We start from the raw sequence: 72,089 nt of genomic DNA on the forward strand, positions 1-72,089 counted from the left end.
ATTATGCTATCCCCACAGCACTCCTCTTCAACAGGAGCAATGCTTGTGACTAAGCAGCTCATGATAAGCAAGACTGAAAAAAAATAGACATTAATGTACTCAGATGCCTAGAAAGGGTCCAAAGCTAATCCTAAAGATGTGTACACCATAGGAAAGGGATTCAAATTTTAAATCTGCGTTCTTATGAAAAAATCTCTAAGGTACATACATTCAGTGCTCACTGATGTTGTTTCTGTGCTTCATGCCATGTACTGTCATGTCATGTCAAATTCCTGTGTAACTCTTCTCTAAAATCATAAACCACAGTAAAACTCATTTGAGCAAGAGCTCAAGTTTTAACAATGTTGTTAACATGTTATAACAGAACTGTCCTGCTAGTCTTAACTTTGTATCACAGTTCTGTAGCATCAGAACTGTTTTGAAATTCTTGTAGGGGTTGGGTTCAACAACCTTCGTTCTCACTAAGAACACGGCAAACCGTGTTTCTACTGAAATCAACCAAAAAACTCACAGGAGCGTGGGTCCATCCCAGGGAATGGATTTATTTCAAAAACATGGAAGAATTTCTGCAGCTCATGCCTTAATTCAATGCAGGAATTGTGTCTTCATTGTTTTTTTACCACGCCTAACACATATCATGATCACATGGTGTGACTGAAATGAAACTAATTATCTTCTCTTGCCACCTTTTTGTTTGTTTGGCATTCTAATCCTTACTCACGTCAGTTTAAAAAGCAGATAAACCTATTAAGTTAACAATAAAACTAAAGACACATTATTACACTTGCGAAGAAAAGCTGGTAATTGATTTACACAAGTTCTCATAACTACACCTGGAAACAACAGAATACCAGAAAAAAAGGTGATTTTCATTCTTTGTAGATAGGATATAAAAAGAAGCAAAAATGCATGTAGAAATTCTACTATTTGCATGCTTTCCTTTGGATTTTGCATTCCAGTTTTTCAGATTCTGGAAATTCTGATTGATTTATGTGACTTTAAAAAAGCCCTTCTGAAACTGAGAAAGCTGCTGTACTCACAGTCTTTGAATTTTGAGGCAAACATCTTGTTAATTTTTTCCTACCCTCTTTGAATACCTCTAATTCTGAGAAAGAAGATTAGGAGGAAGGGCGAAGGACAGAAAGGGATGAAAAAGAAGAAAGGTGAAAAGAGAAAGAATTTTTAAAACAAAGCAGGGTAGGGAAAAATATGAAAGAGAGAAAAATATAAACAAAATGAGAAGGAGAAGGCAACATAAGATAAGAGAAAGAATAAAAAGAAAAGATAAAAGGAGACTAAAAAATAAAAGGAAATGTTAACAAAGGGAAATTTTAAAGATTTAAAAAGAAGAAATAAAAAAAAATTAAAGTAAGACTGAAACAAAGGGGGGGAAAAAGAAAGGTAGAGAGGGAAAAAAGAAAGAAAGAAAGAAACAAGAGAAGCCAAGATTTCTTGCAGACCCTGAACCACTTAAAAGGTTCAGGTTCTTAGAAGGAAGGCTCTTTGAGGGCAGAGAATAAGAAGAGTCCCAAAGTGGGGCCATAGCCTGTAAAGCAGAAGTGAACTTGTGCCCAAGGTCTATTTTCTCCTCTGCAGCATAAAGTGCCTGCAGAACATTTGGACAGGTCTGTGAGGCAGGATCTGAGTGAGGCTGGATGCATAACTGTGCTGGTAGTTGCTCCTGAGGGGCCCATTCCCACAGTTCTTACTCCTGTGAATTGTCCCTCGGATGCTAATGGGATGACTCCTGTAAATCAGGGATGCCACATCAGCCCAGAGCCCAGGGTTGTAGTGATCATGAAGGGTTTGATCTTGCAAGCCTCATTCATGTCAGCAACCCTTTTTCATGACAATTTTCCCATCGGCTTGAAGAACTATCCGTGTAGCCAGAGACAGGAGAATCAGGACATGAGTTTAGGGTCAGCATAAAAGTAGGAATAAAAGAGTTTTTCATTTAACCTCCAGCAAGGAATGGATACTCCCCTAGAAGGCCAGATAAGTGCAGTCATTCTCTTTTAACTGCAGGGAGGGCAAAAGAGAGGCAAGTATTGATCAGACTTTTTCTGTCCTGTCTCCTCCTGCTCCATCTATTCACCATAATTAGAGTGGTAAAGAAGGTAGCAGCAGTACATTTTCACCACACCTCAAGCTTTTGTTCACCACCCCCTTGCCTCAGTTTTTTCTTCAAATAAAACTGGCAAATTATGCCTGCTTCATTAAATAAACCAGTGCTTTGCAGAGCATGGTGAACACTAATCAGATCATGAATAAGATCCAATCCATATTTTAACTTAAAATCTGAAATGCTGTTTAAATACTACAAGAAAATTGTTACAAAAATGTTTAGTGTGAGGGACTAGAGTAATTTTTTGTGCTACCCTATTAAAACCTGCACCTTCTGGTTAGCAAGAATTTTCACTATATTAAATGTTGACACCTATGTAATTTCACTGTGATTCACACACTTCCTCTTCCACATGAGATCTCAAGCTGCTGTCTGGTTTCTTTGGGGAACTGCTTCAAAAACAGCAAGAATGGATCCTTTGGGAATTCTTCCTGCTGGGTATAGCTCAGTGAAGGCTTCTCTGGCATAAGCTGCCTTTTGGTAGAGCTTCTAGCACCAAAACAGCAGTGTCCATCCTATCTTTTATCCATGCCACTGTTTAGAGGACATTCTCAGTATTGGAATTTGCCATTTTTTTCAGAATTCCAGATGCTCACTAGTGAGACAAAAACAGTAGAAAATTATTGAAGTGACCACTCACAATGGGTGGTGACCAACAGGCAGTGAGAGAAAAAGGTACAAACTCCCCAAAGCACAGGAATGGTTACATCTGCTGGTTATATGTATATGATATATACATCATTTATCATTGTGCAGAGACCCCACAAAGCTCATTTACTGATCATGATCAAGTTATCATCTAAAGTTGCTTAAAAACTTCCAGATCAAAAGTCAGGTGCAGAGCAATCATAACAAATAGTACAACACAGGAAAATGATCTGTAATCTGTAATTCCTACCAGCTTGATGTCCCACTTGAGGAACAACTCAGAAAGGGATTGGGGGGCATATAGGAAAATCTTTTCAGTAGGTCTAAACATGGAAACATGGACCTTTTTCTTTTGCCTTGATTCCTTTTTCACTGCATAAGAACACTGCAACAGCCCTGTTGCTCCTGAAAATCAGTCTGCAGCATAGACTTTGCATTACTTTGCAGCTGGCAGTAATGCATGTGTGGTGAGGTGAGGTGTTTAAAGCCCCATGCTGAACTGGAGGGGAAAGCTTCACTCAGTTTTGTGATGCTATTTGAGCTGTACAGTTGTTTTGGTTGGGAAAGCAAGATATTATTACCATTAAAGGACATAAGAAAGATGATACATGCTCATAAAACAGATTTTGCAGCCACCACAGTAACTTTCTTTTAAACTAATGGAATGAGAGAGTTATTTGTTAAACATTATTACATACAGCTCACAGAACAAAATCTGATCCTTTAAAATAACACTGAAGTGGCAGAAGGAGAAAATATTCACTATGAAAGCAGAATGCTTTTCAAATCTCACTTCACAGATTGAAATTACAGAGTGTAGAGAGCAAAAGGATTTTTAAGACACTGAGGTTTTGATCATTTATGTAAGAGTCCAGTGGGTTTTACTTGTTATTGTACTGCTTCTCTACTCCAGAGACACATGGAAATTATAAAGCTGGAGACCAGACTGGAAGATTTCTTGCCACAGTGACATTCCAACTGCACACAGAAGGCTTGAGGGAGCTACTGAGAAGACAGAGATGATAAAAAGTATCTAGAAGAAATTGCTAACTTATCTCTGCAGACAAGATATTTCTATAAGTAAACAAGCAAAAGCTTTACAGTTATTGGAAATACCTGCAAACAGACAGGCCTAGTATGTCTGTGGATAAATTAGTAGAGTTATAAAGTTGATTTCTGAAGCTCTCCCAGATCCTACATTGTACTGCTTGTGTAGATGTACCTATTTATGTAAGACAGTGAAAGAGCTCAGCCCTGGGGATTGCAGCAAGCTCATTTTCTCATGAGGTTTCTATGCCACTGTAGGATGGTTTGAACCCTTGGTTTCTTTTAATCTTAACTGAATTTATATCACAGTTGAATGTTAATAGGCTAAATGATCCTTGTGTGTTATTCATCATCTAAAATTGGAGTTTGTTAACACTTTATTTGGACATACATATATCACTAATGGGATGTGAACCATGCTTAGCTAACAGAGCAGCTTCTGCCTGGCATTTTGGTGATGATTGTGAGAAGAAGGCAGGGAAGGAGAGGGATATTATTGCCCAGATGGTTATTTTTGAGGAGTAACCATCTGAAAGATTTAAATGTTCCATGTAAGTAAAATATTGATCAGTAGTAATCACTTGTCCTTACAACAGGCAGGTCTCACTACCTTGTGGATGTCACATAGGATTCAGCAGAAGTTCTACATCAGAGGATGTGGGTAGAAGAAACAGCCCCCCCAAATTTGGGGTGTCTATTTTCATCCCGCAGGAATGGAAGACAGGAGATTTCTGCCTCCAACCTTTCAGCCGAGTCCAGCTCCAGGACTGAAAGGAGCTGTGTAAAGAATGCAAAGTGAGTAGATTTTGCTAAGTTAGAAAAGAGTGCCCAGAGACTGCTTGTCTGGGAGTTACATTTGTGTGTGAGTTGTTCCTACAGAAGGGTTAAGAGGCAGGCTGTTAGGCAGTGTGAGGCAAATGTCACTGTTTTAAAAAATCAATTATCTGCAACTGTAGGGCCTAGTCTAACAGTACCTTTGCAGTATGCAGAGCTTCCCCAGGTAGCACAGCTATCTTTATTAGTAATCCCCCCTCCTCCAGCTCTCTGTACAGAGCCAAGTTTAGAGTCAGCAAAATTACTTGGAACCAGCTCATTTTATCCCCAACAGCCCAACCAACCACAATTAAACTGTATTACCATACTTTAGGCTTTAAAGGGTTCCTTTAGTGCAGTGTATAAATGGCTTTAAGGAGAGACAGAGAGGCAGAGGGGAAGACAAACATTCCACGTGTAACAGGTTAAAGTCCTTCTCCATGTCTGTCCATTGGCTACAGTTGGCCAGGGATGAATACAGACAATTCAATATTTAGCAATCAGCAGCTTTGCTTAGTCAGCAAGAAAAGAAACAATTTAAGGTCCAGAGCCTTCCCTGTGCTCCTTCTGTTTCCCTGAACCTCCACTCAGTTGCAGCAGCTCTCTCCTAACAGAAATGACACTCTGCAGGGTTGGCTCTTGGATATTTTCTGCTGTGGTGCAAGATTGCTCCTCGTGGTTTTATGGGGCAGCAGCAGACTTTAATAGTCACTTGAGACAATTATTCAGATACTGTATTGTGCAGTCAGATTGCTTCTGAACAGCTGCAGAAATACTTAGCAGAAATACACTCCCTAAAGCCCTGGGATGGGAAATAAAAACAAACAAGCCACTGTAGCAAGACAAGAGTCTGTGTCTTACTGCATCTTTTAGCTGGTAGAAAAATGGAGTTGTGTAATTGATTTAAAAGTTAATTGGGACAGGGACCATATTTCATTTAGTGGTCCCTATAATGTCCAGTAATAATAGGCTACAAATACATCCTCAGTCACTACTCAGACATAAATCCTCTTTGGGCAGTGTTGTGACCCAGTGTATGGTTCTTTGCCAGGCAATTCTCATTAAAAAGATAAAAAGGTGATAAGATAGGGGTAGAATTATTCTCTTCAGTAGTGATGATCTTCTTTGGTGCAATCCTATTTACAAAGAACATCACAAAATCATACATTCCTTTGATAAATATGGGCAATTTCTTTTCTTAAAGCTTCAGCCTTGCTATTCTGAAGAATACCATGTCTTAACAAAAATACCATTCATATTTTTTCCCCCCAAATCACTATAAACACTCTGCTGCAACTAATTAATTTCCTTGCCATAGAAATTCTAACTAGTCCTGGTGAAAATCTTTTGACTGTTACAGCATGTTGTGGCTTGATGCTCTCTGTTGTTTTAACTATTAAAATACAAAGGTATTTTCAGCTGCACTGTCAATTTTACTTGAATAAAGAGTGCTCATAAACACATAAAATTTTATGAATCTCTTAACAGGTATCTGGTCATCAAAACCTGCCTCCAGCTCGGGACTCAGGAGGATCTGAAGTACAGCAGGGGAAGAGAAGTACACTTGCTTAGTTTGGACTCTGAGAGGCTCCCTGTTTCTTTTTAATTCAGCTGGGCAGTTGGTGGGGGCTCAGAGGGCTCTGCTAACCCACTCCTCTGCTGCTTCATAACTGCTTTTCTCTTAAGACACACTTTGAATATATCCTCACCATTTTGTCCCAGGATGGCCATGCAGGCAAAGTTAAGCTGGGACAATGTTTTGCACAAAACACAGCGCATGATATGTTGGGAATTTAGTGGCTGAAAGACTGCTTGTTCACTTTTTACTCGTGTGTGCTTCAGTGAAGTTGCTCTTGATTTATAGCTGGATCAGCAAAATCAGAATCAGACCCTTGCTGCTCATTTTTGTGGGAGCAGGGCTGGGCCCCCTGTGCTCTTGTGCTCATTATATATCTCAGCACCAAGTCTCTCAGCTTTGATTCATAGAGCTCTCTTTAATTTGGTACATGCAGCCTTCCAGACTAGATCACATAGCAGCAGGATAACAATCCTCAGGAGAGCATTTCAGTTTGAGAAATTCATGAAGAGGGTGACTTTGCTGGTTACCTTCAATGACACTTGTGGAATAGGAAAGAGAAGAGTGAATGAAATGGAATTGCCAGCCTGTTTCAAAATGTATGCTCTGTTATCCAGCAGATGACAAATAGCATCCTCAATAACGTAATTCTGGGAGCTGTGCAAGTTTTTGTTGGGTTGTTGTTTTTTCTTCACTATAATCTGTCTTTTCACACGTAGGCCAGGGTTTTCTTACCTGTGTGCACTGCACACAGGAGCTCTGAAATACTCCCTTGTGCCTTTCTGCAGGGAAGGCATCCAAAGGCCTTGCCTGGGGTGAAGGCAAGCAGGAGGAGCAGAGAATTTTTACCATGCAGCTGGGAAAGACCATGAATTTATCTCTTCTCTATTCCCATCTCCAGCACTCTGACAAGAAGTGTTGAATTCAGAGCTGGAGAGAAGTCATACACAGATCTGTAACAGCAGATGTTACAGATCTGAGGCAGGTCACTTCCTCTTGGTGCAAAACACACTGCTCTTCTGAGCCTTGAAAAGCCATGTCTGTGCCTCCTTACATGGCAGGGATGGCAGAGCAGCAGCCTTGCATTGTTCCAGCAGGAATGAGCCACTTTCCTGCAGGAGAGGTCATTTTACTACATATTTGGGTGTGCTGAAACTGAGGGGAAAATGTGTCCTTGACAGTAGCTCTAGTGAATCATCAATATATGCATATGTATAGAATGAGTGTTGGAGCTGTGCAGCAAGAGAGAATGAGAAAGGGTTCCTAAAACAAAAGTGAGCATCTTCCCACTTTAAGAACAGTAGGATTTTTCTCCTTTCTGTGGAAGATTGGCTTCTCTCCCTGGTAGTTGCACTAAAACTATTTGGAATTGAGCTCTTGGTGCTTTTCACCCTATCCTAACTTCCACACAGGTCCCTATTGCAAAAGGCAAACTTGGCCTCCAATGGTAGCATTAACTGCCTTTGTACAAGAATAATTACTTTCTTGTGAAGCAGAATAAAGGATTTTCATGGTGTTTCAAGTTGAAGAGAGTTGGAGAAATGTGCTTGACAAGAAAAGATCAAAGCAAAGATCCCTGACATGCCACCTCCTCCCAGTCCATGCCATACTGCCCTGGCAATAGTCTCCCAGAGTGTGCAGATCACAACCTGGACTCTACCTCAGTCATGACCTGAATGATCTACAAGAAGAGGTGAGAGAAGCCTTGAAGAGGAAGCTTCAGGTGAAGGATGGAAGCCAAGTTCTGTCTTTTCCCTTGTGCTGGAGCTGACTGTTCCTCCTGGACAAGACTACAGGATTTGCCCCTTAACTTTGTAATGTACTTAGTTAACTTTTAACAGAGTTAAGTGTTTATTCTTGGTTAGTGTAGATTTTTTCCATCTTTTTGTCATTTTTTTCCGACTGTTAACATTGCACTGCATGATACACTCAGACATGGCATTGCCTTCCCAGCCCAGAGCAGCCAAAACAAAGAGCTGCTCATAAATGAGCCCCTTTAGCTGCCCTGCATAACCTTCCAAGCCAAGGGCAAATTCTAGCCACACATTCTTAGATTTTATATAAGGTCACCAATACATTTCATTCATGTTTTCTTTAATTTTTGGTGAAGTTACTTCAGTCATTTAGTTCTGAAATTTCAGGTACACCATCTCAGTTTTAGCCTCTGAAAAGCCTCTCTGAAATTGTGCCTCCTCTACTTTGGAAACCAGTTCAGGGACTCTTATCACTCATTCTTGCCACTCAGTATTCCCTCTACTCTTCCCTTGACAAGGCAAATAAATTGATATTAATGCTACATCAGGAAGGTCAAGGGCACATCAGAGTGGCCAGATTTGCCTGAATGCAATTTTTCTGCTACTGGCTTTCCACAGAAGGTGCTGTTAAAATCTGTGGGCATTCCATTAATTCCATGAGGAGGAGTGCAAGTTTCCTTCCTTCTCTAAATTTTATTGAATAAACAAGCCACCTACAAGGTTTCATGACCTTTTACAATATGTTCAGAAACACCTAAAATATAACTATTGCTTGATGAGCTCTGCTGACTTGAATTCAAGTTTTTTGACTGCTATTCTTGCAGAAATAAATGTAGTTGATTTGTTTCTTCCACTGCAATAGACCCAATCCAAGTCCTATGAAACCCAACAGATGTTTTTTCTTAATTTTTGGGACATGGCTCACATCCAGCTTCAGTGACACACAAAGGATTTCACTAATTTTCACAGCTTTGAAAAATAACCACAGTTACAAGTAGTGGCACCTCTTTTAAACCTGAATTTTTTTGGTGATGAAGAAGATTAAGAGTAGATGTTGAATCAGTACAGCCTATGTGCAGCTCACCTCTCTCAAGTGCAGAGAGCAACAGCAATGGCATCTATTTTCTGAGAATTTTACTCTGCAACAGCTGGAGATAACTTATCAGAATAAACACTGATGGGCCAAAGTTTCCAGCTAGCTAGTCCATGCCAGCCAGTAAATTTGGCACCTCTGATAAAGCAGCGAACTAGATTTTTCACTTCTGTGCTTCTGAGCAATAGTTTTAACAAAGAATAGTGGGTGGCACCCTGTACAAATTCCATAGAGAATCAAAGTTCATTGTGTAGCACTGCAAGGAAGGAAAATAGTATTTTATTGTGTTGTATTGTATTGTATTGTACTGTACTGTATTGTAATGTCTTTCTACAGAATGAATGGTTGAACCAGAATTTCTGCATTTCTCCAGAATCGTGGTTAAAATGTGCTAGCCAAAAGTTTTTTTTAATGTTTTGTCAGTTTGATTTATGCATTGGGAATGTTGGAGGTTTAAGACTGGTTGTAAAGAAACAAGTTTGATTTCTCTATTTTTTTGGTGGTATCAATGCTCAAAGCATCGCATGCTGTATTAAAATAATACGAGTGCTGTTGTTTGATTTTTTTTTATTTGGAACAGTAGCTACAGGTTCCAGTCTAGCTACATGCTTCAAAAGCATAAAATAAAAGTCAGACCTGTCACAACACCTAGAAATGGATATATATGCTTAACTGTGCAATTGCATTAATGTCAGTAATGTGTACATTGCACAAAAATTTAGACACGAACATAACTCACTGCCACACTCAGGCTTATTGGAGCAGTAATAATTTTTTAATTTTATTTTTTCTACTTGTTTAACAAACAATAAGAGAGGGTGACAGGAAGATTTAGAAGTTATACCTGGTAAAGTCTGATTATATATTGCACAACCTAGTGATGATTCCTGCTAGATTTGTGGAAATACATGAATGAAACTGCAGAGGGATTTGAATAGAAGGAGCTGAGGTGTTTATGGAAGCTCCCTGTGTTGGCCCTGTGGGGGCTGAGTGAGGTGAACTTTTCCTTAACTTCTTCCTTGTAACCTGCAGGTGTTGTCCCATGCAACTCAGCATTGCTGATGTTTGTGATCATGTTGCAAGTCCTTTGATACTCTGTGTTTTTCCTGAAATCCGAGTCTTGCAGGCAGGTGAATCTCTGAGAATTTCTCTTGGTAATCCTTTGTGCTAGTAGGGGAGGAAGGAGTTAAAAACTGTGGCTGAGCACAGCCCTAAAGGTCAAACAATAACACAGGCAACACTGAGAAAAATAATCCTCATTCAGAAAGGGAAAATTATAAATATTTTCATTTAATTGATTTAAATGAAATTAATTTAATTTTTTTTCATTACAAATATTTTCACTAAAAGACTTTGCTTTTTCTAGACCTGATTTTTTTTAAAAACATTGGTTTACTTCCTGAATCAGTTCCTTTGGTTTTAACTTGGGTCAAAGGTTTGGCAACTGTTTCCCCATATTTTTATTTTAATGAGACTCTCCCTGATTTTTATATTGTCTATTAAAACAGTATTTAAAAACTGCAAAGTCTGCAAGGCCTACTTTTCTGGTCACTACAGAGTGCCCTCACATCACATTGCTCTTAATGGAAATTAATTGTATCATGCCTATAGACCTTGGAGCAGTTTAGCAGATATTAGATTCTTAGACATCTGTGGTGTTTTATTATTGATTAAAGAACAAGAGGAAATCTCATGGTTTAAGACCTTGTGGTGGGATTTATGAATTAGTCCTTTTCCTATGTGACCCTTGGCAGGTCATTGAATCTGTCTTTCAGTTTTCCATCCGTGAAGCAGGGAATAATGATGATTTTCTGCTGCTGCTCTTTGTCCATCATGCCTGCTTAAATAGCGCACTCTTTGGAACAGGCCTTGCTGCTGGGTAGTGCAGAGAAATTTCATTCTGAGATCTGCAGCTGTAATACAAATAATTAATACCAGCATTAAACAGTCAAAGGTATTACATCCAAGATGCATTTGGCCTGAGGCCTGCATAGTTCTTAAAATGATGGATTTTTAATTGATTATTTGGAATGAGACCTTTCCTCAGACTAGCTAAACTGCTTAAGACCCACGCACACCAGCTATATTTAGAGGTGAGGAGGTGGCAGAGTAATTCTTAAAGTGCTCTGTTTCTAATAACCCAGGTGAGTGACAGTCTGGGAGTGCTGCCTCTCTTAAAGCAAACATGACTCACAGCCCCCAGGCTGCAAGCATGTGCAGGTTAGAAATTGTGTTGAACTGTCCCCATTCAAGGAGCCAGGAAATGCAGCCAAATTCATCAACATGTAATTTAATAATTTCAGGTTAGTACAACAGAGTAGTCACACTAACGGCTTAGCATCTCTCACAGCAAAATGCAAAAGGACTGTGTAAAATTGGGGCAAGGTTAAGGTGAGTCTGGAGTAAATAAGGCAATATCTTCATCCCACAGCTCATGTTGATGCTTTCAGAAAACATTCTGCAGAAATTACATTTTTATAAGAATATCTCCAGAGTCCAAATCAAAGGTAGAATGGGAATGGCCATTAATTCTTGTTGAAATGGACACACATACACACACCACTGGCTGTTTCCAAGGCATTCCTTGTCCCAAGCAATTCCCAGCACCCATGAATGGTCCCTCTGTCCCTCAGGGAGTGTACATGGTGAAATGAAACCATGCCATGAGAAACTGCCAGGAATGAGCATCACCTCATGCCTTTTCACATTTCTGATCAAAGCTAAAATAAGCAGCAAAACACAGCAAAACTGGTTTCCCAGTGGGAGAAGAATATTCTAGTTTCTTGAAAGATGCTTTATGTCACTTGGACTCCTGGAGACAATGGACCCAGTAAATTCTTATTTTGTGTCCTAAGCTTGTCACTGACCTTGGCACCCAGCCACATTGCAGTGTTTCTTTTTCTGTGAGATTACCCAAGGCAAGCTCTTCTCTGGGAAACTGAATCTTGCCAGGAACTCCCTCTGATGCAACCAATCTCTTTCATCACAAGCTGCAAAGTTAAAAGCACACTCTCTCAGTTTTAAATGCAATAACAGTCTTCAGCCAGGCTCTGGAATAGCTGCAGCTTTGTTCCAGCAGATTCTCATTTAAGAAGTTAATGGCTACATTAAAAATTAAGCTAGTTTTAACTACTTTTCTTCTAAAGGGAGTTTCAGTAGAAATCAGATATGGTCCTTCTTCCCTCAGTCATTGCCTCTCTTTTAATAGTTGAATAGTAACAATTTAGTGTTTCATTGCCAAATAGTTGCATTTAGTAAGTGTGAAGATATGTGGAAGGCACAATGCAGGGGTTTTGGTTGAGTTTCCTCACCTCTTTTCTTCCTTTAGAGCAAGCACAATATTGACTTTGTAGCTGCCTCCCAGTTCTGCTCCTAGGCACTGAACCCAGTGACAGGTGAGAGCAAGGCACAATATTTGCTAAACAGCCAGTGCACACCCAGCTCTGCCAATTTCCCATGTCAAAAAGCCAGGGAACCATTACTAAGACTAGGAATCTCTGCATTCTCCTTCTTGTGGACCTGAGGGAACCTGACAGGTCTGAAAAATGAAGACCAGCACCATGCTGCAAGAATCTGGTAATGAAGGATGCTCAGTGCCCTCCCACCTGCTTGCAAACACACCCTCAACTCTGACCCTCTTTGCTGGGTGCTGTCTCGTGTATTCCTTCACCTTTTTAAGATTTGTGTGTGTAAATAAAGGAATAATACTTATATATATACATCTTTCATCATTGTAAAGAGGCTGCCAAGTTCTGAAGCTACCAGGGTGTACTAGATGAAAGGTTCATCTGGTTCCTGTAAAAGCTGGATGTTGTAAAAGCTAAGATCAACTTAATAAAAGGACAGGGAAGGCTGAGAACCAGTAAGAACTGCAACGGGTAGTGTTTTGTGTAACATCTCTTAACTGGAAGTATTTTCATGCAAATTATTGCCAAAGATTCTGATTTTTGTACTACTTTCAGAAGTTCCTTTATGTCCACAACACTACTGTTAACTATTTATTTGGGGGAACCTAGTCAAGTACTCTTTGTCAGCTTAAGCTGCTCAGTTCATAGTTGCCAAATATCTGAAGCATAAAATTTAATATATTTTCCTAACATTTGTTCCTCAAAATCAATAATCCTATAATTTTCATTGTCTGCACAAATATCCAGTTTTTTGTTGTACATTGTCAAGTTCTTGGCTTCCAATAGCAATTAATGGCAAAGTCCAATTATAAGCTGAGTAAAAAGTATTGTTTTCTCAGGGTTGGATTTCCTAATAGTGTTGAGCTGAATCTTTTTTCTGATTCTGTGTTATGAGACAGTGAGAAAATAAGCTCCCTGTATCTTTGTTACTGATACTCACTTTCAGGATTAGCCTTTTTATAAAGGGCAGGCTCATTATCCTCATTTAACCAAGAGACAACAGTTTCAGGGATAGATGGAGTGATTAGCAGCTGAATCATACTTATGTTTCAGGCTAATATTCTCAGGTTTTTCCTTCCTTAATATTTGCTTCTATCACAACCAACTTCAAAGAAAGGTTTTCCATCTGCTTCCTGTGCCCCCCTGGCAATAGTTAACACTTTGTCTTCCAAGTACTCTGCCTCTGAAGCCCAAAAGAAATAGTGGAAGGTCCCTATTGATTGCAAAATGCCTGTAATCAGGTGATTACAGGGGAAGTGAGGTGTTAAAGGGAAAGTTTTCTCAATTATTTTTCTCTTCTGACTCGGCCTGGGAAGATGTGGCACCATTTCCAGACTGTTTCAGTCTCTCTGAGAGAGGATTAGGATTTAGTTTTGTTGCTTTATATAGAAAAATTTTAACACATAAGCTGACCTTTTCTCCTAAACCCAGGATTCTTTTGCTGTGTGTTTTTTCCCTTTAATGTTCTACTTAATGGGTTGTTGCCTTGAGTTGTAGGTTCTGTTTACTACAAGATCTAACTTGCTTCATTTGTCTGCCTCCACGATGCAGGACTTTAATGTGGAAATCATATCCCCTATCAGCCATTAGTCTAATCAGTCCAGCTCTTGAGGAAGCTGATAAATCAACAGTAATCTCAACCCCAGGTTCCCTTCAAGGACCCTGTGTCAAAGGACTTTGGTGTTCATGTCCTTCTGTGTAATGAGCTCTGCCCTGGAAGGACAGAGAAAATATGGCTTGATAGCTGATGAATGTTTGAGATTCCTTCTCCTGTGATCCTCCTGCATTTCAGTAAAATACTTACAAGCTAATTTAGTCAGTGTGTTGGTGGTGGTTAGATGTGGATGCTTGACCACTAAAAACTGAACTGGCAAGCTACATGCTCCTTTCTGCTTAAAGTCACTTAAGAGAAGGGGAAGTGATTATCTAGAGTGAGCTGTCAACCTTTATGCCAGCTTTCCTCCTGATATGATTTATAAAACAGCTAAGATAACCTCTGGGGGGGAGCTTTGCAATGGAAATAGCAAGTGATTTTTATTCTAATGAACATAACACTGTCACAAGTTTAAAGTTCAAATCTGAGGTACGAAGGTTGGGGGGAAAAAAAGAGGCCGTAAAATATGAATGTGACAGCATATGTGTTCCTTCCCTGCACAGTGCATGAAACAGGAGAAATAGGCAAACTTTATTTTTCTAATGAGGTTTAAAATATTTTTTCAGTCTTTATCAGGCAGAAAGTCCTCAATACCAGTTGTTTTTTGGTGGCTGAGGTTTTTTTCCTTCACAAGCTTCCCGATTAAGATGAGGCATTTTTCTCGTAGCACGTTGTGCTGTGCCCTTTGGTCCTTCAGCATTGCAAAATGTCCTGTCACAATTGGCACTCAGTAAATAACCCTTGGTTGGCAGCTGTGGCCAACAGGCAGAAGGCTGAATGGACTACAGGAATTTAAACTGCTGGAGGATGCTTGTCCTGACCAGCATTTAAAACCACCAAATGACAATTTATTGCAGAACTTATTTCTTCCCATTCTATTAAAAAAAAATATATATAAGCATCAATTCCTGGGCATTTGACAGTTTTCATTGCTATCTAGCTTACTTTAGAGCTGCTTTAAAAATAAAATCAAACCCTTTTCTAGAAACAGTTACATGCAACACAAAAACAACAACTAATTAGAAAGTTTATATATCAATGGCAGGTTACCCTACCCCTGAATTTAGCCAGCAAATTTCTTATGATGAGAGCTGTATGGATGGAATTTAGGCAGTGAACCATAATGTCTGCAGGCTTGCTGAGGCTGATAGCTTTTCACTTTCTAGTCAGTACCTTTCTGTCTCAAGGCTAGAGTTGCACTACATCCTTGCTATCAGCCAAAGCAGAATCAGCTGACTAAAAATGGAAAGAGAACTAAAACTTTAACAAAGCTCTAAAAACGCCTAAATTCTTTTTATTAGTCTTACTTCCTGAAGACATATCTCACCTTGAAACCTGGTATTAACAGGAAGCTCCTTTGTTGTGCCAGCTTTGGGGCACATGCCTGGTTGGAAATTAGGTGGTTTTGACTCCTGGGATTCACAATTTCCATGCTGGTCTTTGCCTTGGTGGCCCAGCCACCCCCATCCAGGTGGAGAAAGGGACAACAGGCATGTGGCAAACTCCTGCTCAGTAGAAACCTGGAACTTTTCAGTGGGACATCAGTGGAATGATTATGACCTGGAAGAAGCAATATTGAATGTATCAGGAATTGAAAAAAAAAAATTCCTTCTGCTGGTTTGGTAAAGTTGGTGTGAGTTGTGCAGAAGTGTTCACAGCCAGCAGGAATAGGTGCCACTGCCATGCACTTGCTTGCTCTGGAGTCCTGCCCTGCTGAACTTCCATAATTAGCAGAACTATTAATTTGATCCCCTTATTTCTCTTTCTAAATGCAAGCTGTACACTTATAAAAAGGTACTGAGTAGCTTGAAGACACAAGGAGTTAAAAAAGAGGAAGCATAGCTGTGCTTTCCAATATGTCACATGATTTCAGCTCACTTTTCTTAGTGAAAAACAGAACAGAGGCTAAACTGCTTTCAAAAAACAAAAAATCCCATTCTTGGGCAGTATTTTCTTAAACTTTGTCTGTTTAAGTAACTAACTGCTTGGACAGATGGTAGATAAAAGAAAATGAATCTCCAGGAAACCCCCAAATCCCCTTTGAATTTTGAAAAAGAAGAAAAAACCAGGGAAAATTAAGATACCTTTTCATACTCCAGCTGTCCCCAGATGATAGACACTATCACACCCTTGGGAAGTTTGCATTTACTTTGGGAACCTGACTGCTTGAGGCACCTACCTGACACTTGGGGAGAAGTAGCCAGGTGACAAATATTCTGTGTCTCAGTGGCAAAAAATTGTCCCCCCACTGAGTGGGGACAATGCAGCTCAATTTTCTTCCCCGCATTAATGTCTCCTGAGATACGGTCAGCACAGAGTTGGGTTAGGGAATACAAAAGCTCAATATCACAGCTTGTTTAAAAAAAAACAGGAAATCATTAGGAGTTTTTCCTTTCTATTTCAGCAAAGTTCAAATTTCCACAGTGGGAATAAAATCAGTAATTTCTGATACATCCAAAGCTTAGTATTACAAAAACTTTGAAGGTAATAAAAATAAGCAGCCTCTCTATTTTCCATTAGCAGGTGTCTGAGGCTTTGCTGAGACTCCTACTGGCACAGAGAGATGCTAAATGCAGTATTTTGCCACCATCATGGGGTGATTTATCTGTGGAGTATAATTTTTTATGCAGCTGTTATACCTCAAGTGGTAAATAAGGCTTTGTCTGCGCTCCAAAATTGTGCCACTTTAAATATACCGCTGTAATTAAAGTGCTACAAGCCATTGGCTGTTGTTAGAGCCCTGTTAAACATCATTCTGTCATGTACTTGTCCCTGTACAGCAAGGGGAGCAGGGTGATTTTGTACTGTATTGCACACTGAAGCTTTTTATTGATGTTACAGTTACATCCAAAAGAAAAAAAAAAGAAAAAGCTACTAAAATGTTATGCTGGGAGAGATTTTGAGTGTAGATAAAGTCTAAATCAGAGGGATTGTGAGCAGTTTCAGGTACAAACTACATTTTTTCTGTGGTCAGGGATAATGGTAGCACATTATAGTCTGCATTAAATACCATTAACAATGAAAAGAGTGTGGCAAAAACATTTCACCAAGATAGAAAAACACCAAGTTTGTGGCAGTAGCATCAGCAGCCTTACCAATGAACACAGAAGGATTTCTTAGCATCCAACTCATGTGCAGAATTAAAGCCATTTTATGTTCTCAATCAGCAGTCACATTGTCACCATGTTACAAAGTAGAACTGAAGTCTGGGCCATGGTAAAAAATTGCCAAATAACTTAAAATACTTGGAGTACAGTATTTGTTTTCTGATTTCAAATAAGCAGTGAAAAACAATTCTTGCCAAGGGTTTCCAATAAAGGATTGCAGCTGGGTAAAGTTTATTTTAATGCCTGATTTCAAAAAATCAGATTCACTCAAATTAACTGCCTCTTTGCAATGCACAGCAATTTAGAGACTATCTGAAATATTATATCTAGAAAATCTAGAATAAATATTCAATCTAGAATATCTAGAAAATTTCTGTGGGTTCTGTGGGTTATTCTCTCAGCAAGACAAATATCAACATAATGTTCAGTATCATGACAGAAAAGCTTTAAAAGGTATGCCCCACACGTAAAGCCCATTGTCTGATTGTCACAGTGTTGGATATTTTGAAAATTCTTTTGAATTTTGAAGAATATTTTGAATATTCTTTTTTTTTTTTTCCTCTCCCATGTAAAATTTGGAGTGGCTTTGATTCAACCTTATGTAAGTAAGGTCATTATTTAGGATCTTAGTTTTTCCTCCGATTCTTTTTAGGATTCTTCATTTCTATATTTGGCCCTGCTGTTAATTTGCAAGGGAGCCATAGTTTCTCTGTACCACAACTGACCCATCTCTAGCATGGCAAACATTCCTTGCCTATCTGACAGAAACGTGCCAGACTTAATTAGCAGCAGACAATGTTTTCAGAAGTGACTGGTTAGAGACATCCTGTGAAAATTGACGCTCTTCAAGACTATCAAGTTGAGCCTCTGGATACACATTCACACTGAAAATTCACAAATGACTCGGAAAACAGTTGGTGCACTGATAAGATGCATTTTAAACACATTACTGCATATCACAGCAAATATATTAATGGATACTTTCGGGCACATATTTTGAAACCTAATTTTTTCCCTTATTCAGTGCCAAAGACTTGAACTCCTGCCTAGTCTTGGTTGGTGTATTCCATTTTGTCCAGCAGAGAAGGGCAAACTCTGCCCATCACACCTGCAAATTCCAGAGGTGAAGCACACTATGGACCATGAGAAAAAACAATTTTAAAACTTCGAATTTAAGCTTGGATCTGCTCAGGATTTTAGAGCTCCATCAGGATTTTACAACTCCATGAAAGTGTGCTTGTGTGACTGCCAAAATCCTCCACTGTGAAAAATGTGTATTGTGATTTCTTCACCAAACTGGGGGCAGCAGCCACTCACACAGCACACACAGGTGCTGTGCAGCTGTTCATGATGGATCTCCTGCTTGCTGGCCTGATTTCCACTGGTGTTAACTCAACACAACACTGTAAACCTCTCTGGATGATTAGAAAACATTCCTCTGAAGGATGTGAACAAACATGAGCTACGAGCACTGTGCTGGAGATTATCTTATAAATGTAACATCTCTGCAGTGGGACAAAATAACTCTGCTGGTTTTTTCTCCTGACAGCTGCCTGGATTTTAACAGTTAGTTGCAATCACATTAAACGTCTCCCTGCCATTTTTTTTTTTTTAGCAGGAAGTATGATTCTTTTCTCTTGGAAGGAGCCAGACCAATTTGTGTGCTCTGTCATCCATAAGTAAGTGTGAGAACTGATCTGAATTCAATGTTTATTTTCAGGTAGTGCAATGTGATAATCTGAGAGACATAAACTCACTGAAAGTCTTCCATGGAATGGGAACTTGAAATTGTGAGAAGACACTGGAACCAAAGGTGTCTTCCTCATCCCTTGGAACACTTGCCAGACTTTTTTTTTTTGTTAAAACTTGAGGTCTTCTCTCTGAAATTGATACCCACTGTTACACATGGAGAAAGGCAAATATTTTGGTGATGTGGCTGTACCACTGTGAAACCCTGCAGCCCATGTAGTCTCCTTGTGCATCACTTGGCACATAGGCTTCTCCTCCACCATTCCAGCTCAGCCAGGGCAGCTGGGGGAGGAAAGTAGGGTGTCCTTGTGTTTTTCTTTTCCTGTCAGATCCTAGTGTGATAGCCAAAACTTGGTTTGCATTCCTCCACCTTCATCTCTTCTGCCACAAATACAATTACTTGATGCTCATCTCACTAAGAGATTTCATATCTAAGATCTTCAAAAAGTCTGTCAAGGAGAAAGCAATAGGGAGAAAAGCTGAGAAACTCAAATGTAGGTTTAGGTCAATGTGCATTATGGATGTGACTAAACTACTGATGTACAAATACTTATGCATCTAACTGTAAAATGTAAACACCTAATGCCAAATTTATTTCTCTATTATTCCCTTTCTTTCTTTTTGAGTTTAGGCTCTCTTCCTGTAACAGTATCAATTATTTTTCAATAGTGTCTCACATCCCATTCTTTCTCATCTCTTTTTCAGTACGTCCCTTTTCTCTGCTAAATCATCAAAGATATTTTTGTTCTTTTATTGTGGCAGAGTCTGTAAACACGACCTTAGAAAGAGAATTTCTAAGTGCAAGCATTTGTGATGCATTTGCACTAAAAGCTTTGAATTGCTATCTTTGATAAAGCTATTTGGTCTGATTATATTGTTTTGGAACCACACATTCAGGTGCACCTCTCTAAAAAAAAAAAAGAATTTTTCAAAATGTATTATATTGCATGTCTCAAAATGGAGGAGGATTATTTTTAAACTCAGTATATTCCATGTAAATAATTGTATTTCTGTCCTGAAATTCACACACCAGCACTTAAACTGAAATTTAAAGTCCAGTGTTTAAAAGCCAATAACTCCAAATCTTAAAGATGTATCAAATATAAATAAAGGTAATAATTTTTGTAGTTATATTTCTCTTACACTGCTTCCATTCTTTCAAAACTGCCTGGGCAGATGTTGCAGACATCTCTTGCATTGAACATGACAAATATTCTGTGTGAGCACTGAATAGCAGGTGGAAGAGCCACTGATGGCTGTAAGTGGGATTTTTAAGTGGAAATTGAAAACAGCATTTCCAAATACAAATTCAGATCTCATAGACTGCAATCCAAGTGGCAGCAACTGTGCTTTGGGAAATTCAGTGATGTCTTTAAAGAGCCAAATGCAGTTAGCAAAAGGTGTACTCACATCATCAAATAGCAGAGGCCCAGAGGTGCAGCCAGCTATAGAGTTGGGTGATGTGTTATTATCAGTGTTTGAGGCAGGGGAAAACCTCCCCTTCCTTCATAAACCTCTGCAGCTGAAAGCACCCAGCACCCACCCATTCCATCAGTGGAAAGGATTGTGTGAACCTTCTGTCATCTGTTTTGGTCCAAATCAGCCAGGTTTAACAGTAAATGGAGTTGAAAAAGTTAATCTGGTGTATGTCAGTTGAAGCTAATTTTGTAACAATTCTGCTGTACATATCCCCAGATTAGGAGTGTAACTTCAGTTTCTCTCATTTTAGCTAAATTGCTGGCAATAAAGGACATTGTACCTGAAAGCATCACCTCCTTTTACCTGCTGACCATGCTGACACCTGTCATGAAGATCAAAACCTCGATCAAAAATCAGTTTTAATGAGAAAATATTGGCCATTACAAGAGAAACATTTTAAATCCTGCCAGCTTCTCCCTAAATCAAGCAACACAAGGCACTGTAGACAGGGTCTGTAGTGATTAAGAGTTCTCAGCTTGTGGACATTCAAGTTTGCAGATGGATAAATAAAATTATGTTACACTTCTTTCTGTGTAGAAGAAAGGCAGCTTACAAGGCAGAAATGTGTATGAACATATAAGGGAAATAGAAAATATTTAAAGAGACTGTCTGAAACTTCCTGCCATGAACCTTTATGTGGTCACCTGTGTGATTTTATATGGGCAGACAATCTGGGGTTCATCCAACCATTGACACATCCCATGCAAATTTTTGAGATTCCAGATATTATTTTGTGGATAAAACTGAAAACTTTGGGTACTTTTTAAAATACTTTTTCCTTTGTTAAAGGATGCACTGCTGGGTCCAGCCCTCAGCTCTCATTTTCTACCATTCTTGGGCCAAAACTTTACTTTACTCAGAGGGTGCTTTTCCCTCTCCTGTCTGTTGAAGAATTTCTCTTCTGCAGACATAATTAACTATTCATTGACATGGAGCCTTGTATTTGCCTCTTCCCAAATTCCAGGAGGGCAGCCCTAATCTCTGGGTTAAGAAAATCAGCTCCCATACATCTTACAAATCTTGACACAATGTGAAGCAGGAGAGATAAAAGACTACCTGGGCACTGCAGTTGTTGGAAATCTCTTCACTGAGGTGGGAGATCTGCTGTCAATCCCCCGGTCTGATGGAGATTTGCTTCTAAAAAAGATGCTGACACCTTTTCCTGGCTCCTCTGAAACCAGTTCTGTTGGATCAGGGATGAATTTAGAGCAGAAACTCCACCACCACATAGCACTTATATATGTATTTTAGAATACTAACCACAGTCTACTAAATGGACTTGAATATAAATGAACTGTCACTATGGGAGAATAGTTGAAATCATCTTGGATGTACCGATAATATTGTCTCAACTGTGAGCTCTGCTTTAGAATCTCATTTCAGCCTCTACCTAAAAATCTATATGTCAAAAGAAAATATCCTGGGTGCCATCTACAAACTATAACATGACACAAAAAAGCCATCTTTCTATATGATAGAGCTACTTCTAATTTTCCCATTAGACCAAACGACACCATAAAGAATATCTGCCAACAACATGATATAAAACCACACCATGCATCATGAAAAATAATTGCAATTCAATTACTCCTGAATTATAAAACCGTCAGCTAGGTGCAATAAAGACAAAAGCTTTAGAACATATTATAAACTGCTTAGCATAGATAATTAGATATGTTTGAACAAAAACCCCAAAATAAAACATGTGCAGTTTGAAGGAACAGGGTAATCATGCCAAAATAATTCTCATTTAAAGGTTTGAGGATCAGCAATTTTAAAACATCTCCCTGAAAAAAAATTATCAAAATAAATTAGCACTCATAGAGTGTAAAGTAAATCCCTCACTCAGAGAGGTCATGACCTGCAACTGGGCAAGAAACTTTTTTCTTCTTGCTTTTTTCATCTTGCTTAGAGTCTACTTTGCCAAAGTATTTGGTGGTGCTGCTCAGCATCACAGAAGGCTGAGGAAGGAACCTCTGGTTGGTTTGAAGGAACCTCCGGCAATTTTCTGCTCTACCCCACCTGCTCAGAGCAGAGTCACTGCAGCAGCTGCCATGGAAAAAGCCATGGAATTCCTGCTTCATGCCAGTTCTGGGCTTTTGCCACACTCCCTGCTTAAATAAGAAAGAGAGAGGGACAAAAATTGCACTGGGGGAAAGTGGGATTCAGGGAGAAAGCTTTTGCAAGACAGGCAGAGAAAATAAAGGTTCTAGCAGAAGATGTCCTGTCTACACTCTCCATCAGGACCTCTTGGGAGAGGGATTTAATTCTCTTTCTTGGTCTGCTGCATTTCAGCAGAATAAAGAAAATGGCATTCCCACACTATTTTTGGTTATTACTATATTAGGAAAAAGCAAATATACCTCTTAAAATACAGCTTTTCCATAAATTTAAAGTCTCAACTTGATCTTGCACTTTCACAGACAAAAGTGGCCATGGAAAAAGACATAACATCCCTCCTGCAGCAAGGCAGAACTGGGTGAGGTTTCCAGTTAACATCTGGCTAAAGTGTTGAAACTTTTGCCAAAATACTTACCAGAGAGAAAATAAAATCATTCAAAGTTGATGTGGTACCATAGTTCCAGAACTTCTCAGAGAATTTCTCATATAATTAATAATTTTTAGAACTGGTTATTTCATATCTGCCATTTTTCAGCCTTCAAAGTGTCCTTTTAAAAAAATGAGAGATCTTTATAAAATATAAAACAATTTTATTTTTAGTAGATTTGCTAACATAACATTTCATAAATTGGCTTTCTCAAACTCATGATGACTACATTTCAGTTTCTTAATTGACCTTTTACATGCTCCACAAGCACTTGAGGTTTGCAGTATTCATTCTTCGGGTATGTAGTCAGAAAAAAACTAGGCAGCATTTTTACTGATGCTGATGAAGTTTCTCTGAAGCATCAGATATGGGATTGAAATTGTGGAAACTCTGAAAGAAGTAGTACCAAAATTGGTCACTGTTCTCTCTCAGGCCAGAGTACTCTGAGACTCCAGTGACAGGCAGTGCAGAAATCACTGAAATAGTCTTCTGAGTAACACTTCCAACAAAAGAAGTTTCATTATTCACCTGTGAAAGAAATAGGAGATGTAGGGCATAGGAATTAACACATTGTCCAACATGACACCTAAAGATTAAAAAAAAGGGATCAAAAAAAAACCCCAAAAAATTAATAGAAAAATATAAAGTTCAGCCTAGAAGCTAAATTGTTTTGTTTGGGTTTTTTTGTTGGTTTTTTGGGTTTTTTTTTTCTGGTTGGTTTTTGTTTTGTTTTGTTTTTGTTTTGTTTTGTTTTTGTTTTGTTTTTTAAACTATGAACATTTTGCTCTGCATTTCTTCTGTGTTTTAAGTCAGTGGTCATTGAGCCAGCTTCTCAAACCATGCAAGTTAATGGGAATCCTGGTGCTGACTAAAAAGATTTGACCCACGTAATGTTTTATTTACAAGTGTCAAAATTCTTGTGTTGCATTGTCAGCCTTGTCCATACCAATTGTTTCCACCCCGAATATTTAGCAGGAACCACAGCCACTACTATGATGATGGATAACACCTCTCACATGCTCTTTAAAAAAGAATAAAGAGGAATTAAATTTACTAAAAAAATTAGAGAGACTGACATTTCTAGACCACAAACAGAGGTCTAAGGCCACTATTACTTTTTAGCTAGAACTGTTGTGCTGGATACTGAAGTTCTGCCTCTTCAATTTCAGTAAATTACACCTCTACAAAAAAAACACTGACAATTATCATCCTTTGTCAGAGAAAATCAGTAGAAAATTTCAGTCCAACCTGAGCAGCTTAATTCACTTGCTTAATGTTAATGCGTAGGTTCCAGTATGAGAAGAAGTAACCTTTAACCTTGGGTGGAAAGGCACCAAAGAGCAACTCTTTTATTAACAGACAGATCTCTCCTGGGCTGACACCTCCATGTGAGAAATAAGTATTTTTATAAACCTCTCTCCAAGATGTGACTGCCACATTTTCAGATCTTTAAAGAAGATTTGTTTAAAAAACACACCAAGTCCTTATTGGCAGACAGAAGTACTGCCAGAAGGGCTAGATTTTAAAATAGCAGTTATTTTATGTGTCCAGTTTCTAGGAGCTTCAGTAGATATAAATCTCTACATATGTTAATGCAAATAATAGAGGTTATTCATCAGGCTTTATGCAGTTTTATTACCTTGGGTAAGAATAAGCCAACTGAATGCCAGATGATTCAACTAGAATTCACTAGAAAACATGTCAAGTTAATAGACTGACCACCTATAATTGCTGCAGGAGTGATTAAAAAGTAAATCAATAAAGATCCTATTGTTACATGAAGCTGTACATTCTCTTAGCACTGCACATGGTAATCATGTACTGATTGATCTGGGACTGTCAGCACCACACCCTTATTGATCACATGCAAGGGCAATTCAAAAGTAATCATGAAAATCACCCAATTCCTGCTTTCTAGGGCATTTATAAGGCTGGGCCAATTATGCCCTTTTCCCAGCTTGCCACCCCAAATTTGGGTAAGTGAAGCCACATGGGGACTAAGAGCCATCCCAGCTAGGAGCCCTGCTCTCTGTGCTGCTTCCCTGATGTGATTCACTGTGAGCTGCCAGCACCCATGAGAACAGGTAAACTTGGCACTCTGAAGGAAAACGGAGTATTTTACATCCAAATGTCTATTAGAGCAAGGGTTTATTTGTCCTTATTTTCTATCTGATGTTAAAATACAGTTGTATTTGCTTAAGGAAAAATTATTTTCCTTATGAACAGTTAGATAAAAGTAGCTTCATGAAACAGAAGTTACGTGCACCTCTGAGTTAAAATACTTTTATCTTGTCCCATGTTAATTTGAGATTGGCTTCTTTAGGCTTTGATGAAGAAACTAAGCTGAGTTCTACTTTTGACTTCTCTGGTTGGTTTGCTCAAAGGAGGATCATTTTAGCTATCATGGATTAGAAAACAAAAGTAGTTCTTGGCATAAGTTGCAGCTGTTTTCATCCCCAATTGAATGTATCTGAAAACTGTGAGGTTTTTGCTGTCTGAGTTCTTGTTTTAGACTTGTAATAGGTTAAAAGTATATTTAATTTTAGGAAACAACCTATTACTACTTAGATTTAAACTTTAGAGTTTTTAGGCTTTGTGTTGGAATCACTGTTGGGGTTTTTTTGGTTGTTTTTTTTTTTTTTAGGTAACCTTGGAATCTTTACTCATGCTGCTTATATACTATTGTGCTTCTGGTTTGTGATGTAGTAGGCCTCATATTCTAAACAGAGCTGAAGAGGCCAAATTTGAGTAGCTATAAGGACAGATAGAAGCAAAGAGCGGAACCCATATCTCAAAAAATGCCATCAGAAACGCTGAGAGCTCTGTTCAGAGAATCTGACCTGGTGTTCCACTTCCTTGTAACTTGTGCATGCGTTTACATTTGCACAAGACAGATGAGGGATGCTTCCAGTTGTAGGTGGGAGCATTTTGATTAGATGTTAGTGATCTTTATGAGCTCCACAAAATGGAGAAGCTGACCTGGGAAATCAGCAGACTTTGTTGTGGATAAAGTAGCAGGAACATTATAAAGCACTGTGAGTTTGGCTCTTCCTAATTCCCTTTCAAGGCTGTAATAGATTTTGTTTGATATTAAAAAAACCATCAAATATTGCCTGTGGCCCTGCCCCTTCTGGTGCATGGTACCTACAGGGCAGAATCTGCCTTAAGAAACAGTTTTGGACTAGGCTGTTTTTAGGTTCCCCTTTTTTCTTTTGATTGTAAATCCAACTTGCTTTATTTCAAAACTTGTTTTTTAACTTAAACCTAGTAGCATTGCTTATTTTTATAATTACCTTTATCTGAATTTCAACCAGAAATAGAAAGAAATAGCACAATCATTTGATAATGTTAACCTTAAAAAAAATCCCTGTGTTTATCTACTTGCTGTTTTTCGCTTGTCGCCTAATTAAAGTATTGGATGGTTTTAACCAAATTATTTTCTCAATCTGTTATTTGAATTCTGCTGAAAATGTTAGCTTTCATGTGTGTTTAAACCTTTATCTTTAACATACAGATTGAGTTTAGCATACAGTATTGGATTCACATAATTTAATAGGTAATATAATTCTGGGGGAAAAAAAATCTCTTTCACCCCCAAGTGAACCAATTAAATCAACTACTTAACTTCCTAGTGTTGCTGTATTCAGAAACTGAAATGTTCATGTAGTTCTTTGATTTGTTGTTGTTTTTGGGGTTTTTTTTTAACTATTCTTTGATCCTCCGTGTAATATCTCAAAAGTGACAGGTGCCCTAAGAAATTGTAGCAGCAGAGTGTGGAATTCAAAGCGAGACTCTTACCAGTGTGCTAATGACAGTGAAGGAGCACAGAGGTGTACCTGTAACTCAAGCTGATCTACTCAAAAAAAATTAAAAAAAAAAGAAAGACAGGCATGCCTGACACAGACATGCAGGAGAAGGGATTTGTGAACCACATGGCTGACAAGGAGCAACGAGCTGGGGGAAGCAGCCGTGCTGGGAAGCAGCTGCCTGAAGGTGAGAAGAAGCTGCACGAGGCCGTGTGCGTGCTGCTGGTGGAGCTGTGCGAGAGGTTCACCTTCTTCGGCATCGTCTGCAACATGATCCTCTTCTGCACTGCCAGGCTGGGCTACCCCAGCCACCAGGCAGCCATGGTCAACATGTGCTTCGTGGGCACCTCCATGCTCACTCCAGTGCTGGTGGGCTGGCTGGCAGAGTACCTGGTGGGGAGGACCAAGCTGGTGTGCATCTGCATGTTCCTGCACTTCCTAGGTAGGTGACAGCGCCGTGTTTTACTGGTTCTCTTGTAGAAATGTGCTCTTGAGCATGTGTTTGGCATCTCCATTCCCCAAGCTTCTCTAACAGCTGGTTACACAGCTCCTCCTCTGCAAAATGCACTGCAGTGTTTTCACCTTTGCAGCTTTCAGTGAGACAAAGCAGAGTTTATGTGTGCATCTTATGTAGCTGGTGCACAACTTGGCTCCTCTGAAGTGGGGTCAGCTGCTGGCAGCAAGGATGCTCACTCAACTCTTAAAGTTGGTCCCTAAGGTTATTAGTGTTTGGCACTAATGCCAGGCTTCAGTCAGAGAGAAAATTCTAACTCCTAACTGCTTTCCTGCTGTTAGGAGTAAGATAATATGTAAAGGTACAAAGGACTTTTGTACTTGGACAAGAGGAAAATTATTTAAGAACACACCAGTATAAACAAACTTTGCCTTAAGTATCCTAATACCTGCACTGAGGGCCTGCCTGCTGTTGGCATGTTCTGAACCTTCCTTGAATGTTATTTTGAGCACTTTTTACAGAAAAAGCACTGCTCAAACAAAATCCACCTGCTCTGTAGCAAGTAGGGAATCTCCCATGTGCTATTTTGGCCTCCTGCTGTAGGGTATCTCCCAGCACAACCTGCTGGTTACTCTGGCAAATTAAACCAAGTTGATAGAAATGCTTTTTGCTTAGACCAGTTGTTGAGCAAGTCTGATTTCTACAATAGCCAGACAGTTATTGTTATTTAGACACACAATAAAGCAAGTTAAAAAAAATCAGAACATTACTGAAATGCTCCTGAGCTGATTGCAAAACCATTATTCAAACAGTCTGGAAAAATGTTTGCTGTTGTGTTCCACTGTTTCTCCTTTGGTGTTCTGGTTTAAATCTCTTTCTGCCACTTGTCTTTCAGTGCTTTTCTTAAAGTAGAAGATTGGAGACACAAACACAATTTGATGCATTTGGGTATTGTTTTAACTAGAGCACTTCTTCCTTTGGAGATAAATCATTAAACATTCCTGATATATTAAAGTTTAATGCACAGTCATAGTAATGGCTAATAGTGGTTTTGTTGAAACAACAATGTATTTTAAGCTTAGTCTCCATTAAGACTTGAAAAATCTACAGCTGACTAAATCTGAAAGACTTGCTTTGCAGACTAGAAGTGGCAAATGCAATTTGTGGCAATGCTTCTATAGTTAAATTTTCTAAAAATCATATTTTCTATGAAGCTGCTACAGAAAGAAGAATTTTTCCAAAAAAAAGTTTTGAGAATTTTTCTTAAATTATGATTCCTATTACAATTCTGTGATTTTAGAAGAAAAAAATCTGCACTCCACTGTGGGATGTTTTGTGGGTGTTTTTGGTTAATTGTTGATTCAGTTGATAGAAGAACCTGAATCCTTGCAAGCACTTCAGAGGAAGTTTGGTTTCTCAGAGGTCCAGAGTGGTATTGCTTTACATAACATCCAAAAATTTCTGCCTCTCTACAGAATTCTGCCTCTATGCTTTTCTGTTGTTTATCTTTGATTTTCCATCTGTCTTTTCATACCTGCATAGAACATACCTGCTCTAAAAAATGCCAATCTTATTCATCTGGTTCTACTTCTTTTCCAATGACCATTTCCTTTCCATTCCAGGCACGACACTGTTACCTGTGGTGTCATTCCCCTTTGAAGACGTTCACATCGACAGACGACACGTCCTCCTCACCCTGCCCAAAAGGGAGCAGAAAATTGTGTTCTACTTTGCACTCCTCACAGCCAGCCTGGGAATAGGAGGAATAAGAGCCATTGTGTGCCCTCTGAGTGCCTACAGCCTCGAGGACTGTGGGCCAAAGGAGCTGCTTTCATTTTTCAACTGGTTGGTAATTTAATGTTGGCTGAATGTCTGTTGGGAGTGGTAGAGCATTGCCTTGAAATACAAAGGTTCTGTGCATGGTGGGTTTCATGTTTTGTTTTTAACAGCAAAACTGAGATTTTTGGAAGAGTTTCCAAGAGTTAAAACTCTTCCTGACTTCTTCCTTTTGCTCATAGGTGATAATCTATTTTGGACACCTACAGAAGTGCTCAGTCAGAGTTTTTAGGATTAAAAAATTGCCCAAATACTCAAAAGATTGGCTAACCTTTTTGCTGTTGGAACAACATACTACATTTGGTTTTCTGCCTTTGACATGGCTATGCCTTTAGGATATTTTGCTGTTGCTCCCTAACAGTGTCAAGATTCAATAATATATTGAGATTTACATCAGGGTAAATTTTTAGTAGTAGAGTACTGGTTTGCTGGAAGTCAGGGTTGTGAGTTGTCTCATACTAAACTCAGTGGTAGGGGTCTGCTGTATTATTTCAGCTTTGCTGCTGCCAAGTTCTGGCATCTGATAAACCTCTTGGCATTTGTATTTTGGTTGATTCCCCCCCCCCCCCCCCCCCCCCCCCCCCCCCCCCCATTCATAGGAGTAATTGCTCTTAAAATGGTTCTTAAAATCAGGGTTTGGATTTTTTTTTAAATTTTTTTGTATTAATTATTTCTTTCTCAATGCATCAGGGAGGTAATTTTTGATGGTTAGTTTGCCCTTATTTTCCCCTTCTGTAGCCCTATAGAGAGTGCTATATTTTCTGGTTAAACCATGCAGTGGGACTCCCCATATTTCTGCTTCAAGGCAGGGTGAAAGAAAGCCCTAAACTGCCCTTTTTTTCTCCTTTACATGCATGGTTATTAAAATAAAAACTGAGCACATTTGCATATTAACAATACAATGCTGAAGAATCAATGAAGATCTTGGTGAATCAGGTCTCTCTTCCTTTGGGGATGGCTTTCCTGGCTATTCTTTTTTCCTCCAATTATGTTAATATCAAGGAGTTTTGAATTAAATCCAAACTTCAGTGAATAAAGTAGCTTTACCAAAGGTGGATGAGACTGTTTAGTTCCGTAGAGCAGATTCTGCCTCCTTGACCTGCCCATAGCAGAGAAGAGGGAAAAAAAATCCTTCCTTTTTACTTTATTCTGAGTTTTAATCCTTAATTAGCAACATCATTTTGATTAAATAAGACTCTGGGGGATTAAGACTGGAGAGCAATCAGTTGTTCTGAAGGATAGCTCTGGAGAGTTTATTGTACTGTGGTCTTAGCCATTCAAAATTGTGTTTAATCAAAGTGACATTTTTCAGTGTTGATTACAAAGGAGATATAACATGAATAAAAAGTTCCTTGGGGGAATCCAAATGGGTCATTTCTTGGAACTTTGGAAATATCAAGAAAGGCACATGTGCAATTCAAAAAAATTAATTTCTGCACTGGCACCCAAGGAGGGGCTATGGAATGCAATCTCAAAATTTAGAAAAATGGGGGGTTCAGTCTGAGCATTTTTTATCTAATTAAACCCTTCAGAATATGATCACTTTTTCTTGATAGCCTGTTCTCTCTTGGTGGGTGTTTGTCATGGGATTGAATTTTAAAATTATATAAAATGGGATGACATACTCTTGATGAGTTTGAGTCTGGTCTTATCCAAGTTCTGTTTAAACAATCAGAATTACTGAATTAAAGATTGGGTTAAAAGTCCTGGTAGTTACCTGTTTTCTAATTCAATCCTTCAAGAAGATTGATTGGCATATCTTACAGCTTGGTTCTAAGCTGCAGTATGTACTGTGGCTCTGACCTTATAAATAAGTAGAATATACCAATCCTAAGTGAAGAAGCAACTTGGATTCTGTTGGATTGGTTTTTTCTAGGTCCTTCTGCATTTCCAGGATGAAGGTTATGGACTGGTTCTGTTTTGCACAAGGATAAATATGTTCTCTCTGTGGGGGCAGAGAATGAGAGCAAAGGGTACAGTGAGAATGGGCAGAGCTGTATCTTGTCTTACAAACTTGTAAAAAAATGCAGAGAATGTGGGACCAATGGTGTTTTCCACCCTCACTACCTCCGTTTTGTTTCCACATATTGCAGATCAATTTCTGCCATTTCCTCAATACACTTTATTTTGACTTTTTAAAAACTTTTTCGAACCTCCTTGGGACTTTTTTCCCCCATGTTGTTTTTGCAGGGAACTCCATAGTCATTCTGAGAAAACTGACCCCCTCCTGCCAAGCTGTATAAACATAAACAATACTTTTCAATAAGAACCACCTGGATGTTACTTCAACGTTTTCACCACAAATGCATTTCTGTAAAGTGTTTTAAGAAGAGTATTAGGTTTACGTGGGATTGTAGCATTTAAGTTTGTATCTGAACTGCAGTCTTGAAATGAACCTCTCAAGCTGGTTTTTGGTTCTCACTGTGAAGAGGCTTTTCAGGAAGGAGCTCTTCCCTGGCAAACTAGACAGAATATTCAGCTTGATGTATCTAACTAATCTGCCATGCCCTGGTGTGAGGTCTGGGACTCTTTATGTAATAAAGGCCTGAACTTTGTTCTGCTGCTGTCAGTACAATATGAGCACAGCCCAGAATTCTGGTATGGGTGTTGAGGTTAGTTTATCTTTCTTGCTTTGGCCATAGGGATTGCTGAACACATTGGATGGGGTTTTTTTATTCTCTATTTTGTAAAAGGACAGGAACTTTACATTTCTGTCATAAAGTATGTTGCTATGCAGCAGTGAAAAATGAAAGTGCTCTCCTGTTTTTTCTGCTCTTCAGGGTTTTCTTTGGATGCTCCTATTTCCAGCCAAACACTCATAGAATCATGAAAAATGTCAGGACCTTGGGTAGCTCAGGCACAACTCTAAAAAGTTTGGAAAACAGCCACTGAAGCTTCTGACTTAATAATTGTCAGTTAAGAATTGATTCAAAACTTTTACATAAGTTCTAGCCAAATGAGTCATGTAATTATATCTTTTTAAAAGCTTTAGTTGAATGGGTCAATATTTTTATGTACGAAATCCCTCCAACTGTATCATCATTGAGTAACATAATTCCAAATCTTTTGTCACTGAGAAGATAGTTCCAGATTCATTAGCCCAAACACTCAAGTTCAAACAGCATGCATGATGCAGAAGTGGCACTGAACAAGAAAATGAGCTTTTCTTCTTCCAGTAATATGTATTAAGCTTTATAATTGTGTATTTCACCTTTAAAGTAAACAATTTTGCTATGGTTCCAACAAAGGCAGAGGAATCTCTTCTTGCAGCTTCCAGACTGTAATCTTTGACACATTGGGACAGCAGTGCTCAATAATTGTGCTCTTTTCAGGGGTTCCAAGCTGCAGAAGGCCTGGCACTAGTGGTATGCCATCTGCTTCCAGGAGTGTGTGATTTATCCTTTGGATGTCTTCTGTGTTTAGGAGGGGCCCAGTACTTACTTGGGAAGCACCTCTACTACAAATTACAATCTCAGAGAAAATTATGGTGGGGAAACTCCTTATCAAGATATTCCAGAAGCCAACAAAAATTCAAGCTGAGTCTTGCAGCTAATAACTGATAAATCAAATTTCAATATTTCTTGCATTTTTTTAACATTTAATATTTCTTAACCAAAGGGTGGTGGCATTAAGACATTTCTCTTAATCTTGAAGCATATGATTGGATGATATTTCATATGAAAAACTTGTTACCAGATATTAAATGTGTAAATGGTAAATGTTGATGTATTTAATTAATGTCACCCACAAGAATATTTCCAGTACCAGACTGATAATTTGTTCAGCTCTGCTGCCTTAGTACACTTACTTTAATCATATACCTCTTGGAGCTGAGACATTTGAGTGAAAATCTGTTTTAATTGCTGTGCTAATGTGTGCATGGTACTGATGCTGTCCATGATTACTATACTTAACCATGCCTTTAATTGGATGTTTTAATCTTCTGTAAAAGCTTTTATATTATTCAGCCTCTCCACTTTTCTCTCTCTTGTCTGTGTGCTCCAGGTTTCACTGGCTGGTTAACTTGAATTCAGCAGTGGTCTTTGTCAGCATTTCTTACATCCAGCAGTCTGTGGCCAGGAACCTTGGCTTTCTTATCCCATTTGTGTCTGGGCTTATGGCTATGATCACAATTCACATGGTTCGGGGTGAAATGATTTACAAACCCAAAACAGGTAAGGGGCAGCTCTGTCTCAGGAAACATCTTCAGAGATTACTTTCACAGAAGAAATCAATATCTAAACTATTTCTTCTCTAACTCTGCCCTGTTTGGTGGTAGATCCTTGGGGTTTAGCCCTCCAAAATCTGCCTGTGAGAAATTCTGTCCATCCTCTGGAGATTCTGGGTAGGCTGCAAAAGTGGGAAGCAGTCTCTGGTAAACTCTGGTTTTCTGTCATGTCAGGGCATGTCACAGCCTTTGCCTGTGCAGGAAGAGATGTAACATGCCTGCTGCTGGTGGAATTGAACTTGTCATGTTTTGTTCAACCTTTTATCTGCCCAACCCCTTCCATTCCAAAGGAGAGGAGAGGTCCATGACTGCTTTGGAGATCAGGTCAGATGAGCCAGGACACAGCTGTGCTGCTGCTTTATTGACTCTCTGCTGGGCTTGTCAAGGGCCCCTCGGTGCATCTTCTGATTTCAAACCTGACTGAGTTCAAACCCTTGCAGAGCAGTAGCACCCCATTAGTGCTTCTTATTCTCTTTTTGTGTATGCCCAATCTCCAGTCTAGAGCAAAGCAAAACAACATTTCTCTAACTTGAAGCATCTGTCAATTAATTGAGCTAATACCAAATTTCCTGTTATCTTTTATTTACTTCTGAAACTAACTCTGCTTTGAGTAGAGCCCCAAGTCCCACTTATTTTGTGGTTAGCTTCTTAGTCAATTCACTCTGGAATTCTGAACTTTTTTTTCTTTTAGTCTTCAGATTTGCTCTTAAAATAATCTAGGTCTGAAACTTAAACATTGCTTGCAATGAGTGGTGAGAATAGTTGCCAAGTACAGTCCTACAGAGCAATAAAAACTCTACCAACTCTCTGTTTTTGGGTTTTGATATGCTATTTCAGATTTTATTTTATAAAGACAACATTCTGCAAGTTAATTCCACACAGCCAGGGAGTTATAAATATTAGTTTATCTTATAATATGTCCTTACTTAGTACTTTAAAGAAAGTGCTTCCACTAGGTGCCAATGGATATTTCTAGAAAATAATTTCCACACCAGAGATAGTAGGGAGACATTTTCATTCTGCAATCTTAGCTCATTTTGGGTTTTGGAAAGTATTTATTTACAGATACTCAAATTATTGTAGTGCTTTAGCACTCAGAAAAACATAAAGTGCCACAACCCCCATTTGTATGGATGGCAATTTGCCAAAGGTAAATGAACCTGCATTCCCAAGCCTGAAGCTAACAGTTTTGTGCTCATTCTACTTTTATTTCATCTGAAAAACAAGTTGGCAATTCCTGAACCCACTAACGAGTCAATAAGTTTTAATATGTCAAGTACTAGACTGGAAACTCCTCTTTTGTCCTGTGTGCTGCTTGGAAGACCTGAGATGATAATTCTGGCCTTGAAATTCATCCATGAAAATTCTCTTAAGCCTTGAACTCTTTTTTTAAACTCCTTTTCCTTCTCACTTCACTACTGCCCTTCCCTTGCTACCAAATTTCAGCAGGCATTCAATAAATGGAAAGAAAGTATGAATTTCCTTTGTTTTTTACCTGCTCAACCAGAGAAACACATGGTGGTGTGTTAAATAAGTGGTAATAAAAGGAGGTCTTCTCCATGGCTGTTGGACAGGATTGCTTCTGTAACTGGGTTGTGAACCAACTGGGTTCAAAAGAGAATAAAACAAATCCAGAGTTATTACCTTTCCTCTTCCTAAAAAGACATAAAGGTGAATATACCAGCTTGTACTTTCCCTCCCAAAGTGTTTTGTCTTGGCTGATGTTTATCTTGACAGCAGGTAAAAACATATCAATGTTCAGACGTGTCTAACTTCTGATTGCTTGCAGACAGTTCCCTGCTGACAATTTTTGGGGTGATTTTCAGTGCCCTGAAGATGTGCTGTGTGCGCCACCGCTACTTCAGCACAGCCATGCCCAGCTGGCTGGACCACGCCAAGGAGCACCACGGTGGCCACTACAGTGAGACTCAGGTGGAGGGCACAAAGTCACTGGCCAGACTCTTCCCCTTGTTCACCTTCCAGATTCTCTACAGAACGTGCATCATGCAGGTGGGTACACAGCTTTTAAACAGAAGTCTTGAAATAGGCTCTGGTGCGTGTTTAGCACCATCTCTCTAGGTGTGTTCTTTCTGACTGTTGCTTTGCCGGCTGAGCAGCCTTGCAAAGTAGCTCTAATTGCCTAAGAATACACCTTGCTGTAGCCTCTGATCCCCTCAAATAATGAGAATTGACTTGGTCTAGACTCATTAAGAAGCTTGTGTGAGTGCTTGCTGCTATCTTGGAACCTTTTTACTGGCTGAACCATCTTGTGTGAGTCCTGATCTCCTCGTGATGTAATCACAGTTACCAACACTGAGACTAAGGCTCTGTGTTCCTGAGAAATGCAATTTTCCAATATGTTCCCTCACTTTTGGGGGGAGGTAGCAAATCTTTATTTGCTGTTTTGGTTGCATGTTTCTCCTACAGTTTTGACAGGCTTGTGTGGCTGCTGTACCTACAGTGGAAGTTTTGGGTGGGTTTCCAGTCCTTTCACAGCCCCTCTGTCAGGCTGTCCTGGGCGCGTGTGTGTGATATAGATGTGAATGTGTCAAGAAGCTCCTTAAGCTGACACAATTCCTTCAGATTCCTTTCTGTCTGGATGATCCTGGAGTTGGAGGCAACTGGAATGATGAGTTTATGAGCCAGCTCGGAAATTAATTTTTAGTCATTGGTGTTAAAATGCTGCTTAAGGAAATTCTTACAAGTGTGTGGCATATACTGCTTCACAGACACTTCTTCATGCCATCACTCCATGTTCCATCCATCTCACTCTTTCTTCTTTTCCCTCCCCAATTCCTCCCTTTCCTGCAAAAGTATTGGAATTGGAGAGTTGGGGAAGATTTTGAGAGGGTTAGAGAATCCAAATTTATTGTGAAGTACAAATACTTATGTAGTATTTTAGGAAGGCTGGTAATGTTTTACTACAATGGTTGGGTTAATCATCCCATAAACTTATACATATTACAACATCTCTTGCTTGCATAAGTTGATGTAATTTTCTTTTTCTGGTAAGTCAGTCTGATTTAATCTTCTTGCAATCTTTAAAGCTGTTTGTTCTTGCCAAGACTTCCTGTTATCAAACCTCTTATGCTAACCAGGTCCAAAGTCCATCCTCTGTCTTGTGCATCCCAATACAAAAGCACAAAAAATCCCATGCAAACCAAAAAAAAAAACCTCAAAACCAAGAAACACACATACATGACCAAGGTTATGCATTAGTGACCACAGGAAAATTAAAGAGATATTATAACTTATCAAGTTGATTATAAAGCATTTATCTAGAAAATACAGATGTCTTTCTACTGCTGAAAGAAGTTAATCTTTTGGCAGAATTTCCTACAAGTTTAAGACTCTTCCTCAAACTCAAAGATAGATCAGTATCTTTTTTGTAAAGATTAATAGTATTTTTTTCATATTATTAAGTTAACAGCTTTCAGTGCTTGTGATTCATATTGATGATATTTTAATTCCTATTCAGAATTCAATTCTTATTTGCAATAGGCATTGGAAAAAAGGAACCAATGAAATTTGACTCCATTCTAAACATACATAGTTCTGTTACTGTTTATTCTCCCTTTTACAATTTATATTTCCCTTTGGAGGTGGAATGTAGGTGAAAAATATTTTTGTGAAGAGCTAGCATTTGAATAATTCTTGAGCACTGAACAGACTCAGAGTGGGTAGGATTGGCTATAACCATTGATGAGAAACCCTACATGAGCTCAGTTAACAACTATACATTGATTTTTGGACATCTATAAAGCAGCAATATTCTCTGTGGGTTTGAAATCAGTGATCATATTTATCAGAGTGTGCAGGATGCTGCAGGAATCCAGAACTTGGAGACAGAGTAAAGAAACCAATTCTAGGTTGAGTTCTTCATGACTGTACTCTGTGAATTGCTCAAGTTGGAATTTCCCAGTCTGTGTGAAATACAGTGGATTATGGCTCCCTTCTGCACATGAAATTAATTAATCAAGCTTCCTCAAAAAAACCCAAACAAACAAAAAACCCCACTGAAAAATCTGTAAATCTGTTGGTAGAAGCCATCAGGATTTCAATTTTACACTCTTTGATAAACACAACAGCTCTTCTGTATAGCCTCACATAGGCAGGAGAAATAATTTGCCTTTTTAGTGAGAGAGTGTTACAAATCTACTTAATTTTGTACTCGGCTGCATCTGGGTTCCTCATCTTCTTTTTGTCTCTGCTTTTCAGTTCCCCCAGGTAAGAGGAATTCCTCTATGGGTGCCCTGACTGTGAGCTGCACTAAGCTGATTCTAAGGCTGTACCCAAATCTTTGTTCCCTGGAGCTTTTCAAGTGCTCTTACCCTGAGCACAGAATTGTAACCCTGTGCCTTGCAATTGTAAAATTAAATCACTCTGCATTTTGCAATTTCAAGATTCTGATCTGTTAAACACTGTCTGGGTGAAGTGACTGAAGTTTTGGGTGGAATTTAGCATTGCTGCTGATGGCTCTAAATAGGGCTGATCAAACAAACTTTTAGACTGTTGCTTAATTTGTTAAATGTAGGAGAAAATCTCATAAAAGGGAAATATTATGTTCTGGCAGAGAGCAATCTTGTCATTATCTAAAAGGCTTTCTTCATGAATGCTCATTCCTTTTTTGCCAGCAGGTATTTTGTTTAATGTGACTTCTTCAGAAGGAAAAACTTGGAGAGGTTTCCAAATACAGTGAAAATCTTATCCATGGACTGTGGTTTTATCCTTCAATACAGATTCCTTCAGGATATTATCTCCAAACCATGAATTCCAACCTGCACTTTGGTGGATTTGTCTTGCCAGTTGCAGCAATGAACGTGATCAGCATCGTGCCCCTACTGATTCTTGTTCCTATTTTGGAGTGTGTGAACTCCTGGCTCTTTAGCTCCAAGGACACTGGGCATTCTCCAACAATTTACATTGGTATGTGAAAAACACACGTGTTTATACAGCTTTAATATATTTTCTGGTTTTGAAAGAGAAATTTCAGTGTGATGGATGATCCTAAACAATTATATCTGACTATAAATGTTAACATGGATTTGTTTGGGATGATGCTCAGAAGTAAAAATGTTTCAAATAAATTATTGAAAAAACCCCAATCCTTAAGCTTAAAACTATTCCCTTCCATAGATACTCTCATTAAACTTCCTACATTTTTTATCTTCCAGTCTGCATTGCAAACCTCAGATGAAAATATTTATAAACTGCTATTTTCTCAGTGTGCTGCTATTAATTCAGTGCCCCATGGCAGGCAGCACAGTGAGTACTGACACACACAGAGGTATTAATCTGACTAAATTAGCCTAATTAAGAGTGTTATTAAGTTTTATACAAACCAGAAGCATATAACACAGCAGGTTGCAATTAGCCTAGTTTTTAAAATAACATCTGCATTAAAGCACAAAAAGCACATTCAGATAATCATTTTCCTTTAAACCATGGAAATTTCAAGTTAGTATTAATGTTCTATCCTGTTATGTTGAACAGCAGTAGAATATATGCAGTGGTTTGTTCTTAATAGGTTCATTTATCAAAATAGCCTCCTGTTAGGGGTGATAAACTACCTGAGGCATAAAAATACCTGTGAGTACAGGCAATGGCTTTAGATATCCAAGAATATGACTGCACCTGCAAGTATGGTAGACCTCTAAGTGCCAATATTTTTGCCAACAGTTAATTAGGTTCTCAATTATTTTCAGCAACAAAATTGGAAGTATAAATAGGCAGTTGGTGTTAAGCCAGCCTATAACTATATTTTAATTCAACTCTTGTAAGAAGAAGAAGAAATTTAAATAGTTTTCTGGAAATTGTCAGCATGTTAAGAATAGCAGTTTTCAAGGATGAAACATACAGACAACTGAAATACCTGGTTGCTCAGTATTAAGGATCTGCATAAAAACTGTAACCTGCTACATTCTCTATAGTTGTTGGTTTATTCATGAAGGTCCAATACGGTTTCTAGATATTATAAATTAACCTTATCCCCTAAATATTACTAAAACACCCCTAAATATCACCCCTAAATGTTACCAAAACAACTTGTTCTCCTCTAAAACCCAAGCCCCAGAGAAGTCTCTTGTTTTATAGAGGACTGAAGGGAGAAAAGATGAAAACTGTACCTCCAAGGCCCTTGGTTTCTTCCTCTGCCTCTTAAAGTCTTTGGAAAAAAAAAAAAAAAGCTGAAACTTTTGGGCACCTGGAGGTTCCTTTTTCTGAAATGTATTGGCTTTTAGTAAAGGAAAATGCTTCAAGTTTGTTTCACTGTTAGGAATACTGAACTGCTGGAGGTTTCTTCAGTACCAACATAATTTTTCGCTAGGAGAACTCTTGCTTTGGATCACTACAAGAAGCTCCTTGAGGGCTTCATACTTGCTTTGATAAGGTGCATTGGCCAGAAAACGCTGTTGAATTCCCTCCTGTCATCAATTTTCAAGAAATAATTCACTGATATTCTCAGTAAGCACTAGAGGAGCCTAAACAGCTTCCAAGGCTCAGGTTAGGCAGGGGGAGTAGGATTTTTAAAGCTGTGAACATAGAGGAAATTGTGCTGGAATAAGGGTGTGAGAGTTTGGTGCTGAGGAAGAAAGACAGAGGCCTGCAAAAAACACAGCAAGGCTAAGGCCACTTAACTATTTGAGTTTTTTATTCTCTTCTAAAAAACACTGACACTAAAAAAGACAAAGTGTATAGATGTTTAAATTTAATATGAAACAAAAGCTGTTGATGTCCAATCTAGTAAGTGAAGCACTTGCTAGTCATGAAGGCTTGGTAAGAAAAATATAGTCTAAGCATTTGAGCCAAAACTGTCAAAAGCAACCAAATTCTACTCACATTATAGCTTAAAAATGCTGGCAAATCAGAATTTTAGTCAAAAAATCAATGGGAGCTCAAACCACAAGAAGTATAGATAATTCAGGTTCAGAGACTTGGAAACCTTGCTTTCTTTGTGTTTTTCTTTTCTGAGAGGATACAACCATTTCGTACTGCCAAGATCAAGAAATAGAAAATAATATATTTTAAGATTATTAAAATATTTACTATCCCACACTTTACCCTCTATGCAATGGGTAAATTGTGGGGTAGTTATAACACATCTGAGTTTTGGAAAAATTTCCTGCTGCCTTTTGGTTTTGTTCTTACCATTTCTCTTGTATTATCTGGAAGGACATTTGCCTCTTCTTTTCTCCTTCCTTTTCCCCCTCAATCTTCAAAAAAAAAAAAAGGTCAAAAGTTCTCCTTGGTACTTTGATTTCCAGAGAAGTTTTTCCTCTCTCATTTATTCTGAACTCTGAAATTGTGTGTGTGCTGAGCTGGTGTCCTTTTGCCACATACACATAGCAAGCACTCTTTATTTGTGTTGAGGTGTCCAGAAAAACTATTTGGGGTGGGGGTAGGAAGCTTCTTTTGCATTTCTTAGGAGTTTTCTGCACTCTGAAGCCAGGATGGTCCTGTAAGTGTGGCCTTGGTGAATGTTCTGTGCCCTTCACCCAGTTGTAGGTCATTTATCTGCTGCCCTTTCTGTGATGGCTGCTGGCTTCTCCGAGATCCACCGCAAGCACTTCCCCCAGGTGGAGCAGACTCTGTCTGAGGAGCTTCTCCTGGTCTCCTCCATGCCTTGCTTCCACCTGGCTCCTCAGTACGTCCTGCTTGGAGTGGCTGAAGCCTTGGTGACTCCCTCCTGTGAGTAAAATTGAATGGGCTAAAGGAAGGGTGTCCTGGTTCTCAGAGAACTGTATCAGCTTCCTAAAAATAATTACTGTCATCTGATATTTTATCCCTGGCTCTCTTCCCTGGGCTTAATGAGCAGATCTGTGCTTTACCTGCTTCAGAGAAGCATAATTTGTGTTGCTAGCTGTAGCTCAGGATGAGCAGTGATGCTCCAGATCCAGGGGAAGGGAGCACAGCCCAGCCAGGTCCCTGGGGAACACAATTCCCTGTTTGGTCCTGGACCTGAACCTGCTGCAGGCAGGGGCTGGACTGGTGAGCTCCTGAGACCCCTTCTGAGCTGGAGTCTCCTGTGATGACTTTATTGGGTTGGAATAAAAACACATCTGAGAGCTGAGCTGCGGTTGTGCTCTGAGACCACCTAAAAGGCCACAGTCAGAGCAAGGTGAAGCAAATTTGATTTTTGGGCCCAGCTAATGGAATTATCATGTGTTTTTCACTGGCACAGAGCATATGTGGGCAGGTTAACCTGGAGAAGGGTGTAGGCAGCTGCAAGGCTTTTGTTAGTGCTCCAATCAGGAGTCATGAGAACATCCCTCCCCAGATCCTCATGTCTTAGCTTGTGACATGGAGACAGAGATAAACACTCCTGTTTTTCAGAGCTCAGCTTGTGCCTGCCATCCACACATTATGTAGTCATACTCTTGATTGTGAGTCTGAACCTTTTCTGCTTTCCATAATTTACTTTTCTGTGTCTACACTGACATTTTTGAGGCTTGTTTTCTTCTGAGGAGCATGCAGCGTGCTTACCAGTGTTTTACCTTGCAGAGCTTTTAAAATAAAAAAAAAAATTAGTATTATAAAAATCTCAGCAACATTCATTTAGAGACACAGGTAAAGTAATTGAATGGCTGGTCTCTGCAGGCATTTAATTCTCTGGGTTGAGTGTCTCTTGTTCCAGTACAACCCCAGAAATGTTCAGGTTTGTGTTTAAGAGCAGGAAATAACTTCAGTGTCTCAGCTTCATTCTTATAGTCTGAGACTACCGAGAGCTGTGGGTCACAGTCTGTCATTAAAAAGGTAATTTTCCCTAGTTTTAAATACTTAGCACTTTCATAATGCCTCTTCATCTGATAGCTCTCAAGTACTTAACTGAGACAGGTTTCTAGGCAGGTAATTTGGTTTCTAGGTTACAGGCTAAGTGTAACTGAAAACTGTGACCTTCTCTGTTTAGCTTAACAAAAAAAAAGGTTAGGAGGTGACTTGCTTACAGTCTTCTCATGCAAAAGCAGGAGAAGAATATTGCTGGTAGAATAAGGCCTTTTAATCTGGCACACTGGGACACAACTGGAGTCCAGTGACCAGAAGATTACATTAGCCTTTAGAAAAGAAATAAAACTCCTTCTTAGGGCTTGTCTTCCTTTTTTTTTTCTTTTTAAGACCTTTTTTAAAGGATTGTGGTTATAATTTCTTAGGAAGAAAAGCTTTCCTTCCCTATTTAAATAGGGATTAAGCATTGTGCTTAGAGCTGTAGTGAGAGGTGTGACTTAAGAACCCAGCTAAATGGGACTAAGTCTAAAGAGTTGCAGATAAAAAGCTAAAGGGAGGTGCCTAAAATAAGATATTGCTGTAGCTGATGGGGAAGGAGGTCTGCATTCATGGTAAAAATTGGTGCCTGGCCCTGTTTGTCACGGAGTGTCTTGGCTCTCTGCAGTCTGAGAACTCCAGCTGCTGCTGGAGAGGAGCCTGACTTTCCCCCGGGTCCTGCACTGGCTGAGGTCCACTGAGTCATCTCCAGCCTCTGCATTCAGGCTTCTGACCTGAGCTCTGGCTTTCCACTTCAGTTTGGTTCCTGAACAGCAATTCAGTTCATCCAGTGACTCTCCATGGATGTCAGTGACAGCCTAGACCCTCACTAGAACCGTCCCACCTTTCCTGACATTTTACTGCTGTTCTTATGCAGAAGGTCAAATTCAGTCATTATTATAATTTACTGGACCTGAAAGTGCATGATCCAAGCTGAGGAGGGGAAGGTTCACTTTCTTAAGCAGAGGGAAGAAAGGAGATAGCTCATTTCTGAAAAGCTTGGTTAAAGATGTTAGGTTTGGCACACTGAGCTCTTTATTTTCATTAGTCCCTCTCTTATTGAGGTCGTTCAGCCTGGGGAAGAGAAGGCTTCAAGGTGACTTAATTGTGTCATTTCAGTACTTGACAAGAGCCTACAAGAGAGATGGGGATTATTTACAAGGGCATGGAGTGACAGGAAAGAGGGGAGCAGGGACAGGCTGAGAGTAGGTTCAATTAGATATCAGGAGGAAATTCTTTGCTGTGAGGGTGCTGAGGCTTTGGCACAGGCTGCCCAGAGAAGATGTGACTCTCCCACCCCTGGCAGCGTCCAAGGCCAGGTTGGGCTCTCAGTAGCCCTGTTTAATGGAAGGTGTCCTTGTCCAGAGCAGTGGGGTTTGGAACTGGAGGACCTTTAAAGTCCCTCCCAACTTAATCTATTTAGAATTTGGTCCCTGATACTTAGAACTGTATTTATACAATATTTTTTATTATCTTGTTGACAGAAGTTTTGAATAATCATGTGCTTCGGGTGGCATGAGCATCTCTTAGAATAATATCTGCCACTAAGCAAGTCTGAAAAATAAAATCAAACAATGGTATTGTTCTCCTCAACAGTGCTGCAAAGTTCTCACAAGCCTTTGACAGGCTGAATTTGTAACCCCAGCTTGGTTTAAAGCAGGAAGCCACAGCTCTGTTAGTTAGAGGATATATTGGGGATGGCTTGCCCACCAATAAATTGCAATAGTCTCCAGGGGGAAATGCAGCAGCTGTTTAAGAGCTCCCAGCAGCACTGTGGGGAAAGGGAGGAGGGGAGCAGGCTATTGAAACAGCAGGGGTAATTTAGGTAAGTAGGATGCAATTACCCAGGCTGAATTTGACCAAGATGCATGTTTTGCACCCCTGCTTTTAGAAAGGAGGAACAAGCAGAAACTTTTAAGTCTTTTAGGGTCTCCAGTTAGCTGTACAATGCTTCAGGCTGTTGCCTCTACAGATGGTGACCCAGGCTCACCTGCTTTCTCTTGCCCTCAGGCTTCTGGTTCCTATTGTGAGTTAGGAAGAAAACACTATCCATGGTATTTTTTTCTTTCATATGTTTTCAAAGCTCTCATTTGGACATCCGAATTAAGAATGGTGAAAGATGGTGATTGCAAAGTTTCATTTGTATTCAGAGGTGCTTCAGGCAACTCAGCATCCAAATAGGACCCTCTGCTGGCAAGTTTTTCAAGCTGGAGGTCATTCTAATTCAACAAATAAAGCAGGTGGGGACACTCCAGGGTTGGGAGAAAAAGTGTGGAGGAGAACTCAAGGAATGAAATCAGGAAAGAAAAGTTTTTGGTGTTAGTGAAAATTGCACAAAAAGAACAGCTATCATAAAGTCTTGCTGTTACAGCCAAATTAAAGCTGGTGGGATTATTTATAGTCATCCATGCTACAGCAGCATGCTGCAGCTTCCCCTCTCCACCAAAGCTGCTGCTGCTTCTGGTTCAGCCTTCTGGCAAGAAAGTGAGAAATGAGGTCTTAAAAATGAGCCAGTGATCCTGGGGATTGCACTCCAGGGAAGAGGAGCATTGTCCAGCCTTAAGGTAAAGCAAGCTAACTGTCCAAATTAAGGCAGAGCTCTAGATTTTGGAAGTGTTTACAAGTGGCTGTGCTGCACTGGCTCTGAGACAGGAGGTCCTGCTGTTCTGCAGTTAAATATCACATCCTTTGTCTTCATTCTTTACTGGCTGTGGTGGTGTTTCTCTGTTCTTGCTCATGGCTGAGGTTTTGAAAGGTGCAAGCAAATGTCTGGGTGAAAGATCTTTCTGCACTTGTGGAATATAGATAGCTGTGTGTGGGCAGTTTATTACAGATATTCATTTAAGTTTAGATAATGTGTTCTACAGGGTACATATTAACATGTTATAGGGTACATCTGATTGCCCCTTTGCAGAAAGTACATTCTCTGCATAAAATATGGATATTCACTGATAGAGATGCTTTGAAATTTTTCTATTATCTATGCTCTACCATAATTTAACTCTTTTGTTGTTTTGTTTTTTTTTTTAACTTGTAACTGTATTTTCTTCCTTCCTAAGGTTCCTCACTTTCATTCTGGCTTGTGCCTGAAAGAATGAGAGGGATTTCCATGCATTTTTTAGCTCTCTTTAATGGAGCTGGCTGCTTTATGGGAGCTCTCATTGTTCAGACAGCCCATGCAGGCACTCAAGGTAAGAGTAGGCTCATGGTGGGTGCTCCTGAGCAGTTTTCTAATATTATTGATTTGGAGAATCAGGCAGCAGAATTAAAAGGGATGCCAAAGTTTTATTGATTTGCTCTCACAATTAAGATGGAATTAAGATAGGAAATAGCCTTCCAGCTGTATTCATCCAATTTTAATGAGTCATCTTAATTTTGGTAGTCGGAGTAATTAGAGGATGGCATCTTGCAGGAAGTCCTCCTGTCCAATCTCTGTACTTCTGTTATGGAAGACTGAAAATAAATTGGCTAGGAAGCACCTTGTTTGTGTTCATGAAGGAGTACATTCATGTTGTTCACACTTACATGGAAGCCTCTGGCCTTGAGAGCAAGATCTGGGCTTTAAGGAATGGGAAATATTCCTGTCTGTCTGTCCCAGTGTGGGACAGGATTGAGGTTTCAGGCCTGAGGGTTTCAAAGCTGTCTGGGGAATTCCTTCTCCTGGACCCACTGGCCTCCTCTGCCTTTGCCCAGCTTTTGGAACAGCCAGGTTCTGTGACAATGCTGTCTCACTGTGGGCTTGTCCTTTTGCAGATGAATGCTGCAATTCCCACAAATCTTCCAGTTTCAAAAGGAGTTTACTGCAGGTTCAGCCTTTTGAGGTGCATTTAGTAGAAGCTCTGAACTTGTTGTTCCTGGGTTACTGACTTTCAAAATCAACCAGCAACGTCTTAAAGTCGGTTTTCCTTTGCTGCTGAATCTTAGTTCAATACAGAAAAGATTTATTCCACAAGGAACTGAGAGACAGGCATCCCAAATTTGTTCACAAATTTGAAATAGTCCCACTTGCTGAAGGAATATTTCTGAAGATGCCATTGCCAAGCTCTGGTGGAACATTTGCAGAGAATTTTCCACTAGAGACCACAACTGCTGGCCCTAATGCATGGCACCACTGCAATTGGTGCAGGATTTTGTAACTGTTTAGGGTTAAGGTTTTGGGTTCTTCTCTTTCTTTCATCATGTAATTTAAAACCAAGCAGAAATGGGTGTTTTGAAAGTGTGACAAGAAATTTTTATTCCTACTCAAGATCTAAACAAACAAATGATGCTTTGACACGCCGTCCTGTTTTTAAGTTAAAAATTCAATTAAAATTTTATTACAAGGTATAAAACATCACCTGTAGATGGGTAAAAAATAGGAATGTCTGCACAGATGAACCAGGCAAAGAACTACTAAGCCCCAAGCCATCCAGTGTGGAGAACTGAGCTCCTTGAATATGCCCTGGTGGGAAAGGTTGTTTTTCATTATTCTGAGTTCAGTGTAATATGGGTTAAATTATACAAACCTTTTAAGACAGACTGTTGCTGAATTTTTCTCTTCTCCTCTTTGAAGTATGGAAACTATTAATTTTTATGAAACTGAAGTATTTAGTGAAAATGACATTTTACTGTAATTTGATTTTGGAAATAAATAATTGCAAAATAATCAAGCGTAATGTCAGCACCAAAATATTTTGCCTGTGTTGTGTCACTATTATGTAATTAATTTCTTTACTGAGTATTTCTGTACTCTGTGATAGAGGAAACCAATTTTTGCATTTGATTTGCAATTCAGTAGATTTTTTATGGTTTTCTATCAAGGTGATTAATCCATTATTTGTGAAATCATTTAATTGATTCATAAAAAGTTTTTTCTTGCCAGAAATAGTGTTTTAACAGAGATGGTGAGATGGTGAAACCAAGAAGCCTGAACTCTAAATTCTCCACAGGCTGCAGTTGCCACATTCTATCCCCTTTTGTTCAGGATTCTTGAGCAAACTGAAAAATTTCCTGGCTAAAATATTCCTTACTCTTAGAAAGTTGGGTGGCAAACTTCTCAACTTAGCTTTTTTCTTTTTTTTTTTTTTTTCTTTTTCCAAAGCTGTCTTTGTTTAACTTTGTCAGACCTGCTGTTCCTGTAGGTGGAATTGAGTGCACCATTATCCTGAGCAAAAGTCACTCTGGAATTTCCAAGGGAATTAGTGACACTCTGTATTCAGATTAAGATGCTGTGATGGGAATGACTACTGCTAAGCAGGAAAAGTCCCCTGCAAAACTTGAAAAGCTTTAGGGAAAATCAAGTGAAAAATGCTTGGTGATTCCTCTGTGGCTCTAGTTAGGAGAGTGTTAGAGATTACTTTTCCTATTAATATGTAAACAGCATATTACTGGGCTCTCACTTTTTATTTTTAAAAATAATTAGGATCTCACTGGCTATCTCTTTCTCAGTGTTCCTTGAATAAGATTAATAATTCCAAATTACCACACAATTCACAGGTGTGAATTGTGATGATGTTCCTGGGAGTTCATTTGTGTTCTAACACTCCTCTGCTCTTCCTGGCTGTTCTCCTGCTGACTCCTGGATCAGAGTAGGTTTAGGATCAGACTTTTGGAGGTGGGGATAGACTACAGCAAAACAAAAATGCATTTTAGGCTCCCTTTTGGTTTTCCCCTAGTTTGGTAGGAAAGGTTACACACACAATTTTTACAGTGGACAGCTTCTTACAGGGGACTTTGGTGCTCATTACAATCAGCAAAATAATATTTTTTAATTTATTAAAACCTAGTGGCTGCCTAATGAATGCACTAAAGATGACTGCTATAGGGAACAAATTTGTGGCCTCTCTTAAGTCAAATTAAATTCCAATGACACAAATTAAGCTTTTTACTTTTTCAGGTCTGTTTAAAGAGCTTGTAAAAATTCAGTATCTGGACAATTTATGAAACTGGGAGTAAAGCAAACCAACCAGAACTTTATTTTTTTCTTCCTAAAAAAAGGCTCAGCTAATTTACTAATTTACTTATATTGGAAGAGCAAGTTCTTTCTCTTTTGCAGCAAGAGAGGATAGTGCTGATGAGTGACTCCTGGGCTATGGATGCTTTTGTCTTGTCCCATGATTCTTGTTTCACTGAAACCTGAGCCAAGACTATTTCTGGTTCTCCCATCTCTAGCACTGAGACCATGTTTTTCCATGTTCCTGCAGCAAAGTAGATCCTCCACTGTGTATTTTGAAGTGTTGAAGCACAGAGGGTGTTGACAAAATTTAAACATTTTTATATCCTATTTTATGCCACTAGTTTAGAATTTTATTTGGGTTTTTATTGGCAGAGTTGATCAGATATCAGTCACAGTCAAAGCTGCATTAATCATTTTTAACGCATCTATGGAGGATGGTGTGAATATGATAAAATAAGACTTTTTTTAAAAAATTTGACGAGTGCAAACAGATGATGGGTGACAGTGATATTTTCAGTACAAGCTGGGAAACTGCTTTCTTTTGGATCTCTTACCTCTCCTAACATTTTAACGGAAGAAGATGCAAGACAAAACCTGTCCTCTTATGCCAATCATTTCAGAATACATTTCTCTAAAAATATTAATATAAATATGTAGGAAAGAAATAAAAATAAAAAAAAGGTCAGAGGAAGGAAGCTGTCCCAGACACAGTTTTCCTGCTTGCATTTAGAGAATCATGGGGGGGGGGGGGGGGGGGGTTGTTGTGGTTTGAGTTTGGATTTTTTGGTTCTTTTTATCATTTTAGTCTTGTGTGATTCTAAATACCAAAGATGATAAAGCTAAAGGATATTTCTTGCAGTCCAGATGGTGGTGGCCACTGGTGCCTACTTAGCTAATAGGGATTAGAGGCAGAGTGAGACTTTAATTTGGATATGATCAAACACTAAATATGTGTCCACTAAATTGATGAAATCAAGGAAGGCAATACAAACCTTGCTAAAATGAGAATTAATTTTTTTATAATCATAGCATAGGTTACAGGATAGCTGCAAAAATGCAGGAATGTTACAGGATAGAATAACTTCTGGCATTTGTTTTTTTTTCTTCAAGGTTTTCCCCATAATAAAATAGAATAGTGCAAAAAATCCTGGATGCCTCCCTGTGCAACTTTCCCTTGAGCTCTCTGAGGGTGCCACCAGAGCAGCAGAAATGTTGTGTGCACTAATATTTGTCTAAGACTGGCCCTTTTTAGGTTTTGTTCGATGGCTGGTGTTGCCAGCAGCTCCTTGCTGTCAGTCACCCACCAGAAACAGCCCAGGAAAGTTTTTGTCCATGTCCTAATCTCTGCTTCACCTCCATCTCTGCCTGTTTTAGAAGGATCAGTTGTTTCCTCTTGGTATTGTAAATTATCCCTTCTTCTTGGACTAACTGAGCGATTTTTGGTGCAAAATTGATACAAAAGGACTCAAAAATGTCAGTGAGAATTTGCCAGGTGCTTTCTTTCCATGATTGCAGAGCAGACTTGAGGAACAGACTCTGCCTAAGCTTCATTTTCCAACTTGTTCTAAATTTGCCATAAAATACATAAGCAATTCACCTCTAACCAGCAGAGAAAATCTATTTAAAATAATGCACCTAAAGGAAACTTTCTGTTTCTTTGTGGTGATTCATGCTACTAAGTATTTCTATTGTTGGAATAAAAATGGAAATCAGGAGCTTGTTGCAGAAAGTTAATTCCCAGTGAGCAATTATCTGTGTGACAAACCAACCTTGTAATTGCCACTTTTGTTGGCGATCTCCACAGAAAAGAAGTTGCACAGAGCCCAAAGTCAGTATCTTTTGGGGGAAAGTGAATTGTTAGCATGTTGCATGCTGGGGCAAGGATGGGGAAGTGCTGGACTCTTCAGTCACAGCAGTGCCCATGGTGCCTGATTACAGCAAAACCAAAAAACTGGCCCAGGGAGTCGCTGGTGTTCATGGCTGAGGGTGAAATCCTGAGAGGATGAACCCCAAAGGCAGTCAGCCTGCAGAGAGCTTGTGGGAGGTGTTGGTGGGGTCAGGGGTGAGAGCATCTGAAGGGATTGTGGTGCCTGAAACATGTGGGTGAAGTTCTAGCACTGATGACTTTTCTCTCAAGACTTCCTGCAAGCAGAGGAGAGGATTCTCTGTAAAGTGAGTATAAGCAGGTGTAAAATATAGTCCAGGTATATCCCCTATTTCATGGGGGGGGGAAAATTAAAAGGAAAAGTAATGAAAGAGAAAAAAGGAGTGAGAAGTACTTATTTTTTGGCTGTAAGTAGGGAAGGGTTATATTAATTTTTGCTGCATCCACTGATGAAAATGTATACTGGAAGGATTATAGTCTGGGTATCCTTAAGACTACTGCCATCCTTTTTCCCCTGTGGAAGGGCCAACAAGGCTTGTTGTCCCTCTCTGTGAGGAAAAGAAAGCCTTGATCCCAGCTCTGATAGGAAAAGAAAGCCTTGATCCCAGCTCTTGCTTTGGACAGAGCAGGAAGCTAGAGAAAAATTGTGTGCTGTATGGCAGCTGGAACCTCACCATATCCTGCCTGATTTTGTCCCTGCCTGTGCTGTTGATAATTTGGATTTTCCAAAGGCTCTCTGCCATTATCCCGGCCTCACTGGTAACTCCTAAAAGACCAGGGAGGAGAGAAAGCAAGGATCTTTGATCCAGGCCATGGAGAAGTGAAAGTGGAATTCAGTGCTTTTCTTTGGTGTCTTTATCAGTGATAACACAGAGAATGGTGCAAATGGACCTTTGAAACTCAGAAGCTGCAAAATTGTTTTTATCAACTTTTTAAGTATATGTTTTCTGTTCAGGTTCCACTGTAAATGCCATTCCATGAGGAAGCTCCTGCTGCTCCTGCAGTTAGCCCAGCCAAGGTGGATAACCCAGCAGAGTGTGAACTCTGCTTTGGCAAGCTGCAGTGCAGACCCCCATGCATGATTTCTCTTTCATCACATCCACATGCTTTGGCTCTGCCTTCCATTGGCCCCTGGGGGATGCAAAATGACACAAAATGAAAAACTACCTGATTGTGAATGATGACAGTAAAAGTTTATAAGCTACTAAAATGAAGTTACAGCACCTAGGAGCTCAGTCACTTACAGTGTGGGATGATGGGTTTTTAAAACTGGCTCTGACATAATGCTGCCAAAGGAAGGGAGCAGGCAGAGGTGTGGTGGTGCTGCTCTGTGATGGGCAAAAATGTAACATGGCATGGAGAGAGCTGTGCAGGAGCTTAGGAGAACTGATGGCATTTGTTCTCTGTCAGCCCCAGGAGAACTAAAGGCAACAGCTCTGAAAGAAATGTATTTCTAGCTCTAAGATGTGAAGGGAAGAGAAAAATGTAAATATATCAATGTGTGTTTGGCAGGGTGTAATCCTTTGGTGTTTCTCCCATACTGTGGAACTACTCTTTGTCTCTAATTAGAAAAATATTTACAATCTAAGGATGGCAATCAATGTGCAAAAGTGGCATTAGTGGCCAAAAGATCTGTTAAGGCCATCAGGTTTTTACAATATAGCTGTGGTAAGAAGTCTGGGTTTCCTTCTTTCCCCATTAGCTCATTCAAGGGGTGGATTGCCACATTGTTGAGATGGGCAGGATTTAATACCACTTTCATGCAGGGAAAAGGTGACTTTGGGCACACTGATGCTGCTGTAGTTCAGATCAGGGGTATGCTTTTCATCTAAATCTCCCAATGATCTCTGATTTGCATCGCCTGCTGCAAAGCAAACTAATTCTGCTGCAAATATCTCCTTCACCAGGCAGCTGGTTCCCACACTTGCTGCATGAAGGTAAATTGGAGAGGTTCTTCTTCTTCTTGGCATCCTTAATGATGGTGAACACCCTGGGATTCTGGGCCATTGCACACAGGTACATGTGAGAAAATGAAAACTTGGTGTTTTGTGTGTAGGTGCATGTAGAAATTCTAATAAAATCTGTGGACTAGTGTGTAATAAATAATTGGTAGTGATAGATCACATGTGGAGGGGTAAAAAAAACCTAAACTAAACTGATGTAATTAACCTTAAATAGTCAAAAGGTCTTAATTCAAAAAGCCCTAAAGAAAGAAGAGCGTGGTATTCTTACTTTCATCATATTCTTTCTGGAAGGGTGTTAATTTTTTGGCAGGGAGTCCAGATGGGAGCACAAAGCTGTACTGGCCATGGAACTGACCTCCACTGGCCTTGGTTTTGTAGCCATTTCCAGAAAGCATTGCTGCTCTCCCAGAGAGCTCACACCTTCAGTGTGGGACACAGAGGTGGGGAACAAGCTGCATTGATGCTTGTGTGCAGCACTTGCAACACAACAACCCCCAAATATTTTCTGATACTCTGCTGGGCATGGGAGGAAAGCAACTTCCTGCTGGAGGCAAGAGAGCTCTATGCCACCTGTAGAGCCTGGGTTTAATCCCTGTGTTTTGCCTGTAAAATGCAGGAACTCACAATTCTGGGCATTTAATCCCAGGTGATTTTTCTGTTGTCAGCATTATAAATAAATACATTTTCTGTTGTCAGAATTATAAATATAAAGTCAAGAAGAGCTTTGCAGCTGGTTTACCAACCAACCAAAGTTTAATCTTGTTGATTATCCCAATGTGATTCCTTTTTTAAACTGGGCCACAACTAAAAACATTTCTCCTGAGTGTACCTTGTACTCCTCATATGGGATTTTATTCTACTGTAAATTGAAATTTTCATGTGTGGCATTTACTGCTGAAAACTAAGAGGTTTTGGTTGTCAAAATGTTAACATAAAATTGGTTTAAACTAAAAAAAAAAATGTGCCACAGCTTAACGTTTTTATGAAGAAATCTTTTGACCTCAAGTCTTCCTGAAAATAGAAAACCAAACATTTAAAAAAGTTTATTTTAAATCAGAATTTCACTTCAGAATAAAGGTATCTAATTTTTCAATAATACAAGTTTTGACTTACTAGAAATATGCTTTTTTGAAATCAATTGTTATTATTTCTTTTTTTGAAGAATAAGAATTCTCTGAGCAGGGAGGAAAAAGACTGAGGACTATTCAGATCAACACTGATTTAGGCAGGGGGGGAAACAGACCTTAAAACTTGTAAGAAGAAAAAATGCAGTAAAACTTCTCTGAGGGAACAAAGAATGTTAATTATTTTTTTTAAAGGACATAGTACAGGTATTATTAACATCTGCACCTAGTTTGATTCTTCCAATCCTGAAGTTCTGAAAGGCTCTAGGAAAATGCATATTTTCATTTTCCTTTTTTTCTTTCTTTTGACTGCCTTGAAGCCCAGGACTTGGAAGGCACTTTAACTTAAAAAGTATCATATAGGTATTTATATATTATATAAAAAGTTATATATAAACAATGGGTGAAGCTAATACCTTAAAGTGTGATTATTTTGTTATTTTCCTTCTATATCTCCCCCAGATACAACAATCTTCATGAGGATTGCACCAATGGGTTCAGAGGAAGTCTTCCTGGAGAAAAACTTTTGAAGCATGAAAAAGCCATCAAGCATTATAATTCTGTCCTGGAAAGTTCTCCCCTTTTGTCTCCTGTGGAGAAAACCTGATAAATTTTCACCCTGATGAAATTTCAACCCTAAATTTTGGTTTTTATCTAAGGATAAAGTACCCAGCACACTTAAGTGGAACAATGTTCTGGTATTTATGAATTATTTGGTGAATAATAATGTTCTTTAGAAGTTAATAACATAGCAATATTCATAGGATTTGGCCTTGAAGGAGGCTGCACTGTCATAATTCACATGGAGGCCAAGGAGAGCTCAGTGCCTGCCACAGTTGGAGAGAGGCTTTTAATCTTTATATGGAAATGGGTATCCACATCTATTTGTACTTAGGAGTGGTCAAAAATGAATAAACATGCTAATTTGTTTGTTAAGCAAATTACTTTGTGACAGCATAATTTACAAGTGATTTTGAAATCTGCTATTGGCTGGTTGATGTTTGCAATGGTGGGAGTTTTGTGTACTGCTCTTGGCTCTTGCTGCTTTAGTTTCTCTGTCAGTGAAACGGACACAAACATTATTTACAAATTGCTTTGAAATCTACCAAAAATAAAACTTAGAAACCTGACACCAGCATCAGACCATAATGTGTGCCATGAAACATTGATGTTGGGGTATCCAGTCTCACTTGGCAGCAACACTGTGAGATTTTCCATTCCTGAAGGATGATGTGAAGAAAATTGCTAATAGGAGAATGGGAGACTGGAATATATTAGCACCAAAAATACTAATTGCAGCCCACCTGAAGGGGGTGAAGGGAACTAGGAGAAGAAGATTGGGAAAAGGTAGATGCAGCTGGAGATGTGGGGAAATAATTATTAGTAAAATGCTTTCCAGTTTAAGGATCTACACAGTGTTAAACACTCCCAAAACTGGCTGATTTTGTTACTGTGAGAGTTAATCTAACCCTTAATATTTCTATTCAAAAGTCATAGAACTAAAAATAGTGATGAGAGAAGTGGGTCCCTTGTGTGATAAGGAAACATCTCAAACCCAAAAAACCTAAAGGCTAGTTCTTTATACTTTGATATCAAGGTGTTCATAACAGAAGGGACAGTGAAGTCAGAATGCTTGCTAGATATGAGGAATGCTCTACCACAGGAGAAGCTACATGAAAAGGGTGGAATTCACAGCTTGTGAGTTGAAATTGTGCAAGAGTTGGTAAAAAAAAAAATCTGAAATTTCTTCTGCACCATTAACCACACTTGATACTGTAACTTTAGGGTGAGCTTTGTGGGAGTGGGAGAAAAATGTAATGAGTACACCCTTTCCTAGCAAGGGACAGATTATTTCTGCAAAAGTGGCTGCATGAGCTGGGGCTATGAGAGGAGAGGCAGCAAAAGGCTGAAGGATCTCTTCGCTGAGGGCACTGGAAAGTGTGAGACAGGCTAATTTCCACGTATTTGGGTAAGTTTATCCATGACACCTGGCAGTTATTAGCTTGTAAGGTGTTACTTTCTAAATCATGTTTGCACTGCAATAGACCCAGGTTTAAGCCATGAAAAATATTAGTTTCTTTCCTGAGAAATTCTTGAATACTTGATCTCTGTCCTTGCACAGAAAAGCTACAAAAATGCTGGTTGGAGTCTGCTGATAGGAGGGGTGTGATTGCACTCAATGTATTTGAGAGTTATACACAATGGAACTCTGTAGTAGAAGGGTAAAATTTAAATTTTGGTCAGATTAATATGATTGGACTGTAGATGTTTTATTAACTAATGTAATTTTTTTTTTAACTGCAAAAGTAACAGCAGTTTGGAACCATTTACACCAAGAACAAGACAACAAGAAACTTAATTGTATGTTAAGGTAAAATGTTTTGTCTGCTGTACTCTCCGGCTGGATGGCCTCAAACTTCCCAAGACCACTTTCTTTTTTTCTCTCCTCATAAATTCAAACATGAGATTAGATGACAGCAGATAACAGAATGCAGCCATTTGAGTTGAATTGCCTGATGAAGATTCTGCAAAAAAAGAGCATTAGTTAACTCCCTGGATAGGAATTCCTTAGAATGGGCTTTGGGCTGAAGAGTTGAATATTGACTATACTCACATGGACAGGAGAAATATTTTTTCTATCAGATTTAATAAAGTATTTGGCCTTTCAGATGGATGGCAGAAGAAAAGGGGGCACTGGATGCTGAATTTGGCTTTAGTTCATTTGGTGGAGCAGAGGAAACTACATGCAAAAATCAATCAATCAATCAATCTCACTGTTATGACAGAGCAATTTAGCACTCCAAACCAACAGACAGGAATTTTTCTTGAACTGCAGCATCCAGGACTCCATTCAAAGTGATGGAATCCTTTGTGCATACAGGGCACTGCCTAAATTGTATAAATCTTGTGCCAGCACACAATATAAATCAATATAAAAGACTCCAAAAGTTTGGTCTTTGAAGGAAGCTGCTTTCCACTTGTGAAAAATATAGTGAGTTTTTACACTAAAAAAAATTGGAGGACAGAAAAAATGATGTGTGTGTGCATACAAAATGATGCAATAAGCAGCTGGGAAATGTTAGGAGAACCTGCTTTCGTTCAGCCTTCTGTTGATCCGCGGCAGTTTTCAGCAAGCACTCAGATCTGACTGCTTGGGTTTGAGGTCACCTGTTGCCAGTCTGGATTGCTTTGCACAAAGTAAATTTAGGATACTCATGTTTTAATACTCATCATAAAGGTTTATAGTTCTGAAATGTATTGTGGAAAAAGTTGCCTCCTAGATGAGATTAGGAGCGGCCAGAAACATCCCAGTTCAGTTTTCTGTTTGATTACTGCCTTAATTTTCTAACTGTAAGTAATTTTCTCACTGTAATTTTCCCTTGTAACTAGTATGAAGGACTCTGGATTCAGCCTTGACTTGGAAAACCTTGCTTTTGTGCAGGTTTTAACTGTGTTTGTGCAGGTTTTAACTGAGTGCTCATCAGAAGTCATTACTGGCCTTGCACAGCCAGATGGATTTCTGATTTCTGCTGATACAGTTTGGGGGTGTCTTTTTAATGGTTAAATGTGTGTTTTGTACTGTATTCATGGACACCCTTACAAAAAAAAAAAAAGCAAATTCTGTCCTAGACAATTCATAGACCCGTAGACCTCCACGGTTAAGTCTAAATGCATGGGACACCTTTTTCTTTTTTTTGGGGGGGGTGGGGGGGCTGAAGAAAACTTGATGGAGAGGATTAAGATCTCCATCTGTTAAGTTTGCACTGATTATAAAACACATGCTCCCAGTTGGAACAAGATGCATTAAAAGAGCAATTTCACTTCTACTGCCTAGCACAATGTCACTGAGCACCTGCAATAGTTTAAACATTAAGCATAATTGGCTTTGCTTGACATAAATCTGTAGTTTTGTAAATAAGAGCAGTTGAGTTTCTGTGTAATACCAATTAGCTATAAGGAATGCTTTGTTTGCTGAAGCCTGCAGCTTTGTGGAGGAAAGAGGGAGTTGTTAGGGCTCAGCAGTGGTAGTCAGAAGGTAGAACCTAGATTAGACAATTACACAGGCTTTGAATACCCTTGTGCAAGTTACTTCATTTGTTTCAATCAGTTTCCCTAGAGTAGGAAAGAAAGAATAACTTTTATAATTTTTAATTTATTTTTTTTAAAGGACTCTGAGAATGTCTGATCAAAGTACCCTGAAGGTAATTTCACAGCACTAAACTGAGATGTCTTGTTCTATGTTGGATTTCTTTTCCCCTCTTTTAGTGGAAGCATCTTGAAAATTCTTGTAAATTTTCTTGAATCACTTGTTTCTTGCCAGGGATGGAGGAAAGAGGTGCATGATCCACTAGACATGGAAACCAGCCTTGTTCAGTTCCTGTGGGAGCTGTGAGTTGGAAAGGTCAGGTAGGAGAATCCCTTCCCTGTGGCATTACAGGGTGGGACTGCAGAGCAGAACTAAAGCTTTTAACTCGAGCTTGGAGTCTGTTTGTTATAACATGTATCAGATTTGTCTTGGCAAGGGCAAATGCAGCTGCCTTCCAGAGGATGTTTTGAAAGTCTGCTTTTTTTTTAATCTGGAAAAGAAAAGGAAATTCACAAGTCTCCTCATGATTTCTCTGTTCTGAATAGAATAAAAATTACCTTTTCCTTTCTATCTACCTGGTCTCCAGAAAGTGTCACCATAGAAGTTGCATTCTGGTGATGTGGTACTTTAAATTATTCTAGTTTCAATCTCTGTCAGTAACTTCAAATATAGATTTCCGTGAATCAGAGAGGGTTGGCATCTAAACCTTATGAAATCTACTAGTATTTGTGCTAGCTCTTTAATCAGTTCTAATACTCAGTGGTAATAAGAGTGAAAGAAACTGCTCTGCTGGAGATTTTTTCAGTGTTTTGGAGATATTTCATCTCTAGAGGACTGGATATTGCACCCTAAGACTACCAAGTTGTAAATACAGTCTATAGATTTGTTTTTTATTTCAAAAATAAAATTGGCCAAAGCTTTTTTTAAAATATTGTATGACAAACATCTTTTCCTACTTTGATTTTTTTGTTTATTTTGTTTTGAGGCTGAATTTTTTTTGTTTGTTGTCCATAGCTTAAATAAAGGAATAGGAGTCTGTACATCTATAATTGACTTTGGGGTAGTCCACAACCTTACCACAATTTTATGTAGAGCCAAAATGTCCTCATTCCCGTCTTGCTTCTGAGAAAATGCTTAAGTCTAGGAAATATTGCAGATGTTAGCTTTGCATTTTTGTGGGTTAAGCCTCTTTCCTGTTAATATGGGAAACTTCTGTTCAAGAGGTTGCACTGTCACAGCTTAGCTCTGAGCAGAGGTTTTGAAACTGAATTTTCATTTTGAATACCCAGCAGAGTGTGCTGACCAGTTGGACCTGAATGCAGATTATGCATATTTTCTGGATTCTCCTTTTATTATTTAAAAATATATATTCTTTTTCCTTTGAGATCAGAGGAAACATTTTGAAAGCTGAAACTCTTAGCAAACAATCTGAAAAACCCAATCACCCAGGAGAAATCAGTGGGGACATCAACAGAAAAACAAACCTTAAAGCGGTGGATGTTTGTCCTATCTGCTTTGTAGCCTGGTAAAAAGCATCTTTTGAAAGCAGATCCCAAATGCTTTTATTGCCATGTTGTGTGAAGTTCAGAAGCAAGATTGCCATGAGGTTGGGGGTAGTAGTCACTTAATAAAAAGGCACAGTGAGTTTTCTCAGTTTCATTTTTTGCATGGTCAATGGCTGAGATATGAAGATACTGCCTGTTTACCTGGCAGGATGGAGCAATCTTTGATAACAAGCAAAATTGTTAATTCAAAACTACTGTTGAATAGTAAACCAAAGGTTGCAAGAGCATGCTGCTTGAAAGCAAATCCAGCATTACATGCAATTCTGAATTTCTTCACCTTAGTTCACAGAGTTTTGCTGTTGTCTTGAAATTGTTCCCTTTTAAAGTATTCAGGGGAAAAACCTGAGAGATTTTAACATCATGCTGACAGAAGATAACCCCCTCAACAAGCTGTGTCACTGGTTATAAAGAGCTGTCATTTAATGGAAATGCTCTTTAAACTTAAGCTGTTTGTAAACTAAACTTTAAAGGTGAGAATATTGTGTAAAATCTTAACAGCAAAAATATTATGCAGCCTTACATATTCTGTAAAAAAGAACCAGAGAATGTCTGTGACTTCAGGGAAAAAAATTCATTGCAGAGATACAAGTACAGAAATTATGCAGGCCTTGCAAAAATAAGCAAACAGTTTCAAGAATAGAGAACAGCAAACTGTATGAAGAGGGGAAGCAGGTGATTATTATCCATTTGAAAATGGTGTTACTTTATTCCTTGAAGATTTTGATTGCTGCTCCTTGGGATAGGAAATTCATGTTTATGAGATTATGTGAGAGTGGAGGAAGGTCTTGTCTGTTAGATTGCACAGGTGCTAAAAAACCTAAATACAGTGGCAGTAAGGGCACACCTAAATTAATCTGTTTGTTTATTATTATTCTAAAAAAAAAATTACCAGAAAACGCTGCTTTTGTATTTCTGGCTTAAGTAGCTGAAGGGTATAACTTAGTAAATCCAGGGCTGTTTCTCCTGACAGTTCAAGTGTGAATTGGCAGTCAATTGATTCTTGCCTTTGCAAAGTTTGTTCATCTGATTAATGGCTGCAATGAACTATTCTCTGTTCAATTATTTAAAACAACAGCCCCGGTTGTAGCAGGGGTTAACTAAAGCAAGGCGATTTGGGGTTTGTTCTTCTCCCCCAGTTAGCATTTTCAAGCTCTCTTCCTATGCACTCAGTGATTGTTACACCTACCTTTCAACATTCTTCAGTAAATGGCATTTTCACTTTCTTCAAGCCTTTTTAAGATGCAGTGAGTTCCAAACAATCACTTGCACAGATGTTCATGAGTGTTTTGGGGTGGGCTTGTTGGTTTGTTTGTTTGTTTGCTTTTCAGGGGGGGTTGTTGAGTTTTTTTAGATATTTGTGCAGTTCTGACACAGGCTCAGGCATGTAGATCCTTCAGAAATGCTCAGAGAGAGTGGCCCAATTTAAATTATCTATTGAATGCTGAAACACAAATTGCACATGAAATCCCCAAGCTTCAAGGGTCTCTGGCAGGTCACATCCTACCAGTCAGTCAAACATTTAGTCAGTGCTACCCCCATGCACCTATGAAACTGAGGCTGTTTGACACCTCTGAGAATATTTCTCGTGTTAGATCTGTTGTAAATGAGCACATGGTCCAGAATAATTAATGGTAACACTTCAGTCCTTTTTTGACAGAGTTGTGTTTCTCGTGCAGTTTGTGCTGGTCTGTCTATTTAGCTGCAATCAGCCATGCCTGAAAGACAGGAAAGAACAAGACGGACAAGTGTGTCAGTGAGTGAACCTCTTTGCTGTAATTAGAAATGCACAGGGAATAAATTATTCTCTAATTCAAGCTGTCCAGCTCACACTAATAATAACAACTCAAGGAGCAATCTGTTTACAAAAATCAAAACTGAATTTGTGAGACTCCTTAGTGCAAGACAGGATTTACTGTGCAGCCTTGTTCTGGTTTATCAGGGCTCTAGGAAGGCAGTGTGAGGGTTTGAGGCTGGACTACATTTCAGACACAAATTATATATATATATATATATATATATATATATATATCACAGATGATTAGCTAAAACATTCATCAGAGATCAATGTAGCAACTCTGGACCAAATTTTTATCTGCTAAATTAATGACTGATAAGGAAAAAATGCCACAGAATAAAGGTATGACTAAACTTGGTCAAAATCTTGTCTTTATTTTTCTTCTGTGGACATCTTTTAATACTTTTCCATTCAATTGTCTTTGGCTTGCATGGGCAAAATCTTTCCTGTGGAGGCACTGAGAGGATCCTTAGCAATGCCCCAATAATCCCTGTTTTTCTTACATGAGTGTAATTAAACTCTTCCTTCTCTGGGCTGTAGCCCAAGAGACTGGATGTGATCTTGAACTTTTGTGTCCAAAATATTTGGCTCAAGGGATTTTAACTATTTGTTGCAATTAAGCTTTTACTACTATTTTCTTCTAAGTTTACAGGTTAGCCATAATTAAGGCCTATGCAATTGTAGCACTTGATTAAGATGCAAAAAACTGAGCACTGAAGAGTGCTGGGCCCTCTTACTTGACTTCAACTTGGAGTCAAGTGGATCTGTGATGTTTTGAGAGTGGAGGAGGTGCCAGCTTTCCAACAGTGAGTCTGAAAATGAGAGTGCACAGTCTCCCTTTCACACCTGGGAAAGCAATCAGGTCTCAGGATTAGATATGTTACTTATCCTCTCTGAGAGCCAAAAGCTGTAAAGAAACTGCTCAGAATTTGAGCAGCTTTCATAAAGCATCCCTGACGTTGTTAAGCAATCTCAGATCTTTGGATGAAGAGCCACGATAGTAACTCCACTTTTTGGGAGTCTGAGGTGTACACAATGAATTCTGTCAGACAACATGCTGCAAAAGAGAGTGGTGACTTCCAGAAGTCAGCCTAACAGGTAACAATATTTTTTACTGTTATTATCGTGAAATCTCAGCAAATCACTTTATCCATTTTATTCTCCCTATGAAGTGTCTGCACTATGGTCAGTCACTGATCTGAAAGTACAAATGAAATCAAGGGGAGGGAACAAAAGCTATGGAGGTTTTCTGGCACGTTTGTACATGTGCATCACTTCAAAACAAGTGGAACAAGCTTGAAGACACTGTCCAGTAAGCCTGAGTGCCTAATTAATTTAATTGCAAACCATTAAATCCTCAAATTAGTTTATTATTCAAATATATTCACGTACTTCCCTCCCCCAGGGCTCTCCCCCTAAAAACCCCTGCCTTTTCAGAGCAGCTCTGTTTTGTGAACATCTGAAATCTGAACAAAAGGATATCCACAGTGTGTCAGACAAGTCATCCTTTTACTGGGGGGGGGAAATAAATGACAAAACACAAAAGCCTTCTGAGTAAAGCCTTTGAGGGACCCAGACTGAAGGAGATCCCTTTATTCTGTGTTTCTGCTGTCCCAAAAGCTTCTGTAACCAATCAGAATACAAACAATAGCTAAACAAAATCCTAATTACCAGTTTGGCATGATCAAGTTTAATGTTCAATTCAGGTACTTGTTTTCAGTTTACGTTTGGTTTTGGTATCTTTCTGCCAGTACTTTGGCTCGTGGGGTTTTTATGCCTTGCTTTTTGAAGCCCAAGGTGAAACCAGCTGTGGGCCAGACACTTCCCTGATCAGGCTTCTACAAGTAGTAGGAAGGGGATTTTGGTTGGAGGAGGGAGAACAAGCCTGCACATCACCTTCACAGAGTGCACTCTCTTCAAATATTATTTTGTCTGAGCCACAGCTGCCCTTCCCATAGCTTTGTAATTCAGCATCTAAAGTCAGGGAGTTGTGCTAATGACATGAGGTGGGGACAGATCTGGTGCTTTTTGTGGTGTAATCTCTCATTGCAACAATGAAATAAGTCATAAGCTATTGGAGCTTGAGTTTTTGAAGTCCACAAAACAGGCACGTAGTTGATTTGAAGTTAGCTTTAGAATTTATTTGTAGGAAGTTCCTTCCTTTAAAAACAGGATGAGATCTTTCCTTTTCATCACAGTAAACAAGGCACTTGGGTCTTCTCTGATGGAAGGACTAGGCCTAGCTTTTTGTCACCTTTGGAAATAAATAAAAATGAGTTGATGCTAACTCCTTGGCTTCTACAGCTTCACATGAACTTAAACCTTTCATGGCCTGACCTCTGAAGAAGGATGTGTGCAAGTAGTCTTCCTGGGTATTTTGGAGTTTGTTTTTGTTTTCCTTTACCTTCTCCAGCTTTCATCCACCAATGCCCTCCAAGCTTTGATATGAAGAGCCCCCCAGGGTGCTACAAATGTTCTCCTTGTTTTTTCAGCTCTTTTGGCTGCTTTTGACAGGCAGCTCTCAGCAGCCCTGTGCTGGCATCCCTGCTCCTGCTCACCTTTTCTCTCACCTGTTGTGGCACAAGGGTCTTTTTTGTCTGCCCCGTGCTCTAATCCAGGCTTCCTTCACATCTCCTCAGAAATAATTCTGCTTTCCTGGCTCCCTCTGAGGATCTGTCACCCAGCCCCACTCAGTGCTGCATTATTAACCATCAAGCAGACACCGAGTGAACCTGGAGGAAGCTGAATTCAAAGAGTGTTTCTGAGTGTGCCCTGCTGTTCCCCTGGTCCTTGCTGTGCTCCCACTGAGTGCGTTGGGAATTGGAATTTCTGTAGGAATCCAGCTGGAATCTGTAGGAATCATCATCATGTGCCTGTGTCCGTGTGTCCTTGCACACTCTTTGCCAGGTGCCCTGGGTTTTTTGGAGCTGCCAGGGAATTGCTGCATTCCAGGAACAGTGGGGACATCCAGTGGTCATACGGGTTATAATTAATTACTCCCGATCCCGTCAGGGAGATCAAATTTCCAAGCTTTCTTGTTTTCCCAGCGTTTGACTTGTTTTTCATCATAGCTCATTATGCTGTAAAGTGTCTGACAGAAGGTTGGGATGACTTGTTTTCTCTCGTCTTTTTCTCCCCCTTATGTGATGTTGCTTCGTATCTATCAGCAACAGAAATCAGGAAGTTGAGTCTCTCGCAGACAAATATCTGGGGATATCTTTTAATTGCTTTTCAAATTGAGGATTTGGAAGAAAGAGTAAAGAAAATATGAGCTATTCTTTTGAATGCATAACACTGGAATAACTGGTAAATAAATGTTATTGCTAGTGGTGACAGGGAATTATATTTTTTTTAAAGTGATGACAAATATCATCACAACTTAAACTTTTTATACAACTTTTTCAAATTACCTCATGCATAATGCATGTGCACCTTGGTTCATCTGGCGTCTGTAATGAGGCTGAGAGGAGCTGTCTCCTTCCCTTTCTGAACTTGGCAGTGATCAGATTCAGTCCCTGCTCATCGTGGAAGCAGAGCCTCCCATTTTCCCAACTGAGTATTTTTTTCTGGAATGATTCTGAACAAGATAGAATTTTTAAATATACAAATAAAAATAGACCTGTTCTGTGGTTGTCACAATATAGCATAGCTGTGAATTCCAGACCTTTCCATCAGAGGATGGGAGATGCTTCTTATCCTGTCCTGCTAAATCTGTACTATATGTGTATATATATATTTAATTTGTTAAATTAAGTTGAATCGATTTAAATTAATTGAATATATCTATTTAATTTGTTGTATAGTCATGCAGAAGATCCAACTGTCCTTTGCTCTCTTGGTAGCTCCAAAAATGGCACAAGTTGACCTTAGCACCAGAACAGCAAAATGCCTTTTTGTTCTGCATCAGTGCAGTCAAACCTGCTCCCTCATTTTTTTCAGAAATATTAAAAAAGGGTATGAACCCTCCAGGGATTGAGAGAGCACATAAAAATCTTAACTTATTTTAAAATTAATTTATTCTAATTTTGTGTAATATTACTACATTTCTCTTAGTCCATCTGATAGAAGGAAGACTGCCTTTATCTTGTTGTCAAATTACAAATTAATTTAAACAATATGATTATTCCTTGCTGTTTACCATTTCCATGATGAGATAAAATTTGTGGAAGCCACGTGAGAAACTCTAGTAAAGGTCACTGGCCTAATCATAAAACGCCTTTAAAAGTTTTATGATCTTTTAATGGAGTGCAGTGTGATAATTCCTCCTGGAAAAGCTCTGGAACAAAGCCTTTTGAAGGAGCACTGCAACTTTGGTGGAGCAATTCTTTTCCCCACGTTTGCATGTGGTACCATGGTGGCAGTGACCAGCCAAAATGCTTCAATCATTTGGAAAAAAATACGATGTACAAATGAAGTAAGAAAGAAGTCAATTTTACTTTACACAAATGAAGGAAGAAAGAAGCAATGGATTTTAAATTTTACCTCTGTGAAAGAGGATGAAAACTTCAACAAGGCAAACTCACATAAAGAAAAAAAAAATGCATTTGACATTTAAGCAAATTATATTGAATTACCTCCACTTTATTTGTGAAATAACTGGCTTTTTGCAGTGTACCATGATGGTTAAATTTCAACAAATCCTTATTTTTTTCCTGGGTGATGGAGATGGTGGGAACGCCAGACAGGAAAAGCCAAGGTGTTCTCTCCTTTTCTCCTCTTCCCTGCAAATTCATCTTCCGTACCTACTTCAAAAATATGGACAAACATCATAAGCTAAATAAAGGGTGTGACTGAATTTATGTCAGAAATGAGCATTTACAAAGCCTAATTTTTAAAAACCACTCTGTCTTTAGGCCAAAGCCCTGTGCCTTTCGCTGTCTGGTGGAAAAGGCAAATTATTCTGAGTTTTGAAAGAAACGCATTTCACAGCTCTGAATAAACATTATGCACGTGGCCTTTCCATGCTGCTGACACTGCAGTGGGGGCTGTTATCATTTCCTTAAAATAAAATGGGATTCTGGACATCTGGGGGGTGTCAGGAAAGCTCTGGGCTGCACATCCTGTGCAGCAGCACATTAATCAGCATTGAGTGGAGTGCTGGCTGCTCCCCTGCTTCCTCCTCCACTTCCTTCTGCTGCTGCTCCGTGGCTCCCAACTTTCAGAACCCAGGACATTCCCCTGACTGCCCTGGAGGGCTCCAGACCCTGGCAGGGGCTCAGAGACCTTGGCACGGAGTCACAAACACCTGTGCCTTTGATTTTAGCCCATGGAAATAATTACCAACTTTGTGTGAAGAGTACAAGCCACAAGGGTTTGAGTAGAATGATAGTGAATTTGTCACAGGGTGAAAAAGGAGAATTTTGAGGTTTTTTAGAATGAGGGTTCAAGAGGGAAGGTGGAGGAATCTGGGCATGCCCTGTCTTTCTCCTTCTTCTTCTTGTCGTCCATCTTCTGCTGTGATGGTGACACTTCTGGACTGGTTTAAAGCAGAGACAGACTGTCTAACATAGGTGATGGGTATTGGAAAATTATTGTAAATAAAGTACAGGTAGTTCTTAGTATAAAAAGCCAACACCACCCCAAGGGCAGTCAGTGGTGGACTGATCTCAGCAGGTCAGAGAAAGAATGTATGAGATGAGGGAAAATAAACAACCTTGAGAGCCAGAGCAGAGGCATCCTGACTTCTTCCTCGATCGTGAGGCTGGGAAAAAAGACTCTTTATTACCTCAGGAGCCATTTCAGCAACACAAAACCCCAGACCAACAACCCTCAGGAATATGCATTTCCAGCCCTGCCAAAGGGAAGTGTGGCAGGGTTTGACAATGGCAGGGGATATAGTAGAGATTGGGATTTTTTTTTTTTTTTTAATGTTTGTTTTTTCGTTTCTGGAGATGAGCCTTTCCGTTTGCGCTCGAAGTTTTGCTTGATTAATGTATTCATTAGGGAGGAGTGGCGGTGATGATTAAACAAAAACATCTTCAAAATGCAGAGTTCATTTCAACCCATTTGGTTTTGTTGCAGGCAAATTGGATTGGCATTGCATCCTGCACAGCAGGTACTCCACTTGAAATCAAAGACAGATGCTTTTATAGGATTAGAAAGGATATCGTGAGGGGTGGAGGAAGAGATTGAGGTTGGGGGGCTTCTGTTGCCTTTTCTTGTTACTTTTTAGTAATAATGGTGAATGAATAAGGATAATACTGCTGTTTTGTCTGCCTTGAGCACTAATAACACTGTTTGATTACAATTAAAAGGAAATAAAAGCTTCATTGTAACTTGAATTCTGAACAAATCAAGGATACTTAATTGAGATTCTTTCCCTCATAAATAACTAATGGCACCTGAGTCTGTTTGAATTTTAATGCTAAATGGCTCTGAATGAAAATATTTGACTGCTGAGTCATGTCAAGCTGCCACACTTTTTTTGTTTTAATTATCAGACTGTATGTCTTTTAAGAGCTTCACAAATTACTTAAGCCCAGTCTTTGCCCAAATAGAAACCTAATGAGTTGCAGCTTGCAGAGGATTGCAGTTGGTTAAAATAAATGCAATTGAAGCATGTCTTTTCAAAGAGAGATCTCAAAGACTGAGTTGAGCTGCTGAAGGCACTGATCTTCCTTGAATTCACCACAGCCAGTTGATAACTTCAACGAGGGGGAAAGGTCCAGGATCACTCCCATGGTTCTGGCAGGACCTCCTAGTCAAAATGCCCCTTTGGGCTGCCTTGATGAAAATCATGCTCTGGTGAAACATCACCTTTAACACCCAGATCCTGTTTGTCAGCACACAAAAAGTCAGCATTTCCCATAAAAACACTTTCAGATTGCCTTAAAAGTGATCCTATCCTCGTGTAGGTTTTGGGGCTTCTGACTTGGAATACCTTCCTTGCAATCTGCTGTGTTTAGTCATCTGGTATTTCACTGTGGCTTTTCTGAGAGTGGTTACTGTAGCTTGCACTGTTTACTGTTTTCCACATCCCAGCCACATTTATGGCTTCACAAAATAGTTCTTATTTAGTCTCTTTTTAAATACATAATTCAGTGAGCTTCTCCTGTCACTCGACACTGCAAAGCATCAAAAAACCTTGGGTTTTCCTAATGGAACTGTAAAATGCTTTTTTTTTTTTTTAATAGCGTATTATTTTTAGTCAACACTTCACCTCACCTGTACAGAAGAGAGTTGAAGGGAGGAGCAGCTTGCTACGAATATTCACCTTTTTTTGGTGTCACTGTTGCTTTCCTCAGTGTGCCCAAAGATTCCAGGGTTGGCTTCTCTGTGTATTGCTCAAATACAACAGATGGAGAGTGTCTGACCCCAGGAACTTGTCTGTGCCTTCTGAAACAATAAAATCAGAATTCTGAGAAACAAGAGAGAAATATCATGTATCCCAGCCAATTAAAACTCTTCTCCAGCTGATGTTATCCATTTGATAACATCACTCCATGTGATCTGAGTTTCCTCTCAGCTGGTGGTGAATGCTGTCTGGTTTAGATCATGAGAATCATGACTGCACTGGACCCTTGTTTGGGGTTTAATACCTGGTTTTATTCTGCTGCCTGGCTTGAATTGGTCATTTATGAACATCAGGGTGTGCCTGAAGGTTGAACTTGGTCTAAGAGGTCTTTTCCACAGTATAATATGATCTATTGAATTTTTCAACCATAAAAAATCCTAACATTGCTTTAAGGTTTTGTTTATTATTTTTATCAGGTCTGGGTTTTTTACATTTCCTACATTTTACCTGTCATGTGTATGGTTTACAGAAGGTAGAGCCTAAATTTAGATCTTTATGATCAAACCAAAGTAAGGTCTGGCATTTTGTCGTTGATGATTTTACTACAGAAAAAAAAAATCCTGAAGTCTAGGAATCTGCAAATAATAATTACTGCCCCCAACTCTCACCTGACTTTATTTTCAAAACTGATCTCTACTGCAGATTTAAGCTTGTATTTTTCTTTTCCGGTTTGCCTAGCACTAAATTTATCTGTGTTCTGTATTAATTCCTAGGTTGGCAGAGTCAATTCTTGACGGGGGTTGGTTTGGTTTTCAGAATAAAGGATCTTAACCTATTTAGTTCACATAGGCTGGACCAAGGGAATAAATCAATAAGCTTCTCTTGCACATTTGTGGTCCTGCTTAAGAAATAAACTTTACCATTTAAATATAATTATATAATAATTATATCTTCTGTAGTAACTCCCTCGTTCCAGTCTTAACCTACAAATTCCAGAGGAAGATATTTTTAAAATGAATAGACACCTGGAAAGTAAAAATACAGGAGAGGATTTAGAGGTACTTTTTCTAGAGGTTCTAGAGGTCAGGATTTAGTGGTACTTTTTCTAATTCAAATACTTTTGCATGAGAGTAACTTTGCCTTTTTTATGCCTCCAGCATTGGTGTAGAAGCTCTTTAATTGGCTGAGATTTTAAAGAACACTCTAATCAATGTTTGCTTCCCATTGAACTTTTGAGAGAGAGATTTGTGATGCATTCTCTTAAAATCATGAACAGAAAAGCAGTTTGCTTACTCAAAACCAGTATCCCATTGAAGAAAGATGTGGTGTTTATCATTCAGCAATCAACTTAATTGCCTTCCATTATGAAATTGGCTTGGGTTTTTGGGATCCCGCCATAGCAGTTTTTAATAGCACAAATGAATTTTTCATAGAATGAGAATGGAAAAAAGTTCCAAAATGCTGAATTCGAAGATACATTTCTCCACTGTGCATTCTTCCATGCTCCTGCTGGAAATCATCGAGTCATATGTTGTTATTGCTTGTCAGAAGACCCATCCAGATGGGAAGTCCTTCTATTTTATATTAGCAGAGGCTGTAGGAAGCCAGAAATAGGGAAGTGGAGACAGCCTTGCCATCTTCCAAAACTGAATACAGGAGGAATGCAATCAACCTCCCATGAGAAATTGAGAAGTTTTACTTACTCCTCACTTCAGTAGCTCAGTTTTATCTGTAGAGTCCTTCTGCTGTGAGCCTTGATCTGCATTTTATGCTTATTTTCTCCGTGGCAGGGGGAGTATCCAGCAGGTCAGGCAGTTCCTCTCATCTTGGAGACGGTGGCCACAGCAGATCCACAGCTAAGGAACTAAATCCACAGCACCCCGATGGTGTGGGTGGCTGTAGGGATGCAGATCAACAGACAGACGTAGGGAGTTCCTTTCTCAAAAACTTTTTTCTCCTTTTCCCCTTGTTCTTTCTGCTTTCCTCTGCTTGAGAACCCCATGGTTCCTCTAATGCTGGTCTGAGCCCTTATTAACTGCAAAAATTACATCTTTGGGGATAGCAGAAGTGACACAAGCCTCATGGAAGCTTTTCTGGAGGCTCTAGCGAGGTGATGCCACTAAGTATCTGAAAAAAAAACCCCAAAATCAACAAAATCTCTACTTTTAGGAAGTTGGAGCACTTTTTGAAGACAAAAATGTGTAGCTCTTTCAATATGTCTCACATGAATGCAGTAGGGTCCCTTTCCTATTGGTACAAAGAAAAATCTTCTCTAAAAGGTTTTCCACACTAGAAGATCTACATTGGTTTATTCTGATTTAAGTGTGACCAGCTGATTGTAGCACAGATATTTAATTTTAAAAAATAATTGAAATAACCCCTTAGCTTTCTGGGCTGGAAATCAAATTTTGGCTAGCTGTTGTATTTTGCTGCAGGATCTGGTCTTCATAAATGGCATTTCTGTGCATATTTCATTGTTGATTTCTGCCTTTCTTGACTCCTAAGGTCTGAATATTAAAATATCACTAAAGTTAATTTTTAGAGAGATTGAGAACACTTTCTAAAAAGAAACATTTTGAGGATGATGTAGGATTTTTTAAAAGAGCAACAATACCACAACTTTTCAGTGCTGCTTCTGCTTTGTGAGCATTGATTTCCTGGTTGGATTTGCTGGTTAGATTGGGTTTTTTAACTAGGTGGTTTTTAATGCAAATTTTTTAAGTACTGCTGATTTTCATGGCTGTTACTGTAAGATTTTTACAGAGGCATTTTAAAACCATTTCTAAGTAAAATTTTAACTTCCTCATCTCTCACATGTAAACTGCAGTGATGAAAGCAAATGTTGCCATTGAATTTCATGTTCTTTCTTCCAGAAGAAGAGAAAAAATTGAGAGTTTTACTGGGAGAAAGTTTTAAGTGGTTTTGCTGGATATTCTCTTTTGGAAGAGGGAAGTTCCTGCAAGAAAGAAGAATATAGATGGACATTTCAGAATCTGTGGTTGTCTAGATTCCTCTAAAAATTAATTCTGAAACTAAAGGACTTTAGGAATCCCATAATCTAGGAAAATCAGACTGGTACCCAACACACATTAGTGGATGCTGACTTCTCCAGTGGTAGCTGCTGTGTGTGCTTGTAGCTGTCAGGAGATCATGTGGATGCATTGTCTGATAATAGCTGTATTTTTTACTCACCTGTCAGATCTGAAAGGCTGAATTGATGGTGTGTGTGGTTTAAACAGGATGGATGTGCATGTGTGCAGTACATGTCTGTCAAGGAAAGCTGGAAATGTATGAGTTAATTGTATATTGTTTTGTAGTAGGGTAAATTTTTAATCCCATTGCATGTATACTTTTTTTTTGGTGAAGGAAGGAAGTAATTGATATTTGGGACACAGAGGGATATAAATATTTTATTTGGTCTCCTAAAAATAAAAGGAGTCATGTGGGTTTCTTTCATGAACTTATATGTTTATAAGTTTTAAGATGAAGGAATTTATTCATGAATGTTGAGATGCAAAAATATCATCAGCAACAACAGCTGCCTAAATCAGTTGAGACAGTAGTGAGTTACATAGTTTTGTTTTATATCTGCTTTTACTTTTGAGGGCAGGGAGCTTGTAAACACTCACAACTCAGAACAAGTAAAAATCTCTGTAGGTGGTGACACACCTCCTTTCCCTTCATTTCCTAAATCCCATCACCAGTTCCTGCATTCCCATCCTTCTTTGGCACTGGTGGGGTGGTACAGGGTTACTGATAGGAGCTGCAAGAGAATTCTGGATTTTTTGGAAGGAACTTTTTTTTTCTGGGACACTAATTGGTTCTTTTCCTGACAGACCAGAAGTGGCTCAAACCAACAGCATCCTACATGGTGCTCTTTTCTCTAAAGCCACATCCACTGGGGCTTTTCTTAGGCTGAGAAACCTTGTTAAGCTGAAATCATGAGTGGGGCTTCAGGACACTGATGTGACAATAGCGTTGTGTACTTAATGTGGCTATAGGTTGTTTTTTTAAAGGTTTTGCATTCAGGTATCCAAAAACATGAAGACATCAAAGTGGCAGTGTAATTTTTAGACACAGAGATGAGAGAGATGTTCCAGGTTAGGTGCAAGTGGTGACCATGAGTGACACTGCTGGACACTGCCTGGGCAGGGAGCTTGGTACCCACCACCAGGCTCTGCCTCAGGGAAAATGGGATTAAAGCAAGCAGTATAGTAAAAAAACCCCATTTGGCTACATTTCCCTTTTTATTTAAAAAATTAGCTATTAATAATCGCCATAATTATCTCAGCATGAGCAAATACAGTGGACAAGTCCCAGTCTGAGCTGGAGAGGAAAGGTGGGATGGGTGCAGGTGTGCTGGAGAGGAGCTGGCATCCTACTGAATGCTGTTAGCTGAGGCTTGCCAGCCCTGTCCTC

The 72,089-nt window shown here is 39.2% G+C and overlaps 1 protein-coding gene across 1 annotated transcript; it reads left to right on the forward strand.

Annotated features, from left to right (window-relative positions):
• The first annotated feature begins 26,809 nt into the window (after positions 1-26,809).
• SLC15A5 (solute carrier family 15 member 5) lies at positions 26,810-55,176 on the forward strand. The gene is made up of 9 exons (XM_054632356.2): positions 26,810-27,248; positions 28,883-29,105; positions 33,102-33,271; positions 35,114-35,334; positions 38,064-38,250; positions 40,822-41,010; positions 45,141-45,272; positions 51,809-51,917; positions 53,452-55,176. The coding sequence occupies exons 1-9, from the start codon at positions 26,891-26,893 to the stop codon at positions 53,594-53,596; spliced, it is 1,734 nt and encodes a 577-aa protein (XP_054488331.2). The 5' UTR covers positions 26,810-26,890; the 3' UTR covers positions 53,597-55,176.
• The last annotated feature ends 16,913 nt before the right edge of the window (positions 55,177-72,089 follow it).

Source organism: Agelaius phoeniceus, chromosome 5 (assembly GCF_051311805.1).
Source record: "Agelaius phoeniceus isolate bAgePho1 chromosome 5, bAgePho1.hap1, whole genome shotgun sequence".
NCBI lineage: Eukaryota > Metazoa > Chordata > Aves > Passeriformes > Icteridae > Agelaius > Agelaius phoeniceus.

Coding starts and splice junctions, on each gene's coding strand:
- SLC15A5 (XM_054632356.2), top strand. CDS start 26,891: ATGCCTGACACAGACATGCAGGAGAAGGGATTTGTGAACCACATGGCT. Junction 33,272..35,113: donor GATTTACAAACCCAAAACAG/GTAAGGGGCAGC, acceptor GATTGCTTGCAG/ACAGTTCCCTGCTGACAATT. Junction 45,273..51,808: donor AGCCCATGCAGGCACTCAAG/GTAAGAGTAGGC, acceptor CTCCTTCACCAG/GCAGCTGGTTCCCACACTTG.